The following is a 72,089-nucleotide window of genomic DNA, read 5'->3' as shown; positions in this document are numbered from 1 at the left end:
TTTCAAGACAAAGTTTGAATGATGCGGTCATCTACATGTGGATGAACATGAATATTCTGATTCCTTATTGCTGCTATTGTCACAGTCAAGACATCTAGAAAGAATTTTGGTGCCAGCAGTTATAATAAGAAAAAAAAAGCAAAAGCTGAAACCGTCCTGTCACACCTAAAATCTGGGAAATTTTTTATGAAGACAACATGAAAATAGGCATAATACAAATGTAAAGGCACCACCCTGGCCATACAAAAAGCATGGAAGGAGATCTTGGAGTGTTTGATGAGGAAACATCCACGGACATATCTGATTTCCTTTCTTTGAGACAGTACAGAATTTGAACAATAACCTGCCCCTTTTTAAGGAAACTACACCATTTCTACTGTGCCCCTGTGTAACATCTTACACAAAGTTATTTATTTATTTACTTACTGGACAAGATTAAACATTAAGTATGTGGGATGGGCTAGAGGGCCGCTTCCAATGTGAACTATATCATGTGAGCTCCTTTTGAGCCACAAAGCTGTGTAACTCTTGAGTATTGCTACTCTCTCTTTCCTACTTTCCTAGATTTCTTGCTTGCTGGAAGGGGAATCTACCAAGAGATAGCAACTGGAGTCTCCACATCCATATATCAAAATGCAGAGAACAAAGACCATTTAAAATGGCCTCTATTTATGTTTAAGAGAAGGGAAAGGCTAAAATAATTAATAATTGTTGATGTCTGTCCTTTTGGCCACAGATGACTTACATCCTTTCCTATAGAATCTTTCACCTATAACACCAATCTCTACTATACCGCAGCTGCTCAAAAGACAATTTTAAGGACAGTGCATCCATATTTTTATTACAAGAAGGAAATCCCTTGATCTGAGCATCTATGGGTATAGGATATTTGAATGAGTGTGGCCTTTGAGAATGCCTTTTGCTTGGAAAAAAAGGTGTTCAAAGTTGTACCCACATTATTTTTGTGGGATACAATGCCCCCAACATCCTCATATCTGTATATCAGTGTGTATATTGCACCTAGTCAGCCACTGTAGTCAGAGAGCATGTACATATAAGTTACTGAGCAAGTGAGAGATCAGTGCCATTTTGTATAGCCATTCAGTGTGAGTGCTAGCTTGAATGGAGATGTAATGTGAGTGTGTTAGAATTAATAAGCCAGTCAGCAACCATATGAAGTTCAAAGTATATGTTCCAGTTACAGGTCCTGATGCGTTTATGTACAATAAACTTGAACCCATCCTGTGCCTTAGTGTTTCATCTGAATGCACCAGACATACGACATGGTGTCAGAATAGGATCCAAAGTTGAAGCAGTTCACAATGAGGCATGCTGTTAGAAGTGAAGAAATATACAGGAGCGAGCTCACAAACAGGTCAGCAGTTATTCGAAGGTACTTAAATTCATTTTAAATGATTTTCAGTCACCAAACATGTGACATAGCATTCAGAATGTTTGAAACAATTTCTAAGATATTTGCAATGTCCGAATTAGCAACATAATGATTAAAGTGTTTGACAATCTCCTAAGTGTTTAAAATATTCGAAAAAGCTATAATGTCCAAATTTTTTTTTGCAATGTATGACTTTTCTGCATTGTCTAGAGTGCTGGAGATATTTGCAGTGTTAAAATAAAGCATTTTTGGAGAGACTGTTTTGCATTTGAACAAAATTACACATACCATGTCTAGACTTATTTTAAAAAGAACATGGTTGTTATGGCAGAGGGATTTCACAGACCTGAACCACTGGCGTTTAATAACAATATTGCTGAGAACTTGTAAGTGTTTGAGCAAGAATATATTTTCTTACAGGCTGCATTTTCTGATAAAGACACACATACAAGAGCATTTATACTTCTCAATTTAGCTGGCTCAGAGGCCACTGAATGAAAACATTCATTTGTGTATGCACCTGCTGTGTATGCAGAGGAGAGGATGAATCGCCATATTGTGATACAGGCTGAAACGTGGGAAGACCCTGAGTGCTTAAAATGTAAATTTAGAGAAATGTGTAACCCTCAAACGAATATTACAATGGAAAGGCAGAAAGTTTACACAAGAAATCAAACTCCTGGTGAAATTATTGCAGCATACATACTGACTTAAGAAATAAAGCTAAAACATGCAGATTTGGTGATCTAAGAGATGAGTTAATAAAAGACAGTCTTGTATGTGGTGTTGAAAATGTTTCAGTGAGAAAGATGTTTCTTTGAGATAGTGAATTAACATTGAGATGACTGCAAACTGGGCGCCATAATCGACTCTCCAGCCGACACAAGCATCCTCCAAAAGGGCCTCATAGAAACAGACAACTGGTGCCAGAGCCATGGCCTCAAGCTAAATGCCAAAAAGTGTATAGTCATCCCCTTTGGCAAAAACAAAGTGCCCACAAATTACCACATAGGTGGAAATCCATTAAGTACAGAAGAAGTAATTAGGGACCTGGGGACCCAAGCTGATAGCAATCTCTCATTTGACAACCACGTGGCCAAAGTGGTTAGAAAAACATTTTATATAGCCCACCTAATCATGAAGGGATTCACATCTAGATCAGGGGAGGTCATCGTGCCTCTTTACTCATCCCTCATCAGGCCCATAATTGAGTACAATGCCCCTTTGGGATGTACCTTACCAGACACCTGCAGCAACTGGAAAGACCCCAAAAGTACCTCACCAAGAGGATCAAAGGGCTCAAACAGATGCCATATGCTGCCCGGTTAAAGAAACTCCAGCTCTACTCAGTGGCATACCGCCTGTTCAGAGGCGATCTGTGCCTGACGATAAAGCCATGTCCAACCCGGAATTAATGGACATGCTGCACCTCAGAAAATCCAAATCCCATCGAGCTACGCTCGAGACTTGAACCTCAGCACTGAAATAAATAGGACATGCTGGAGGGACAGATTCATAACCCAGAGGTTCCCTTCACTCTGGAATAAAATCCCAGTCCAGGTTAGGCAGAGTCCCTCATTGACTCTCTTCAAGAGGAATCTTGATGAGTGGATGGGAGATCGTAGGTTTACCCCGGGTATCACTTCTGTGTCACTGTTAGATAGAGGCACAGTATACTAACCTCGAAAAAGGGCATAGCAAAATAAATTTAAAATGGGTGGTGAAAGCCAAACACATTCTGGCTAGGCTTATAAATGCCCTAGGGCAGATAGCCTAGTATGAACCTATGAACCTATGAGCTTACAGAAAAGCAAATGAATACAGCATTAATTGCGACAGTTAACAATGCAGCCTGTAATTCGTATTAAGCAATCAAGCCATTCATTTCTCAGCCCGGCACTTTCTCAAAACTCATAGCAAGCACTTATAAACCCCAGCAGTAGACCCCCCCCCCTATACTGGACAGAAGGACAAGGCTCTCTATTCGACCTTACCAGCCATTCAGTAAAACAGTTCACTGTACTTATCCAGGCATGTCCAAATGGTGGTTTCAGGTGTACTCTCCAGTCCAAATGGTGAATCTGGGCATTTTGAGGCAATGTTACAACTGCCTCATGTACACAGACAACCCTGTCCTCCTACCACCAAACACTAATGCATGCGAGAGATGCAATTATACAGCCAAACTGGAGGCTAAACTCTCTCAACCCAAGACTGGATCAGAAAGTCAAGAGGAGAAGGGAAATACTTGCATCACACCACCAGTCTCACATAGATCCATTAAACCAGCACTGGCAAAAAACACACAAATACACGAAAAAATACTCGGAAGCTCTAAATAAAAATATGCAAAAGGAACAGAGACCTCCAAAGCAGACATCCAAGCAAAATCCACCTCCCAACACTAACCATGAAACACATACTTCACAAAACCAATGTGCCACGCAATCACAGCCCTTAAGGCAAAATAACATACCCAACATACTAGTAATAGGTGACTCTATAGTCAGGCACACTGACATCCCACTCACTAGGCTGAATAAGGAGAAGGCTACTGTTAGCTGCCTGTCGGGTGCCAGGATCCGCCACATAACACAAGCACTCAGGTCACTCTAGAACAAGTACAAATATGACTCTGTCATTGTCCATGCTGGTATGAATGAACTGAGCCGTACCTCCCTGGACTACATGAAAAGTGACATGGAAGAGCTCTCTGATCATGTAGCCCAGGCCAGTATGACCCTGACCCTGAGTAGCATCCTGCCCTCACCAAAAATGATACCACGGTATAAAGAAATAAATTATTAATTTCAACAATTGACTATGTTTCTGGTGTCATTCAAAGGGGGATCCAGTGTCTGTCCACCTGGGATGACATGCACGACAAGCCACGCTGCTTCGCTAGAGACAGTTTGCACCTGTCACCCTTAGGCTTTCAAATACTGGCCAAGGCTCTTGCCACCCCCATAGTGCCTATTTTAGACAAGGCTCAAAAGACAAACCCACCGTCATAAATAGCACAAGTAACAAAAAACTGAGGGTAATGACACTCAATGCCAGAAGTCTAAACCTCAAAATGTATGCACTCGAGGCACTCCTCAGTATGGAGAAAATCAATATATGCGCAGTAGCAGAAACCTGGTTTAAGGCTCCAGAGAGCACCCCAGCACTACCAGGCTACAACTCATACCATACATTTTGGCCACAGAACCCGGAACGAAATACAAAAGGTGGGGGCGTATCCATATTCATCAAGGATACCCACACCTCCAGGTTAGTGGCACACCACAATGCTTCAGAGATCATCCACATGCAACTAACAATAGGCAAAACTGCAATTCAAATTGTAGCTTGCTACAGATCACCCACCATGTCCCAGGACCCCCATTTCACATTTCTGGAAACAATGAGAAACATAAAGGTCTTACCAAACACCCTAATATTGAGTGATTTCAATTACCCAAACATTAACTGGGAAAACTACTCAAGTACTAACTCCCTTGCCCAACATTTCCTAGAATTTATAAACATACTGGACCTGGTCATCACCAACATGGGCGACCGGTGTTCCACACCAGAGGTCAACCCTTCACTGGTTAGATCTGACCATAAACAAATCACTCTGGATATCCACATTCCACCCCCACCCCCGGACAAGGAAACCACTGTGAAAAACTTTTCAAAAGCAAACTTCATGTTACTTAAGACTGAGGTGGAAAGTTTCAAAGCCCCCATGCTAAAGGATAACGCTGTCCAAGCTGCAAAATACTTTACTAATGCATTCTACGGGCACCTACAAGAATGCATGGTTCGTGCTATCCCAAGCAAAGCCAAGACTCACTCCTCCAAGAAAAGGAAACCTGTCTGGTGGACCCCTGCCATAAACAAGCTATACAACAGAAGGAGGAAAGTAGTACAGAAAAGAGTAAAATCCCAGGAAAGGAAGACATCCCTGATCAGTATCAAGAAACTACGATCCCTCATAAAATCATCCAAAGCGAGCGTCGAAAGACAAATTGCCAAGGACTCTAAAGATAACCACAAGGCATTCTTTAGCTATGTCAAGAATCTAAGTGGCAATCTGGATCTGCTCGGAGTTAGTGCAGAATGACACAAAATACACTGAACCAACCGATATCGCCAACATCCTGGCAGACAGGTTCAGTGGAAACTTCATCCCTCTTTCACCCCAAAAGGGCCAATAACCATACCAGAAGAATGTAGAGCCCCTGAAATCACAGACACTCAGGTTAAAATAGCCCTCTCCAAAGCCAAAAACACAGCATCAATGGGACTGGACGGTGTCCCAGGCTGTGTCCTACACGAGCTCAAAGACGAACTAACCCCTCACCTAAACACACTGTTCAAACTCAATCTCTCCACAGGCTACGTACCCATAGAGTGGCGCACAGCAACAGTTACTCCGCTCCACAAAGGTGGAGCCACAATAGACCCCTTGAACTATTGCCCTATAAGCCTGACTAGCTTGGTCTGCAAGGCTATGGAGTGCATCATCATGGAACTCATTAAGAGTGACATTGGGAACCTCCAAACACTGGACCCTACCCAGTTCGGCTTTGTTAAGGGCAGATCATGCCTCCTAAACCTGGGGAACTTCTTTGAGACAGTTACCAAGGCTATAGATGAGGAAAAGGTGGTGCACACAGCCTACCTAGACCTTGCAAAGGCCTTCAACACCATTCCCCATTCTGGTATTAAAGACAGGCTCACCAGCCTGAACAGAAACCCCTACATCACAAGATGGGTTGCCAATTGGCTCACGGACAGAACCCACATGGTGAGAGTTGCAGGAGCTAGGTCCGACTCTAAACCGGTTACAAGTGGCGTTCCCCAGGGCTCAGTCCTAGGACCCCTCTAGTTCGGCATATACTTCTCAGAGGTACAGACAAGGACAGGAGGACTATGGCTGACCAAGTTCGCAGACAACTGCAAACTAGGGGCTATAACTGACTCTCCAGCTTTCGCTGACATACTCCAAAAGGATCTCACTGAGATGGATACCTGGTGTCAAAATCATGGCCTCAAGCTAAATGCCAAAAAGTGCATAGTCATCCCCTTTGGAAAAAACAAAGTACCCACAAACTATCACATAGGTAGTAGTCCCCTAAATACGGAAGACGTAATAAGGGATCTGGGGACCCAAGTAGATAGTAACCTCTCCTTTGATAATCACATTGCCAATGTGGTTAGAAAATCCTTCTATGTGGCCCACCTAATCACAAAAGGGTTTGCATCCAGATTAAAAGAGGTCATTGTGCCCCTCTACTCATCACTCATCAGACCCATCATAGAGTACAAAGCCCCATTTGGGATGTAACTTACAAGATACCTGCAACAGCTGGAAAGACCAAAGAAGTACCTCACCAAGAGGATCACTGGCCTCAAACAGATGCCCTATGCAGCTCGACTGAAGAAACTCCAGCTGTACTCGACTGCATACCACCTACTCAGAGGTGATCTCTGCCTGACATACAAAGCCATGTCCAACCCAGAACTGATGGACATGCTCCACCTAAAGAAAACCTTATCCCCTCGAGCCACACGCTCTAGGGATCTAAACCTCACCACAACAATAAATAGGACGTACTGGAGGGATAGATTCCTGTCTCAGAGACTTCCATGCTTTGGAACAAGATTCCAATCTACATTAGGCAGAGCTCCTCGCTAACACTCTTCAGGAGAAACCTTGACGAGTGGATGGGAAACAAAAAGTTTACCCCTGGGATCACTTCAGTGGCTCTGCTGGACAGAGGCACAAGGGGGCGGCAAAAGCCAACACATTCTGGCTAGGCTTATAAATGCCTTCGGGCAGATAGCCTAGTACCTACCTATGAACCTATATGCTCATGAATGAGAAAAGCATGTGTGCAGTATCTGTTAGTGTGAATGTTAATAGTGTGCAACAGAAAGTTAAGATGAAAAAGAAATATAAACTGGAGGGGTAACACCACAGCTAACCTCATTGTTAACTGTCGCAATTATGTAGGCAGTCATTAATCTAAATGGGGAAAGTCTTTAGCTTTTGGACAGCAATGGCTTTGCTTGTCTAAGATGTTGCAGACATGTTAAAAGAGAGAATCCGAAGAAGCAAATAGATCAGATAGAAACTGTAGCAAACTCCGACAGCTGTGAGCATACTTTTTATGTTGATGGTGTTTCTGTGATCGATGAAACAGTTAATACAGTAGACTATCAGTTGTCAGCAAACAGCAAAATATTTTGTACTGTACAAATTAATGGGAAACCTGTACAGCTTAAAGTAGACACTGGATCTAAGTGCAACATTACATCAGCACAAATGTTTACTAAAGTAAAAGCTGGTGAGAAACTTGATTCAACAAAGTGTGCAAAACTAGTTGCTTATGGTGGTGAAGAGATTCAAACTGATGGCGCAGTAGTTCTAGGTTCGAACTCCTCGGGGGAAGAAATGTAGAAGATAGTTTGGACTTATTTAACATCATCAATTTAACAGAACATCGTTTTTCTGACATGGAAATTAATGTGTTAAAATATGGGTTGAATTTTATTCCTACTACTAGAGCCAGTTACAGTAGCACTATAATAGACATAAAAAAATATACTAGGAAACTGAATCTTGTTTATTTAATGAATTCTGTGTCAGACCAAAAGTTAAAAAATAAGTCTTTAGTGAGACCATCCCATTACACCCCTCAATTACATCACACTTTGAAAGTGTTTGAAGAACAATGTATTAATGATATGACTGGTGTTTTGCATCATAAAAACAACACCATTCAGAATTTGAATCATGATGAAAGGTTAGCCCTCACTAATTTAAAAGCTTTAAGTAAAAACTATAGATTTATGAAAAGTGACAAGGGGGGCAATATAGTCATTATGACTCAGGATGTTTATTACAAAAAAATGTTGGAGATTGTTAATAACACTGATGAGTATGAATCCATCAGTTTGTACGACATTAATCGTCGAGTTAGGTTCATTCATTCTGAATTATATGCTTTGTTCATGACCAATGACATCAGTCGTGACATGTACGACTTTTGTTTGGTTGAAGAGCCACGTATTGGGGTGATTTTTGGCATCCCCAAGACCCACAAGAACATCTACGACCCTCCCCTCAGACCCATAGTTTCATCACCACACTCGGTCACTGAGGGTATTTTTTTGGTCATAGATGGTATTCTGGGGCCGGTTGTGACTAGTGAAGATTCATTCATCAAAGATTCGTGGCATTTTTTAAGCAAACTAGGGCAATTTTTGAAGAACTTTGATTATGACCCCATGAAACACATCATTTTCACCTTAGATGTTGTTTCCTTATACACCTGTATTCCTCATTTAGTGGGAATTGATGTTGTTTGTGATTTTTTAGTTAAAAGAAAATTTGAATTAAGCAACAATGCTATTTCGACCATTAGATTGTTCCTTGAGCTTATTTTGGAGAACAATTTCTTTTTACTAGGAGATTCTTATTACAGACAAAGAAAGGGAGTTGCCATGGGGTCTCCAGCAGCACCAGCCTTTGCTAATTTGGTAATGGCAGGTTGGGAGTCAGAAATTATGCCCCTTATCAAACAAAAATTTGACATCAAATTATATTGTCGTTTCATAGATGATTTATTTTTTATTGTTGAGGGTGATGTTAACACTATTGATTGTTTCATATCAGAAATAAATTCATCTTCTGATTACTTAAAATTCACCAAAGGTAGTTTTGGAACACATGTTAATTTTTTAGATGTTGTTTTATATTGGGACACAGTTGAATCACGGTTCCATAGTAAAATCTTTCGTAAAGAGACTTTCACCAATGGTTACTTACATGTTCTTAGTAACCATCCTAAGCACATTGTTAACAATATCCCCAGAGGTCAATTCATTGGGGCTAGCCGGATGACTAGTAAGTACAAGGATTTAGTTAATGAGTTTGACATCATAGTTTCTCTATTTAGTAGAAGGGGCTATCATGTTAAAGATTTGAATATTATCAAAGACGAGATTCTGAGAAAACGTTCCTTGTCTTTTAGACCTTTATTAGATTATCCACTATCACTTAATTCAAGTAATGATGGGGCAAAGCAGAGAAATAACACAGACAACAACATTTTATGCTCACTAGATATGAGCACTGATGGGGGGCAGATTAAAAGGATCATTGCCAATAATTGGAAAATTATTAGTGGCAATAAGGACATTCAACAAGTTTTGGGAAACTGTCCGGCTTTTGTTTTTAAGAAACATAACAATCTGAAAAAGATTCTGGAGTTTAATAACCCAGTTTGTTGTCATGCACCTTTAAATAAAATAGGTATGCACAGATGTCATTTTTGTAACATGTGCAGATATATTTCTGAGGGTCCCTATATCTTAGTTGAAACGATGAATAAGACGTTTAAGGTTGATGGTTATGCTGACTGTAATTCCACTGGAGTGGTTTACATTGCTTTATGTTCAACATGTCCGGCTTTTTATGTCGGCATGACCACTCGTAGTCTCAAGACTAGGATTAGGGAACACCTCTATAGTATTAAAACTAGGGACGAAAATAATGCCCTTTTTAAACACACAGTAACTTGTTCTTCTTGTGTTTTTAAAAAATTTTTATTTTCTGTACTAGAAACTGTGCATCCTGATTTAAGGAAGGGTGATTTTAAGAATTACCTGGAACAACGCGAAACTATATGGCAGATCAGATTAAATTCTGATAAATTTCCAGGTCTTAACGATGCCATTAATATTAAATGTTTTTTAAAATACAGAAAATTACATATTAATAAAGCCTATAACATTAGTTTGCTATTGAAATAAGTATATTATTTGTTTTTTAACTAATTAATTGTATTTTAATTATCAATTTGTATGGTAGTATTTTGGGTATTTAAGTGTTTGGTATGTTACCTTGTGTTGCATTCTGAGGAAGTCGAGTGACGAAAGCGGAAATTAAAATCAGTTATACGCTATTTGCTGTTTGGTCCTTTTTCACTGCTTTTCTGTTCGTGATTTTTTACTAGTCTGAGAATGGGGCTGATTTCATTTAATAAAGAGGTTCACCAAATAAGTCTGAACAACAACAATAGTTTTACACAGAATATTTTCAAAGACAAGCTTGATAAACTTCCAGTCACGTATTCCATGAAGTTAAACCATGAAGTAAGTCCATTTCTTAGACCAGCATGGAAGATTCCAGTAGCAATGCAGAGCTAAGTAAAAGCAGAACTAAACAAAATGGTGAATTTGGGTGTCCTTACTCCAGTATTGGAACCAACTGAATGGTTATCCTCCATGGTCGTAGCTCATAAGAAAAGCTCAAATGATATTTGAATATGTATTGATCCAAGAGACTTAAAGCACTAAAGCATCCTCATCATCTAGTGTGTACAGTAGAAGAGGTAGCCACTCTCATGCCAAATTCCACTGCTTTCTCAATCTTAGATGCAAAAAGCTCTTTTTGGCAAATTTCGGTGCATCACAAATCTTTATTGTTAACTACATTCAGTACACCATTTGGAAGAAACAGATTTTTGAGAATGCCATTTAGAATCAATTCTGCCAGTGAAGTCTTTTAACGTGCTATGGAACAAATTTTTTCTGGTTATCCATGTACTATTATAGTAGACGATACTACTGTCGGAGGCAACGGTGAAAACAACATGATAGAAACCTCAGGAATGTTCTAGACAGTGCACATGAAATAAATCTCAAACTGAATCCTCAGATGTATAAATTCAGACTGAAAGAAGTTACTTACATGGGACATTTGCTTACCAGTTCTGGATTACAACCAGATCTCTCTAAGCAAGCAGCAATTCTTGAAATGCCAGTTCCACAGAATGTCACATCTTTACAACATTTTTTAGGTATGGTCAACTATTTAGGAAAGTTCATCCCAGACATGAGTGAGCTTTCTGCCCCATTACTTGAGTTGACACACAAAAATGTAACCTGGTCCTGGCTGGAACAACACCAAAGACCATTTGATATCCTGAAGGACAAAATTGCCAGTCCACCCACACTGAGATGATATGATGTTCAGAAACCCGTAACTCTTTTTGTGATGCTTTAAAGTATGGCCTTGGAGCAGCATGTCTTTAAAAAGGCATACCAGTAGCATATGCATCAAGACCTTTAACCCAAACAGAGATGCATTAAATATGCACAAATAGAGAAAGAACTTTTGGCAGTAGTGTTCCCATATTCGAAGTTCATTGATTACATTTATGGCAGACCTATCCAAATAGAGACTGATCACCAACAACTAGTGACAATTTTAAAAAAGCCAATGTATACAGCCCCAGCATGATTGCAATGCATGATGTTAAACTCGCAAAAGTACAATTTCAATATTGTTTAGAAAAAAGACAAACACTTGTATCTTGCTGATGCTTTGTCACGCGCACCCAGACAAATGACACAGTAGCATGAAAATGATACAGCAGACTTTGAAGTCATGGAAGTCAGAACATTTTCGTCATCACATCTTGATGAACTAAGAAATCACACAGCTTCAGACCTAATTCCCCAGAAGCTAAAAACCGTTATCAGTCTTGGATGGCCAACACGACAAACCAGTTTACCACTTGACATTCGGCAGTATTTTCCTTACAGATACAAGCTCATCATGATGAAAGATGGAATCAACATGAAAGGTCCAAAAGTGGTAATTCTTAAAGCATTACAGCAGGAATATATCAAAATCTTGCATCTTGGTCTCCCAGGTACTGATTCAACCAAAAAAGGGCAAGAGGCATTGTATTTTGGCCTTCTATGTCCAAAGATATAGAGAAGGAAACTAGCATATTCAATTTGCAACAGCACCAAACCACATCAACTAAAAGGACCACTTCAGCTACACCAGATTCCTGAATTACCATGGTCGATGGTTGTCACACATATTTTCAAATAGAATGATCAGCATTACTTAGCGTTAGTAGACTCTTATTCAAATTGGTTTGAAATTGACCTATTTCCTAACTTGACGTCCAGCACTGTCAACAGAAAATTGAAGAGACATTTTTCTGTCCATGGTAGTCCGCACAAAGTCATACCTGACAGTGGTGCACAGTTTACAAGTCAGCAGTTTAAGAAATTTGCTGAGTCTTGGGACTTTGGTCATATTAGCAGTAGTCCTGAGTATCCACAATCCAATGGGTTAGCTGAACATGCAGTTCAGAGTACAAACCGTTTGTTGGAGAAGTCCAAGACAGATGGTACTGATGTTTTCCTTAACTTACTCAATCTCAGAAAAAACTTGCTTGGTTCGCCTGCTCAGAGATTAATGTCCAGACAGACTAGAACTCTTCCAATCAGTAAACAATTGTTAGTACCAAATCCAGAGAACAGAGGGGTGAAGGATCAACTTTCGAGAAAACATCAGTCACAAAAGGTGTATTACGATAAGTCCAGTAAATCTCTTAGACCATTACTACAAGGAGAAGTTGTGAATGCAAACATCTAAAGAAAACAACCGAGTGGGAATCATAAAGAACATGTTAAGAACCGACGCCTTGCATCATACAATCTGAAGGAATGGATATCAGATGGAATCGAAAGATATGGGTTACTTGTCTCTGAACCAGTGGCACAGCAGATTGTCTGTGCCGACGACTCTAATTCGCAGAGTGACTACACCTGTTTGAATTGAAAAGGACAGTGTGCTTTTTTTCAAATAATTTTGATGTGATGCTTGATGTTCCAGTTGTGAAAGAATCCCCAGATACTGTTCCTGTTGCTAAACCCAGACAAAGTTTACATGTTACCAGATCAGGTAGAATTTTCAGACCAAATCCAAAATACACAGTGACTTGGAGTTGAACTCAGTTTATTTGTTAAAATGTTAATATAATGCTTAGCTCTCAAAATGTTTTTTGTTCTTCTATTTGCATTCTGAACAAAATTATAGAGGGAAGCTGTACATTCATGTGTATATTGTACTTAGTCAGCCACTGTAGTCAGACAGCATGTGCATATAAGTTACTGAGCATGTGTGCAATCAGTGTCATTTTGTATTGTCATTCAGTGTCAGTGCTAGCTTGAATGGAGATACATATAGGTTCACAGGTGAGTACTAGGCTAATGTCCCCGGAGCCAACACAAGCCTAGCCTGAGAACATACCCAGTCGTCCTGTTGCCGGACGTTAGTTCCATGCACCCCTATCGAGCAAGGCTGTTGAGATGATCCCCAGGGTGAATTTCCTATTACCCATCCACTCATCAAGATTTTTCTAGAAGAGGGCCAGTGAAGTGCTCTGCTTGACATGAATGGGGAGTTTATTCCAGAGTATGGGTAGTCTCTGGGTTAGGAACCTGTCCCTCCAGCAGGTTCTGTTTACTGTGGTGATGAGGTTGAGGTCCTTGGACCATGTGGTGTGGCTGGACTGGGTCTTTTTCAGATGAAGCATGTCTAGTAACACTGGGTCTGACATGGTTTGTATGCCATGCAGAGATCACCTCTAAGTAGATGATATGAGACAGAGTACAGCTGTAGTTTTTTGAGTCTGTCTGTGTAGGGCATGTGTTTGAGTCCTAGGATCCTCTTTGTGAGGAATTTCTGTGGCCTCTCCAGTTGTTGCAGGTGTCTAGTGAGGTACGTGCCAAATGGGGCACTGTACTCTATAATGGGTCTAATGAGGGATGAGTAGAGAGGGATTATGATCTCTTTCTTCCTGGATGAGAAACACTTTGTAATGAGAGGTTGCTATCCACTTGTGTCCCTAGAGCTCTTATCACACCTTGAGAGTTGAGAGGATTACAGTCGATGTGGTAGTTTGTGGGCACCAAGTTTTTCCCGAAGGGGATGACGATGCACTTTTTGGCACTGAGCTTAAGACCATGGTTCTGGCACCAGTCATTGGTGTCAGTGAAGCCTTTTTGTAGGATGTCGACGTCATCTTGAGAGTCAATAATGGCTCCCAGTTTGCAGTCATCTGCGAACTTAGTCAACCAGAGTCCTTTGGTGTTGGCCTGAACTTCAGAGAAGTATATACCAAACAGGAGAGGACCCAGGATCTATCCTTGTGGGACACCACTTGTGACTGCCCGGTAGTCGGATTTGGAGTCCGCTACTTTCACTGTGTGGGTTCTGTCCATGAGCCAGTTGTCAACCCATCTTATGATGCATGGGTTGATGCCTAGGTTGGTGAGTCTGTCAATGATCCATGAATGGGGGATAGTGTCGAAGGCCTTGGCCAGATCAAGGTAGGCTGTATGGACTTGCCTTGCCTTCATCGACCACTCTGTTGACAGATTCGAAAAAGTCTATCAGGTTGAGCAGACATGATCTGCCCTTCACAAACACAAACTGCGAGGGATCCAGGGTTTGAAGGTTCCCGATATCCTTATTTATGAGGTCCATAATGATGTGCTCCATGGCCTTACAGATCAGGCTCATCAGACTGATGGGGTGGTAGTGTCCTGGGTCAGTAGTTGCTACCCCTTTGTGGAGAGAAATGACTGTGGCAGTGTGCCATTCAGTGGGGACAATGCCTAAAGTGAGTCTGTGGTTGAACAGGGCACTCAGGTGAGGTGCCAGTTCCCTTTGTAATTCGTGTAGCACCCAGCCAGTATATTATCAGGTCCCATGGAAGCTGTATTTTTGGCTTTGGATAGTGCAGCTTCAACCTGAGCAGCTGTGATATTAGGGATTTGACATTCCTTGGTTATTGGGATGGGCCCTTTTCGGGGTGGGGGGGGGTAAAGTTAGCAATAAACCTGTCTGCCAAGATGTTGTCAATATCTGTTGGTTCAGTATAAGTGGTGCCATTGTGCAGTAGCTCACAGCACCCATGCATATTGTTATGCAGATTCTTGACATAACTAAATAATGCCTTGTGGTTATCTTTAACATCTGTTGCAATTTTGTTTTCATAACTAGCTTTGGAGGCTTTGATGAGGGATCTCAGTTTTTTGCTGAGACTTGTAAGGGAATTTTTCCAGTCTTGTGAGTGTGTTAGAAGTAATTAGTCAGTCAGTAAGCATATGAAGTTTGAAGTATGTTCCAGTTACAGCTCCTAATGTGTTTATGTACAATAAACAACTTGAACCCATCCCGTGCCTCAGTGCCTCATTTGAACCCACAAGACATGCGACAGGATCCTCCATATTCTTAATTATTTTCATTAAAAGGTCACCAAAACTCAGAAGGAAAGGAAATGCTCTCCTTGCAGTGACCAAATCAGTAACATTGATCACATCTGTCTTAGTTTACACCTTTTTCTTCTAGTTCTAGGATGAAGGTCTAAGCTTCCTGATCAAAATGCAAGTCTAGAGAAATAAGAAGAGATTTATTTTAACAAAAAAAAAATAATAATTCTGCTCCACATAGTAAAGGCAAGCACCAGAACAGTACAGTTGTGTAAAGAAAACTTTTCATAACAGTAAATGTATGAATGATCACTACTACAATAGCCTTAGCTATATAGGTTATAGCCTATCAATGATATAACAGCCAGCCAGATTCCAATGCTTCAAGGCACCTTCAATGTGCCCAAACTCTCAGCAGCTTGAGAAGAGCTGACTAAAAGACAAGATTGGATGCAAACCCCACTTCAGAGTTTTCCTGCCAGTAGAGAGAGGGAGACTGAGCACTAAAAAGACACTGCTAGGAAAACCACAAAACAACACACGAACCAAAGTAACAAACCAAAAACTGAAGAAATGTGTCCAAAGGCAGCAACACCAAAGGCTAGTAGTAGCAAGCAGCTCACAATAAGGTAAATCCTAGGTAGAAAACAGTATTTATTTTTAAACGCCACAAGACTGATTACACGCTTTTCGTCAAATTATGACTTCATCAGAAAACAGTCACATACAACAATGAACACTCTTATATACTGTTGCTTGAAGTGAATAATTGCTTAAAGTGGATAATTAACAAACATGTAACTTAATTAAAAATTACCCAAACAACTAAAAGCTAATACACTCAATTGTTTAATACCATCACCAGAATACTTCTAATTTCAGATAGAAAACTTTGTAAATACTGTTTCCTAAGAATATATATGTATATAGGAAACATGTTGCTAGGAAAACCAAAAAATAAATTACCACAACTTGGCATAAAAAACACACCAAAAGTAAGTGTGGTGGAGGGAGGGTGTGGCTACTGCAGCAGTGATCATTCAAACATCTACTGTTATAGTACGTTTTGCTTACTCAAGTACACTGTGCTCATCATAATGATCACTGCTATAGTAGCCTTAGCTATATGGGTAAATTACCATAGCTAACTACATTTGTCTGGTGGAAGGAGAAGGGTTCAGGAGCCCCTGGAGAATTAGTCCTAGCAAAGCTAGATCTGGACCTAGAGAAGCAATTAAACTTACAGTGCTTTGTAAAAGTATGTAGAGACAACAAAATAGTAGCTTCTATAATACGTCTAGAATCCAACCCTTTCCAAGACACCATAGATGAAGCCAAGGCCCTGGTAGAGTGGGACGTCACCCTGCCTGGAATAGTTTTGTTATGCTAAGTATAAGAAAGGGTAATAGCCTAAGGCAACCAATTGGAAATGGTCTGTTTTGACACAGGCTGTTCTTTCTTCTTGCCGTCACAAGAAATGAACAATTGATACAAAGATCTGAAAGATTTAGTTCTGTCAGGATATTACCCGAGTTGTCTGTAGACATCCAAGGTATGGAGTATCCTTTCTCCCTCATTTTTAGGTGCAGGAAAGAAAATGGGGAGATGGACCATTTGGCTTAAAGTAAACCCTCATACTACTTTAGGTATAACACGATTAGATCTCAACGAAACCATGTCCCTATGGAAAAGGAGATAAGGTTGACTTACCATAAGAACTTGCAACTCAGATATTCTTCTTGCAGAGGTCAGAACAATTGGTAAAATTATGTTCCATGTTAAGAACTTCAAGACAGCCAAATTAGCTGGTTCAAATGGGGCAAGTGTTAGTTTCTCTAACACAAAATTAAGATCCCAAGGAAGGAACACTGGTTTTCTTGGAGGTCTATCATGCAAAGCCCATTTCAAGAACATTTCTACATGAGAGTGCACTAAACGAGGAGGGTCCACGGGCAGACATGCTGAAATGTCAATAAGTGAACCTTGATAGAGAATAATAAAGGCCATAGATAGTAACTCACCAAATATTGTAGAACCAGAGAATAACTAGCACTGAATGGGTGCTGGTTATGTTGTTGGCACCAACTAGAAAACCTTTTCCATTTGCTAATACATGATTTTGTAGTAGCAGTCTTTCTCTCCTCCATTAGTACCTGCTGTACGTCCCTCAATAAACAGGTGCCTAAAAGGAATTATGATCTTATCTTCCAGGCAGTCAACTGAAGTTGACTGATGTCAGGGTGTATTAAATAAGAAGTTATGTTCTTACCATAACGTTCCATGTGGAGTGTTCATCTCGCCTTTGTTTTTACACATGGGTTCGGAGCCGATCCTCGGCTCCGAGTCGGCCGCATAGCAAAGCTCTGCATCTAAGAGAAGCTCGAGACCAGGCTATATCCCACAATCCTCCCTGCCATTACCCAGATCTAGTTTGCAAGCAAACCAGAAAAAAACCAATAACCCTAATGTATCCAGGCTACAAACTGCTATGAATGAAAACATTCAGGGACACCATCTTACTGACAACCAACTAGGGGTAAAGAAAGATACCCGGAATAGGTAAGACATGTGGACCAGACTCTAGTCCTACTCGTTCTTCCAAACCGTGAGGGAGGGAAAGGGGGGGAATGTAAAAACAAAGGCGAGATGAACACTCCACATGGAACGTTATGGTAAGAACATAACTTCTTAATGTGAGAGTGTTCAATCTCGCCGTTTGTTTTTACACACGGGTAGCGTCCCTAGCTCCGTCACCCTGAGTGACTCATGGAAGAACGTTCCTGAGCACAGTGGAACCAAAGGATGTCCTGTCTTTGGAGGTTTTGTCAACCCTATAATGAGTGATGAAAGTATGTGGTTTAGACCACGTGGCTGCTGCACAAATCGTGTCTAAAGGTAGGCGAGCTGCATGAGCCAAGGAAGTGGAAACGGACCTAGTAGAATGGCCTTTTGGTTTGGTGAGTAAGGCCTGGTTTGACTTAGAATACACAAAGGCTATACAATCAGTAAGCCATTTAGAAAGAGTGCGTTTTGTAACTGCCATGCCCTTTACATTATCTGCAAATGCAACAAAAAGTCGATCTGTTTTTCTGTAGTCTTTAGTCCTGTCTAAATAAAATCTGAGTTGCCTGTGGACATCTAACTTGTGTAACATATATTCCAGCTTACTGGTATGGTTTTTAAAGAAAGTGGGGAGTTCAATGGATTGATTAATATTAATGACAGAGCATCCTTTGGGAAGGAAGGACGGATTTGTTCATAAAGAAACTCTATCTGGGTGAAAATTTAAGTAAGGAGGTTTAATAGACAGTGCTTGCAGCTCTGAAACTCTCCGAGCTGAAGTAACCGCTACAAGAAAGAGAGTCTTCCAAGACAGAAATTTCAGGGGGCAAGAAGAAGCTGGTTCGAAAGGTGGTAACATTAGTTGTGACAACAACAAATTTAAATTCCATGGGAATAACGGATCCCTGACAGGAGGTCGCAGATGGAAAGAACCTTTCATAAAGGCTTTACAAAGCCTGTGGGACATGATAGAAGAACCATTCTCACCAACATGAAAGTTGGATATGGCAGCCAACTGCACTCTTAATGTGGAAGTAGAGGCCCCTTCATGGAAAAGGATGGAAAGAAATTCTAGTATTTTATGTAAAGGAGCAACGAAGGGTTCCAAGTGTTGATTAGATGCCCAGTACACAAAGCGTTTCCATTTACTGTTGTAAAGTTTTGTGGTGGAAGCCTTATGAGAGGCAACCAAAATGCGCTGCACTTCCGGAGAAAGAAGATCAGACCTGGCTAGGCGGGGAAGTGGAGCAGCCAAGCTGCTAGTTTGAGGGATAGAAGAGACGGGTGAAGAACTCCCGACGAATGCGTCAGTAGATCTGGTACTGGGTCCAGGATCCAAGGTTCCTCTGATAGATGGGCTCGAAGAAAGGGGAACCATATCTGTTGAGGCCAGAATGGGGCTATGAGTATAATTGTCCTTTCCAGGTTCATGGCTTTCTGGAGAAATCTGGGAATCAAGGGAATAGGTGGGAATGCATATAGGAGACCCGGGAGCCAATCGTGTATCAGTGCGTCCCTGCGGACATCCCCTGGAGGGGGTAGAAGGGCAAAATAGCTTCTGCATTTGGCATTCATTGGGGAGGCGAATAGATCGCAGCAAGGCTGGCCCCATTTGCGGAAAATTCTCTCCGCCACTTGTAGTTTGAGGGACCACTCGTGATGTAACAGGATGGCTCTGCTCAACCTGTCCGCAATGACGTTGGATGACCCCGGGATGTGCGTTGCTATCAGAAAGCGACCCGTGGACTCTGCCCATTGCCAAATTCTCATGGCCTCTCTGCATAATGGGTAAGATTTGGTTCCCCTTGTTTGTTTATGTACCAGACTACAGACATGTTGTCTGTCTGAACTGCTACTGTCCCTAGAGGTAGGAGGGTTTGAAAGTGTTGCAACGCTAGGAACACCGCCCTCAATTCTAGAACATTTATGTGCAGGTTGTACTCGATGTCGGACCATTCCCCTTGGACTGTTCTTCCCTGAAAAAGTCCCCCACCCTATCAGGGAAGCGTCCGTGGTTATAGTGGCTGTCGGATTTGGTAGAACAAATGGACGACCCATGGTGAGGTCCTGGCTGGACATCCACCATGAGAGGTCCCGTTTGCAGGAATCCGTTATCAGGATCTCGTACTTTAGGGGTAACTGTTGGAATGACCACTGCGTGAACAGTAGCCATTGGAGGAGTCTCATGTGCAACCTTCCCATGGGAATCGCAATCAGAGACGCTGCCATGAGACCCAAAACTTTCAACACCAATTTGGCCGGGGCTTTCCTGCATTGCAGCAGAAGAAGAACCTGTTCCTTGAGGGATGAAGCCCTTACTTGAGGGAGCTTTACTAATGTTAAACGGGTATCTAGGTCCGCTCCGATAAATGAAATATGCTGTGAGGGCAATAAGACAGATTTTTTGAAGTTTATGGAAATCCCTAGGTGGGAACAAAGGTTGACTGTATAGTCTCTTGCTTGTATGAGGAGACGCTCGGTGGTGGCGGTGAGGAGCCAGTCGTCCAGATAGGGAAACACCCGGAATCCTAGACATCTCAAGTGAGATGCTACCACTGCCATGCATTTGGTGAATACCCTGGGGGCTGAGGTGAGCCCAAAGGGCAGGGCTCGAAATTGAAAATGACTGACTCCCAGCCGGAAGCGCAGGTGATCTCTGGACAGTCTGGCCATCTTGATGTGGTAGTACGCGTCCTTGAGATCTATTGAGCACATCCAGTCGTCCTTCTGTAAAAATGGAAGGATCGATTGAAGCGTGACCATCCGGAACTTTTCCTTCTTCACGAAGGTATTGAGATTGCTGAGATCCAAAATGGGTCTCCAGTCCCCTGTCTTTTTTGGAACTAAAAAGAACCTTGAGTAAGTTCCAGATCCTCTTTGGTCTGCCGGGACTGGCTGAATGACTCTTTTTTTGAGCAGCTTTGAAATTTCTATTGCTGCTTGGCCTTGCAGACGGGGTGGCACATCTGGAGACCTTCTGTGTTGGGGTGGAGTTGACATAAGGGGTATTTTGTATCCTCTGGTTACAATGCTTTTTACCCAGGAGTCTGAGGTGAGAGTTTGCCAGGCCTGTGGGTATAAAGCCAAGCGAACCCCGGCTGCCTCCAGAGCAGGACAGTCGGGCCTCCATTCAGGAGTGCTGGAAAGGCTTACCAGGGATAGTATCCCTGTCGCCTTGGTTCTGCGGACCCCCTCTGCCGCCAGGGCGGCGTCTTCCTTGTCTGCCCCCCCCCTCTGCCTCTGGGGGGGGGGGTTCACTCTGTGTGGCCTGGAAAGATCTCTGAGTTCTACGGAACCACATTTTTCTGCCTCGTTGCCCTTTGGGGTACGGTCTGGATGGAACGGAAAAACAGACTCGAACAGCAGACAGAGTCTTTCCTTCTTGCTCACACCGAGTTAATGTCTCTTTCACTTTGGGCCCAAAAAGAGTGGCACCATCAAAGGGGGCATTGGCGAAAGAAGACTTGAAGGCTTCCACAAAAGAGCACAGCCGCATCCAGGATTGTCTTCGTAGAGCAATCGCTGAAGCTGCGGCCCTACTCGACCCTTCAGCCGCATACGAGATGAGCCTCATGGACGAGTTCACTACGGAGGTAAGGGTGTTAAGTTGTGCTGTCACCTTATCTGAAACAGCAGCATCTGTGTTACCCTGGAGGGTATCTCTCAGCTCCTTGATGAGATCCCTCTGTAGTCATGTAAAATGTGTCAAATAGTTTAGCGAATGCATGGAAAAAGTCGCTGAACTAAAAACGCGCTCCCCGTATCTGTCCATAGTCCTAGAATCCTTATTAGGAGGATGAACAGAAGAGGAAGACTCCGACATCTCCTTTTTAGTGGCTGCTGCCACCACCATAGCGTCAACGGGGACTCCTTTTGTTAGGTAAGTCTTGTCCTGGGGGGCAGTAATGAACTTACTTGGCTTTCTAGGGACCAGTTTCACTGTGTCCGGTGTCTCCCATGCCCTTCGAGCAATTAATTCCATTAACTCATCGAAGGGCGGAGTAACCCAGGAGGTAGAAGGTTGAGCACCAAATGCCTTCAGCAACACTGACTCGTCCTCAGTGGGGGCTAGGGACTGCCAATCACCCCGCTGTTTTAATATCTCCAATATGTCCGCAAATGAGACATCTTCAGAGGGTGATTTTGGGGACCCCTCTGACTCCTCCAAGTCAGTGTCAGACGTTAAAGATTCCTGTGGGGAGTCTAAGTGCCTCCTCTTGCACAATCTTTTCCTAGGGACCTCATCGGAGGGGATTCGGTGAGGCCTCAGAGGAACAGGGGGCATCCTCTAGGGATGGCTGAGACAATGGTGCTCCACGCTTTGGATGTGTCGTGGGAACAGAAACAGAGAGCGGCTCCTTAGGGGAGGGAGAAGATGCGTCCGATGTAGTGGTTGTCTGTGTAGACAAAACCTTCCTCATGAGGTCAAAGGCCCCTGAACCTCGGGCCGAGGACTCTCCCGGTTCCGAAGAACATGGAAGAATTCGAGACATGGGGCCCATGGGTCTCGACCCCGAGGACGGAGCCGAGCCGATCTGCGCCGAGGCCCCGAGAGGGAGAGTCGGCACCGAAAGGTCGGTACGACTCTCGGTCACGGAACCAAGGAGAGATCGTCGACTCCGAGACTCACCTATCGGTTCCGATGGAGTCAAGGTAAGTGGTGTCGATCGTGCTATGGACGGTTTCGGCACCGATGGCTCCACTATCATCGGCTCATCCTCTTCTGGCTCCGAAGACTGGATGGGTCTTGAAGGAGGACCTGTTGGAGATAAAGGGAGGCCTTCTAGTTTCGACACCAACTGGGAGGAAACTGCAATCAACCTGGAAAGAGCCGTGTTCTCCATCAGTTTCTGCACGACACGATCCACATCAATATCAGAAAGTGGTCTGGAAGAACGGGTCGAAGGAGCCGAAGATGGCACCGACCGAAGAATCGATGGTGGCGGTAGTTCCGACACCGGTTCCAAGACCTGGGGCTCAGTGAGAGACAAACGTTCGACGCTCGGCCCCGAAGTCTGTGGAACCGGCGAACGAACTTTGGAAGATGTACTCGGAGCCAATGACATGGGCTCCGACATCTTCGACCCCTTCAAAGACTTAGAAGCCTGGTCCAACTTGTCCAAGGCTTCTTGAAAAGCAGGCTTAAGAAGCCCCCTATCAATAAGTTTCCTGCGTCTATCTGTCATGACTCTCCCACTGAAGGAATGGCAAATGGAGCAATCCTCTTGCAAGTGGAGAGGGCCAAGACAGTAGACGCAGGAGGTGTGGTTGTCAGTGATGGACATTTTCTGTCCACACTGGCACCTTTTGAACCCACTTTTAGCTTTTTCAGACATACTGAAGAAGTGAGGTAAAAAAAATAAAAGAGAGTTAGAAGTTAGAAGGAGGTAGGCCCCAAAGGGAAACCTATAGAAATAAACTAACAAAATAACTATAGTTACACACACACACTACTGTAAATAAAATACAATTATTCACAAAAAAAAACTATAACTTTTAGGACTAAAAGAAGCAAAAAAAATACTATCTTATCTGTCAATATTCTTAAACTCTGGTCTGAGCTCTCTAACGCGATGTGACCTGTTGCAGCGGCAAACTAGATCTGAGTAATGGCAGGGAGGATTGTGGGATATAGCCTGGTCTCGAGCTTCTCTTAGATGCAGAGCTTTGCTATGCGGCCGACTCGGAGCCGAGGATCGGCTCCGAACCCATGTGTAAAAACAAACGGCGAGATTGAACACTCTCACATCTCCCCTTTTCTTGTTATGTATAGATCCAGTCTGTGAGGAAGCTTCTGGAAACTGCCCCTGGCCATTTCCAAAAGAAGGGAGAACTAAAGTTGCTTGGGCCAGAAGGGAGTCACCAGAATGATCTTGGTGATTCCTTCTAAATCTATAGAAGTACCCTGGATATTAGTGGAAAAGCATAAAGGAATGTTCCTGTCCAAGAAAAAAAAAGGGATCTGTCTTCCAAGCCTTCTTGCAAGTTCTGGAACATAATCTTGCTAGTTGATTATTCAGAGAGGAGACAAAGGTCTACTTAAGGAAATCCCAACAGATGGATAAAATCTTGAAAGTCCCCCCTGATTTAGTCTCCATTTGTGAGAGTCTGCCATGGTCCTGCTCAGCTTGACTACCACACAATTTTTTCTCAGACGAAATGTAGGATGCCTATACAGTCAGACTGTGCTGTGAAGCTAGTCTGAAAAGAGGGTACAACCTGGTTCCCCCTTGCTTGTTGATGTGCCACGTGACTTTGGTATTGTCTGTAACCACTTGAAGAGGTCCCAGGGACCAGTGATGGTACAGAGAGTTGAGTGCCTTGATCAGAGCATGCATCTCCTTGACATTTATGTGATTTTGCTTGTCCTTGGTGTCCCACACCACTTGCATTTTATCCATCCTGACACTACTCCCCAAGCAAAGTCTGAAGCATATGTGATGACTGACTGCTTTAGAGCAGGGGGGAGGAGGGGAGACCTGGATTTAAGGATATCTGTTGTCTCCACCAAAAGATTTCTTTTCTGATAAACCCCAGGACTAGGATTTGAAAAGATAAAAGGTATTGATGCTAGAACCAAAGAGATTTCGGATACCACTGTATCTTTCTCATGTGGAATTTTGCCAGGGTTACTATAAGAATGATAGATGCCAGAAGACCCAAAATCTTGAGGTATACCCTCACAGTGACCAAAGTGTGAGGGGAAAACCTTAGAAATAGATCTATATAAAGATCTTTTTTTTTCCTGTGGAAGAAATGCTCTTTTAACTGAGGTATCTAGTCAACATCCAAGGAACACAATCCTATGTGAAGGAGTCAAGAAAAACTTTTGAATGTTTTCCTTGAATCTCAGCTTGTGTAAGAGATCTCTTACCCAAGAGAGATATTCCTGATACTTTGAAAAAGACTCTGAAAAGATAAGCAAGTCATCTAAATATGGAAAAATATGGATACCCTGTTGCCTGCAATAAGCGATAACAGGAGGTAGGCATTTTGTGAACATTCTTGGTGTAGTGTATAGTCCAAAGGGTAAGGCAGAAAACTTATAATGTGATCCAGACACACAAAACCTTAAGGAATGCCTGAAGTATGGATGAACAGGGATGTGATGATAACCATATTTTAAGTCTAGTGCTGCCAGGGATTGCTTTAAGAGGAAGAAGAGGTAACAGGTTGTGAAGTGACATCATTTTGAATTTGGGCACTATCACAAACACGTTTAGGAAAGAAAGATCCAGAACAGGTCTCCAAGAAATGTCTTTCTTTGGCACTAGGAACTTCCTTGAACAAAAATCCTTCCTCACCGGGGAAGAGGGGAACTGGTTCTATAACTCCTTCAGAAAGCATGTGATGAAGAACAGTGGCAACAAAAGAGTTCAATCTGGAGGACGAGGAATTACTACCTGGAAAGGAGGTATTTCCTTCCACTGCCATCTGTAACCTTGATGAATGATTTCTAGAACCAATTTCTGTGAAACTGTCTATTACCAAAGAGAAAAATGTAGATTCAGAATTTCTGGGGAAAAAAAAAAAGGGCCAGGGTGGGAGGGCGTCACAAGATCTCTTGGACAGTCTTTCAGACATGTTGGACTGTCCTTAGTTTTGGGAATTTCAAGACTTTTTTGGAAACACCTTACAATTTCTTCTTAAACATATGTTTACTTGACATTGTTTACTCTTTTTTTTGCCAAGGCAGGGTGAATAGATAGAAAATCCCATGGACATTTTCAAAAAGGGATTTCCTTGATCACCTTGTTCCTCTCCTCACACCTTTTGATCACCTCTTCAGCAGAAGGGCCACACACTAAATCTCTATCCAAGGGAAAATTTAAAATCTAATTTTTATCATCATCTGGAAGGTTCTGAGAATGCAGCCATGTGCACCTCTTCAAAACAGTACCAGTGGCCATAGCCCTGAAAGAAGTATCAACACAGAGTGATACACACACTGTAAACAATGAGTAGTGACCTGTGCACAGAGTCATACACACACTGTAAACAATGAGTAGTGACCTGTGCACAGAGTCATACACACACTGTAAACAATGAGTAGTGACCTGTGCACAGAGTCATACACACACTGTAAACAATGAGTAGTGACCTGTGCACAGAGTCATACACACACTGTAAACAATGAGTAGTGACCTGTGCACAGAGTCATACACACACTGTAAACAATGAGTAGTGACCTGTGCACAGAGTGATACACACACTGTAAACAATGAGTAGTGACCTGTGCACAGAGTCATACACACACTGTAAACAACGAGTAGTGACCTGTGCACAGAGTGATACACACACTGTAAACAACGAGTAGTGACCTGTGCACAGAGTGATACACACACTGTAAACAATGAGTAGTGACCTGTGCACAGAGTAAAACACACACTGTAAACAATAAGTAGTGACCTGTGCACAGAGTCATACACACACTGTAAACAATGAGTAGTGACCTGTGCACAGAGTCATACACACACTGTAAACAATGAGTAGTGACCTGTGCAACAGAAGAAACTAAGTTATTTACAGCAGATTTTTCCTCACATGAAGAAACTCCAGATAAAACATTCCTCATACTTTCACAATTTGTCAGAACAAAGTTTAACATATGAGCCCGAGAATTCAAAATTCTGAAAGTCAAACACACTGTAAACAATGATTAGTGACCTGTGCACAGAGTCATACACACACTGTAAACAACGAGTAGTGACCTGTGCACAGAGTGATACACACACTGTAAACAATGAGTAGTGACCTGTGCACAGAGTGAAACACACACTGTAAACAATAAGTAGTGACCTGTGCACAGAGTCATACACACACTGTAAACAATGAGTAGTGACCTGTGCACAGAGTCATACACACACTGTAAACAATGAGTAGTGACCTGTGCAACAGAAGAAACTAAGTTATTTACAGCAGATTTTTCCTCACATGAAGAAACTCCAGATAAAACATTCCTCATACTTTCACAATTTGTCAGAACAAAGTTTAACATATGAGCCCGAGAATTCAAAATTCTGAAAGTCAAACTTGCAGAAGTATATACTTTTTCCCACACTTATCAACGATCTTCCCATGTTTATCATAAAGAGTAGGATTGGATTTAACTAAGTTCTTAGCAGCAGTGGGATCAACTAAAGTTATAACTGCTGGGTCAGGTTTGGGGAAAAAGTATGTAAAAAAACTAAAAGACTGAGTAACTTTATATATCCTATCTGCCTTTTTAGGGTTAGACAGCTGACTATCAGGAAAACTGCAGGCAGTAATACACACAACCTCTAAAGCAGACAGAACAGGAGGAAATTGTCTAGGCTCTGGAAAATCCTTCTGTAACAACTCATAGTATTTTCTGAGGGACTGAGAAACCTCAGCGTTCTCCCACTGAAAACACTGGCATATTCTAGCAATAGGTTCAGACAAAGAGAAAGAGAAATTTCCACTGGAAGAATCAGAAACTGAGTGCTCCTCCTGAGTCTGAATCAGAAATCTGAGGACAAAACCCTGAATCCATCCCTGCATCTTCCTGTTCAGATTCATAATCTTGAATCTCTTCAAGATAAGAAGAATCAGTCTTTCTTTTTCCAGAAACTAGTTAACAAGAAGGATGAACAGCTTGAATTAAACCCTGAGCTACACCCAGTAAACTACTCCTATCCAAGTAAAATTGAGGAGAAGTAGATACATGTTTGGTTTTCCTTTCCTTTTTGACAGGAAAAATGGGGACAAGCCATGTTACTAATGGTAAGCAGCAGTTTTCCCAGGAATGGGCTCAGCAGACTGACACAACAGGGAAATGTTCCCTTTTCCCTGTATCAGGACCAACAACAGTGCCTCTCCTTTGCTCACCGAGGGGACCCCAACAGCTGCAGAGTATGTGGCTAACCCCGGACCATAGTGGCTGTAGGTACTACACCAGAGGGATCCAGGTTAAAAGATGAGTGATCTGAGGTGCAACAAATGGCCACAGCAGTCACCCACCTGTGACTGAGGTAAATTGCAAGCGGCAAAGGCTATTAGCTTATTTTTTTTTTTTTTTTGTGAATGGAAAAAGGACCAACCATGGGACAGGTGGTCTGTTCAGGGTCAAGCCAGAACTAGTGCTCTTTCCCAGAGAAGACAAGCAGCACTTGTTGGTAAACAGTACCAGTTCACAAAGGTTACTTTTTGACAGAAAAAGTAAAAAAGCAATATAAACACTATGTAATCCCCATACAATTAAAATAAACAATTTCTCCACAGAAGAAAATGTTTTCAGTTCCTTTTTACCACTTTTAAACTGATAAAAAAATGAGCACTCTATTTATAAGTATGTTAAGTCTCAAAGCAGGCCATTAAAACACAACACTGTGTCTTTCGGCTTTTCCCAGTTAGGGGTCGCCACAGCGGAACTCCGGTCCGCTAATGATTGGCAGTAGAGTTTTACGTGCTGGCTTGCCGGGCCTAACGCACAACCTTCAACGAAGGAATGCCCATTCACGCACGTCGCCACACAGAAGACGCTCTAACTGAGAATTGAACGGGCAACGTCTAACTGTGAGGCGACAACGCTACCGCAGCACCATCACCGCAGTTGCATTAAAACTCAACACTCTTAGTTTTAAAATAACTTTCCTGAAGAGGCAAGTAATAAAACATCAACAAGATTAAGAAAATGGAATCTAATTGCCAAAGGGTACTACCCAGCAAAGGATAGCACAAGTTGACCACTGATCCTTGAAAGCCACAGAGGAGCGTGCTTTTCAGTGTCAGTAAAGCTCTGAAGGGTTTCACACCCAAACCTATCTTTTAGCCAGTTCAGCTCAAGCTGCTTCACAGTTTTTGCCCATGGAAGGTGCTGTGAAGCTTTGCAGACTGACCAGCAGTTATATCCTTGGCAGGATATAATCCATATAGCTAAGGCTACTACAGCTGTGATAAATATGATGAACATCACTAGTAATAGCCAAATGAAAAAATAAAAAAAGATTGACCTTTATACTGAAAACAAAAGTACTTAACTCCAGGAATGAAGGGTGATAACAAAAGACCTCTTCCAAAATTCCAGTAGCAGCCCAATGAAAATGCTTTGCCGTGAACTGGAAAGTAACCCTGAAAGGAATCCCCCAGGGATAAAAAATACCTTCTGAATTTATTCATTTTCAAAATTATTTTCCATTCCATCACCACCATCATTTAATTCAGAGTAAAAGTCCTACGAATAAGGGAGAAAGGACAGTTTGTCCTTTTAAGGACTAACTGTGTCTGTTATGTAAGTTGTATAATAAAAAAAGAATATATGTCTCTCTCTTTATATATATATATATATATATATATATATATATATATATATATATATATATATATATATCCATCCTCAACCCCTTTTCTCATTTTGCACATGGGGTCAGGGTGTCACTTCCCCAGTGACAATCATCTCAGTGCCAAGATTTTCACCACCAGGTGGCTAGTCCTGCTTTAGTAGTTCATCCGTACCACTCACTCGCACACGCACTTGCACCTATGGCCAATTTAGAGTGTCCAATCCACCTACTGCATGTCTTTGGAATGTGGGAGGAAACTGAAGCACCCAGAGGAAACCAACGCGACTGCAGGGAGGACATGCAGACTCTACATAGAAGGCACCCCAGCCAAGAATTTTTTATTTTATTTTATTTTACATTTGTTGACCGGGCTAGTCTAACTGGATACATGTCCATTTTCAGTAGAGGCCCGGGGAGATAAGCTCCAATACAGAATACAAATACAAATTACAAACAACAAAAAGCAAAATTTGTAATAAAAAATAGCAAATTAATAAAAATATAATAAAAATAATCAAGCAATGGTAACATGAGTTGTAAAGCATAAAGGTTAGCACAGGGTGTGTAAAGAGGACAAGAGTCATAAACAGTGCAAATTGAAAGGTACAGGGACATCGTACAGGTAAAGTCAATAGTAGAGAAAGGAAGTTAGCTGTGTAGTGATGTTACTAAGAATTTACTTGAAAAAAAGGTATGTAAAGAGGAGCAAAATGGTGTAAAATAGGGAGACACGAGAAAAGTATAGTAAGAAGTAAGATGTAACAGTGGATAGTAAGCACAGGATAGGCAAGGTCAAGTTTAAAGAGATAGATGACTAGTCTGGTTTGGTGCAGGGGCATAGCCAGTATGATGTGAGGTAAAGTTTAAGTCTGTTTTTGAAGAGTGATAAGGAGGTGAGTGAGGAGAGGTCATTAGGGAGAAGACTCCAGGATTTACCTACAGTATTAGAGAAGAGAGAATCACCAGCCCTGTTATTACATTTAGCGGTGTGTACAAGAAGCTTGTGTGATGAGCGTAAAGACTTCAGATTTTTATAGGGGCTGATAAGGCTAGATAAACTAGGAGTATTAGAAGGTTTGTAAAGAATGTTGTGGGCAATGGTTAGTTGTTGAAATTTAATCAGGTGTTGTAGTTCTAACCATCCTAGCTGATTTAGATTTATACAATGGTGGGTTCTAAATGGGTTTCCTGTTGCAAATCTTGCAATGTTATTATAGGACAATTCCAATTTGCTAAAGATAGTCTTGGATAGATTAGTAAAAATTGGAGAAGCATAAAGGAGTGCAGAGATCAAATGAGTGTGAGCTATAGTAGTTTTGGCAGTAGGAAAAAGGAAGGGTTTAATCCTATAGAAAGTGCCAATTTTTTTTGTTGACAGTCTTTATAGTATTGTTGATATTGATGTCGAAGTTCAGATTATTGTCAATGGTGACACCAAGAAGTTTGGTGGTAGAGTCTGGAGATATTATAGTACCATTGGTGGATGTCACAGAGAAATGAAGAGGAGAGGACTTTTGAGGAGGAGTTTGGTTTTCTTTGGGTTCAAAAGAAGGCAACGCTGAGTGAACCATTGTTCAACTATGTTGAATACCTTCTGGGTGAGAGAGTGAAGGTCTTGGGAGGATGTAGCTGAGCACAGTAGTGTGGAGTCGTCAGCATATTGTATGCAATTGGCTTGGGGAATAGCTAGATGAAGGTCATTTATAAATATGGAGAAGAGGAGAGGTCCTAGAATGAAGAATGAACCGGAGAACCTCTTGCTGTGAGGCAACAACACTAACAGCTGCACCACCATTGTCACCCCGATATATATATATATATATATATATATATACATATATGGGTCTAGGACGTTTGATCGAATGATCAAACATCCAAATCCATAACCACCCAACACACTTTAACAAAAGCGCTTTTATCAAAAAAGCTCTTTCATTAAAGCGTGTTACAAAAAAAAAAAACACTACATTAACTGTTCCCCCCACACCTCCCTACTTTAATATTCTCCCTTCGAGACCACACTATAGTGGGTAAAAGGGAATTTTCCCTTATCTGCACCGTAGTACGGCCTTGGCAACAGGCATACTTACTCAAAAGTGCTTCTTTGGTGAAAAGCACTTTTGCGTAAGTATGCCCAGCCATTTGGGTTTCGATCAAAAGTCCTAGACCCATATATATATATATATATATATATATATATATATATATATATATATATATATATATATATATATATATATATATATATATATATATATATATATATATATATATATATATATATCTATATCTATAGTGGCTATAAAAAGTTTACACGACCCTGTTAAAATGCCAGTTTTCGTGATATAAAAAAGAGACCACAACAAATCATTTCAAAACTTTTCCCCACCTTTAATGTGATCTATAATCTGTACAATTCAATTGAAAAACAAACAAATCTGTTAGGGGAAGAAATACAAAAAATAAAAACATACAATAAGCTGGTTGCATAAGTGTGCACACCCTTAAATTAATAATTTGTTGAAGCACCTTTTGATTTAATTACAGCATTCAGTCTTCTTGGGTACACACCTGCCATCAATTAAACAGGCTCTGATTAACCCCAAATAAAGTTCAGCTGTCCTAGTAGGATTTTCCTGACATTTACTCAGTTGCCTGCTACAGCAAAAGCCATAGTTTGCAGAGAGCTTACAAAGCATCAAAGGGATCTCATTGTTGAAAGGTATCAGTCAGGAGAAGGGTACAAATAAAATTCCACAGCACTGGATATACCAGGGAACACAGTGAAGACAGTCATCAAAAAGTGGAAAAAATATGGGACAACAGTGATGTTGCAATGAACTGGATGTCCCGCCAAAATTGATGAAAAGACAAGACGAAAATTGGTCAGGGAGGCTGCCAAGAGACCTACAGCAACACTGAAGGTGCTGCAGGAACTTCTGGCAAGTACTGGTTGTGTACTACATGTGACAATAATCTCCCGTATTCTCCATATGTCTGAACTGGGTCTATATCATGAGATCGACATCTTAAAATGTCGACTCTCATTTGTTCTACACAAAAATGTCGAACTCCAACTTTTCCGAACGGCCAAATCACTGATTTCTTTCCAACAGAAAGAAATCAGTTGGCCATTCTGTTACACCTGTCCTTTCCCTGACTGTAGTGTGGTCTTGGAGTTAGAATATTTAGTTAGGGGGGGTGTGACATTGGTGTTTGGCCAACCGATTTCTTTCTGTTGGAAAGAAATTGGTGATATGGGCATTCGGAAAATTTGGAGTTCGACATTTTCATGTCGAACAACTGAGAGTCAACATTTTAAGATGTCGATCTCATGATATAGACCCGTATGAACTATGGGGTAGGGTTGCAAGACGGAATCCTTTTCTTACACAGAAAAACATCCAAGCCCAGCTAAAATTTACAAAACAATACATCAAGTCTCCCAAAAGCATGTTGGAAAATGTGTTGTGGTCTGATGAGACCAAGGGTGAACTTTTTGGCCACAATTCTAAAAGGTACGTTTGGCGCAAAAACAACACTTCGCATCACCAAAAGAACACCATCCCCATGGTGAAGCATGATGGTGGCAGTATCATGCGTTGGGGTTGTTTTTCTTGAGCTGGAACTGGGGCTTTAGTCAAGTTGGAGAGAATTATGAACAGTTCCAAATACCAGTCACATATGGCCTAAAACCTTCAGATGTCTGCCAGAAAGCTGAAGATGAAGAGGAATTTCACCTTTCAACACCACAATGACCCCAAGCATACATCCAAATCAACAAAAGAATGATTTCACCAGAAGAAAATTAAAGTTTGGGGAAGGCCCAGCCAGAACCCAGACCTAAATCCAATAGAAAATCTGTGGGATGATCTGAAGAGGGCTGTGCACAAGAGATGCATTCGCAATCTGACAGATTTGGAGTGCTTTTGCAAGAAAGAGTGGGCAAATATTGCCAAGTCAAGATGTGCCATGCTGATAGACTCCTACCCAAGAAGACTGAATGCTGTAATTAAATCAAAAGTATTAGTTTAAGGGTGTCCACACTTATGGAACCAGCTTATTGTACATTTTTTATTTTTTACATTTTTTCCCCTAACAGATTTGTTTGTTTTTCAACTGAAGTGTACAGGTTAAAGGTGGGAAAAGTTTTGAAATTATTTATTGTGGTCTCATTTTTTTATATATCACAAAAACCTGGCATTTTAACAAGGGTGTGAAAACTTTTTATATCCACTGTGTGTGTATATGTATGTGTGTATGTATATATATATATATATATATATATATATATATATATATATACACACACACACACACTGCAGAATTATTTATTTAAAAAAAACAGTCAGAATAGTCTTAAAAAACTCTAGTTTTGTATTCATAACAAATCTAATCTAAGGTAATTGGACTGAAATATTTTATACTGCCTTCTTATAATTAAAAATGCATAAATCAATGCCTAGTAAACACAAAAACATATTTAGCCACAGGACAATTGAAAAGGAATGTTTTCCTTTTTCTTCAAACCTCACTCAGGCAATGATGATATAGCCAGTGCAAGGCATGCAATAAGTAAAATTAAGAGGCACTCATTACTTTAAAAATAAGTTATGCGATGAACTTCAGGTAAGGGAATGTGGAATGCTCCTATGATAATCTCCAATCTGCTCTACTGTATTAAAGTACAAACTGACCACGACAACAGGCAAAAGCCATCCTACTGTATTAAAGTACAAACTGACCACAACAGGTAAAAGCCATTCTACTGTATTAAAGTACAAACTGACCATGCCAACAGATAAAAGCATCTCATCAGCTGTAATGAGGACCTGCTTGCCAGGTAAACATTAAATCCTTAGATGGCCAAGAAACAGACAAGTTTTAAACCAATGGGAAAATGGACAGCCTTCTGCCACAAGTGTCATTTGACCTGCAGACAGGGAATTAACAAAGATTACTACGGAAGAACAAACACCGAAATACAGAATTCAAGCCTCTCATTTTAACAAAATCATAGAGGAACACACTAAAATAAATACAACTGTGGCTGTCTACGTCGAGAAAGCAGACAGTAAAACAAGATTCATCAAGGAAACATTTTCTGGCCATTGTGATCTTCGGGATCTGAAGCTGTAGAACAGCAGGCAAAGGCTTAAAGCTGTGGAGTCAGACTTGAGTTCATAGAAAATAGAACAACTGAGATGGAAAAACAGAAGGTATAGAAAGAACATAAACATAACTGGATACCTCAATTTGTGGAAGGGAAGTGAAGTCTCACAAATTATTTATAATAAGAAACGCTTAGTGAACGGATTGTACCGTTAAGAGAATAATTAAGGATAGAAAGAATGTAAAGAGTGTTTCTGCCTCAGCATTTGTGGGTCAGAATGTTGTGACCAATTTTAATGACATTATAGACTTATGCCATTAAAGAAAAGATTTGGTCTGATTTTCGGGTCTTGGAAAGGATTTTTCTGCAGCCTAGATTATGCAGCTAAAATAAGATACCAAAAAGCTGTATTTCAGCAAACCAGAATGTACAAGCAAGAGAGAGGGAGGTGTAAACTGAACTACCCAGTGCAAATAAAAGTTTGACTGCTGGCAGAGCACAGACTTTCCTTTCCCCTGAAGAAGCGTTGTCCAAATTCAAGCTAATAACATCAGAGCAAACAGAACAGAGCAGGGAAGTCTCAGAAACAAGAAAATGTGGAGCTTTTGGAGATGATGAGAGGTCAGAGAAAATGCATGGGAATACCCTAGAGGGTATTTCTAATGTTCAGAAAAAAATATAGGGAATTAAACAAGTACAGCAATTGGAAGACAATGCAGGGAGATGAAGCACAGACTGAGTAGGACAGCTGAGACCTTACATGTCAAAAGTATTTGTTTAATGGTCAGTTAAGTAATCCAGATAAAAACAAGGGTATACAAGCGGCTAGTAAGCATGTACTGCTATAAATCAAGTTCAAAAGTTAAAAAATATTTTGAAAGTATGTGAAAATAATGGTATTTAAATGGAATCACCACTTTCCATTTGAAAGAGAAGTAAGCCCAGGAAAGTATATGCAGCATTTGAACAAACACTAGAAATGAATGGGCCTAAACTAATCTAAAGACTCTAAAGACTAGCTTGAGTAAATATCTAAATATGACAGTATAACCATACCTAGTCATTGAAGCTGATGGATGTCTGAAATACTTACAGGTGAAATGTCTGGTTAAGTTAACTGGCACCATGGTGCATGAGCTGCAGACTGGAAGCAGCAATCATCATCATCATCAACAACCTCCTCTTTCCCATTTTCTACACGGGGTTGGGGTGTTGTGTTAACTGTCACCATCTCTCTCAATTCAATGCCACACTCCTGCCTTCAACACTCATGCCTGACTGTCGCAGATCTTCTCTCACACTATCCATCCACCTCTTTGTTGGACGCCCTCATTTCCCCTTACCTTCTGCCTGACTAACTCAAATCTTCTTCACCAGATTGTCTTCTGTTTTTCTGTACGTCATAACCAGAGTAATCTGTTCTCTTTGATGTTTTCTGCAATTGGAGCTACTCTGAGTTCTGCTCTGATGTCCTCATGCCTTCATCTGTCCCACAGTGTGCATCCCACCACCCATCTCAGGCACTTCATTATGTCCTCATTCCTTCACCTGTTCCACTGTGTGTATCCCACCACCCATCTCAGGCACTTCATTTCCTTCGGCTCTGGCTTCCTCATCTGCTCTCCCTTTACTGCCCAGGCTTGTGTACCATACAGTAGTACTATTTTATACCTTACTTTTCACTGCCCAGGCTTGTGTACCATACAGTAGTACTATTTTATACCTTACTTTTCACTGCCCAGGCTTGTGTACCATACAGTAGTACTATTTTATACCTTACTTTTCACTGCCCAGGCTTGTGTACCATACAGTAGTACTATTTTATACTTTACTTTTCACTGCCCAGGCTTGTGTACCATACAGTAGTACTATTTTATACCTTACTTTTCACTGCCCAGTCTTGTGTACCATACAGTAGTACTATTTTATACCTTACATTTCACTGCCCAAGCTTGTGTACCATACAGTAGTACTATTTTATACCTTACTTTTCACTGCCCAGGCTTGTGTACCATACAGTAGTACTATTTTATACCTTACTTTTCACTGCCCAGTCTTGTGTACCATACAGTAGTACTATTTTATACCTTACTTTTCACTGCCCAGTCTTGTGTACCATACAGTAGTACTATTTTATACCTTACTTTTCACTGCCCAGGCTTGTGTACCATACAGTAGTACTATTTTATACCTTACTTTTCACTGCCCAGTCTTGTGTACCATACAGTAGTACTGTTTTATACCTTACATTTCACTGCCCAAGCTTGTGTACCATACAGTAGTACTATTTTATACCTTACTTTTCACTGCCCAGGCTTGTGTACCATACAGTAGTACTATTTTATACCTTACTTTTCACTGCCCAGTCTTGTGTACCATACAGTAGTACTATTTTATACCTTACTTTTCACTGCCCAGGCTTGTGTACCATACAGTAGTACTATTTTATACCTTACTTTTCAGTTTCCTTTGGCATTCTTCTATCATACACGACACCTAACACACTATGCTAGTTGGCTGCAGCCCCTCTGATTCTAGGTCTGACCTCTTCATTCAGATTTCCCTTCTCCACAACCACCCCTCCCAGATACTTGAAGTTATTAACCTGTTCCACTATCTTCCCTTCTATCTCAGTTCTCAGCTTCTTCTGATTTCTTCAATTTGCTGCCATTACCACTGTCTTATCTGTACTTAGATTCATACCATATGCCTTCAGATTTGCATTCCATTCCCCTATCCTTTGCCGAAGTTGTTGCTTAGAGTCTGCCTGTAATAACACACTGTCTGCATATAACAACTTTGTTGATCTGTCCCCCCCCAAGCTGTTTGCTAATGTAGTCCATCACCAGTATGACAAGCAGTGGAAGCAGTGTACACATTTTAATTTATAAATCTTTAAGCAGTAGAAATATTACTTTGCAAATGTCTGACATTTCAGTGAGCATAATGAACAGGGAGGTCTGAATTACCAGCTGTATTAAGAGACTGGATAATATTTCAGGAGGAAATAATAGTGATACTGTGTGTATCAAACAACATTTAAATAAATATTGTAAATAATAGTGTGATCAAGTTATAAGTAATTATAAGTAGTACTGTGACCACGTTAAAACAAAGGTTAAATAAGAAATATTTCAACAAGTCTAGTGCTTGAGAGATTTAGAGGGCACAATAACATAATAAAATAAATAGAAAAGGGGGTGCTGTCTCTGTTTATGTAAAAAAAAAAAAATGAAATTATTGGAGTAAACACTGATGCAGGTTAATTAATTATAGACCCTCCCAACCAATCGAACAGTAACTTGGGCAATGGTTCTGTCTTTCTTGAAAATTGTTTCAATAAGGATTTGATATGGTTGTAGGCCAATTAAATTCACTGGATGTAGCCTGGACCATTTCGGCTTCAGGACATGGCGGCATAGACTCCATATGCAAATAGGATCAAATCGACTAGTCAGAATAAAATTCTAGATATAGTTAGGTACAATGCTGAAAATACAATTATCAAATATGCAACTTTTACCTGAGTTGATAGGGTCAGATCACGTATTTGCTTACTGGGAAGAGAACAAATCCCAGATCTTGGACTCCTATTTTGAGTCACCGACAAAATTTAAATTTTATCAGGCAGACTATATTAAGATATGAAGGGAAATGGAACTGGCTAATTTGGTCTGGCTTATAAATGTGAAACATCAGTATAGCTTAACCTGTTAGGAGAGTCGTGTATGGACAGCTCAGTTTAATCATCTATAAGGATTACCAAAGGCAGCAGTTAAGAGACATTATAAGAAGAAGAGTACATGGTGGGCACCACAGCTAGAAAGGCTTAGTAGGAGGAAAAATAAATCATGGTTGACATTTAGGAAGTCACCCAGTATGCATAATGAGAAGGGGTTTTAGGAAATAAGAACAAAGTTCTGACAATAAGTGAGGAACACTAAGAAAATGTTTGAATTGAATGCTGCTAACCACACTCTGGTTAACAAAAAAGTATTCTTTAAAAATCTGAGGTGCTACAGAAAATCTGAAGATAGCTGTATTAGTGAGGCTAAAGATGAAAATATAATAATTTCAAAACAAGCATCGATGCTTTTAGAAAAAAATTTCAGCTCTTTCCAACTGCTCTACACCAAATTAAATCAGCTTTTTTGAGTGCACTGCTGTATATCCCACTAACTCAATCACATTGGTTGAAGTGGTACTAAAGTTAATAAACCCTGTACCAGCTGCTGAACTGAATAATTTGAATGGTTTGTTCCTTTCATATACTTAACAAATTTCTAGCTCCCTGTTTTCCATGTCTTTTTTAAATGACCATTGAAACAGGTCATGTCCCTCATACACAGAGGGCTGCTATTTTTCCCCTACATAAGATGGTACTGACAGCTGTGTTAACAACTACAGACCAACCAGTTTGACCAACATTACTGGAAAATGATTGGAATGAGTATTGTACAAGTAAATGAAAGAGCAAATAAGCTTAGATGTGGACAGTTATCAGCACGGGTTTACAGAAGGAATATCCTGTATGACTAATTTGACTAACTTTTACCAAAATGCATCGTAAGTGATTGACATGAGGCTGCCAGTGGATGTTATGTTTTTGGATTTATCAAAGGTTTTGGACTCAGTTCCCTATCACGTGATAATTAATAAATTATACAACATAAATATTAACTAGTACATAAAGTGGATAGGCAACTGGCTGACAGCTAGGTGTTTCAGGGTTAGCATTGGTAATGACATTTTTTTTTGACTATGGGTGTCTCTCAAGGGTTGCTTTTGGGGCAGGTTCTATTCCACTTATTCATTTCTAACTTTGCTGAAAAAGGAATGTGGGTCAGCAGGTTTGCTGATGAATCAAAAAACAATCTTGAGTTCAGTAAAAGATCATACAAGGATTCAAAGTCTCAAGACAGTTTATACTTGGTTCAGAAGTAATTTTATGGCTTTCTCTGTAAACAAAACAAAGGTTATTCATTTTGGAAATAACTTGTGTTATTAGTATGCTCTAAACAATACACTTCTTAGTGAAGACTATAAGGCAAGAGATCTAGGTGTTATTGTAGACAACAGGTTCACTTATAACAATTTATATTCACTTGTCAGGAAATGTTACTCTGGTTTAAAGAACATTTTCAGTAGTATAGCAAGCAGGGACAAAACAGTCTTTCTCCCTCTGTACAAGGTGAAAGTTAGACCCTACACTGAATACTGTGCTTCTGCGTGCAAGTATAGTACAACCCAGATGGTGATACAAACAAGAAAAAAATAGAAAACACCAGGGATATGAAGCTAGATTAACAGAGTTATCTATGTACTTTTTTAATTATAGGCTGATATGAAGTGATTTGATTTGATTTTAATCCATAAATATCTAAGAAAAATTTCCCTGGCAGCTATATTAGGGACTGAGTTTGGATCAAACCATGTTGTAACAAGAAATTCTGGTCTTTATGTCAATTATCCAACTTTTAGATCTGCTCTGCAGATAAGCCCTTTCCACGGCACAACAAATGCTCTAGGGAATGGCCTACCATTACAAAAAAGAGTGGTCAAAAGTTTGGAAATGTCCAAAACCACATTACATAATTATTTTGGAAGAAAGGCCTTTATATGTCCACTAACAGTTGGGAAGCTCTAATAAGAGTCTCTATTTGAGTTTAGATTGCTAACACTTAAAATTAAAAGTCTGTTGATGAGTTTAGAAATTAAGTTGTAAAGTGATTTTTTTAGGATCTCAGTAGGATCTGATGGGAAACTTTGTTATTTATTGTCTTGGTTTCTAATGTTTGCAAATAATGGCCCTGTTCAGGAGGAGGAATTACAGGAAAAACTGTTTGCTTCAAATGAAGGGTGTTTTAACATTACCTGTAAGGAGCAGAGCGGAGGAGGATGAATGATAGCTTGAGCTGAGTGAATCTACCAAGGGAAATACTTAAAGTGATCTCACAGTAATGAGGAGTAAAGTTTTCTGAAACTCCTTTCCTCAGCTGGTTGCACTTCATAGGTTCATAGGTTGGTACTAGGCTATCAGCCCTAGGGCCTATACAAGCCTAGCCATAACAATTCCCTGGCTATTTCTTCCCACATTATTTACTTTCCTGGACCCCTGTCTAGCAGGGCGACTGACGTGATCCCTGGGGTGAATTTCCTTTCTCCCATCCAATCGTCAAGGTTCCTCTTGAAGAGGTCCAAAGAGGCACTCTGCTTGACATGTATGGGCAATCTATTCCAGAGTCTGGGGAGTCTCTGGGTCAGGAACCTATCCCTCCAGCATGTTTTGTTTATTGTGATGACAAGGTTTAGATCCCTGGAGCGTGTAGCTCTGAGGGATTGGGATTTCTTTAAGTGTAGCATGTCCAACAGCTCTGGGTTTGGCATGGCCTTGTATGTTAAGCAGAGATCGCCTCTGAGTAGACGATATGCAACAGAGTATAGCTGGAGTTTTTAAGGCGGTCAGCGTAGGGCATCTGCTTTAGGCCTGTGATTCTTTTAGTGAGGTATTTCTGAGGCCTTTCCAGTTGTTGCAGATGTCTTGAGAGGTACATACCAAATGGGGCGTTGTATTCTATAATGGGTCTAATGAGGGATGAGTACAGTGGGACAATGACCTCCTTTTTTCTGGATGAAAAGCCCTTCATGATGAGGTGTGCCACATAGAAGGATTTCCTGACTGTTGTGGCAATGTGGTTATCGAAGGTGAGACCACTGTCCACCTGTGTCCCTAAGTCTCTTATCACACTTTCTGTGTTTAGTGTACTGCCACCTATATGGTAATTCATGGATACATGTTTTTCCCGAAGGGGATAACAATACATTTCTTGGCATTGAGCTTGAGCCCATGGCTCTGGCAGCAAGCATCTGTTTCTGTAAGGCCCTTTTGTAGAGTATCCACATCATTTGGGGATTCAATAATGGCTCCCAGTTTGCAGTCATCTGCAAACTTTGTTAGCCAGAGTCCCTTAGTGTTGACCTGTACTTCAGAGAAGTAGATGCCAAACAAGAGCGGCCCCAGGACTGAACCCTGAGGTACTCCACTTGTCACTTGTCTGGAGCTGGATTTGTAGTCGGCTACTTTTACAGTGTGGGTTCTATCAGTAAGCCATTTAGCAACCCATTGGGTGACATAGGGATTAATGCCCAACTTAGTAAGTTTATCTATGATTCCAGAGTGGGGATGGTGTCAAAGGCCTTGGCAAGGTCTAGATAGGCTGTGTGGACCACCTTACCCTTGTCCATGGCTCTGGAGACTGATTCAAAGAAGTCAATCAGGTTCAGGAGACAAGATCGGCCCTTCACAAACCCAAACTGGGTGGGGTCCAGTGTTTGAAGGTTGCCAATGTCTTTGTTTATAAGTTCCATGATAATACGCTCCATGGCCTTGCAGATAAGGCTTGTCAGACAGATGGGACGGTAGTTTCCGGGATCCAAGGTGGATCCCCCTTGTGGATTGGGATAACTGTAGCTCTGCGCCACTCAGTGGGCACGAAACCTGAGGTGAGGCTATGATTAAACATGACACTTAGGTGAGGTGCCAGTTCATATTGTAGTTCATGTAGTACACAGCCCGGGATGTCATCTGGTCCCATGGATGCTGTATTCTTGGCTTTAGAGAGTGCGTTTTGTACCTGTGTGGCCGTTATTACTGGAATTTGGCAATCTTCCGGTATTGAGATGGGCCATTTGGGGGGTGAAGTTGGCACTGAATCGATCTGCCAGGATATTGGCAATATCCTTTGGATCAGTATATTTAATGCCATTCTGTTTTAGCTCAGAGCAGATCTGAGCATTGCCATTTAGATTCTTGACATAGTTATAGAATGCTTTGTGGTTGTCTTTGGAATCTTTGGCAATTTTATTTTCGTAACTAGCTTTGGAGGATTTTATGAGGCATCTCAGTTTCTTACTGAGGCTAGTAAGGGAGTTTTTTGCATCCTGGGATTTTCCTCTTTTCTGCAAAAGTTTCTTCCTTTTGTTGTAAAGTTTGTTTATGGCAGGGGACCACCAGATTGGCTTCCTTTTTTTGGATGAGAGCATTTTGGTTCTATTTGGGATGGCACGATTCATGCATGAGTGGATATGCTCGTACAGTGCCTTAGTGTAGGATTCAGCAGTTGAACTTTCAGTTCCCGTCTGCATGGGTGTTATGAAGTTTGTCACTTCTGACTTGAGTAGCATGAAGTTGGCTTTGGAGAAGTTTTTTATGGTGTTTTTTTTACTGGGGGGTGGGGGTGGGATGTGGATGTTAAGGGCGATTAGCTTATGGTCAGACCTGACTAACGGTTGAGTTTGAGTTTGCATGTCCAGCTGTAAAAATTTATTACGTGCTTTCCTTCGGGAATGGACCACAGCAGTTTATTGTATTTGGTGCAATAACAAAAAATGGCACTGGACCAAGGAGCACTCAAAAAACAGTAGCTTATTTCTGGTAAAGTAAGCGCTTTCATACAGGATGATACCTGTACTTCTTCAGACAAAAGTAGAATCAATATGCATCCCTAATAAAATTATGTCACATGATAAATTAGATAATTAATGACCATAAATACAACTAATCCTGAATGTAAAGGATTGCATCAGTAGGAGTAAAAATAAAAGTATGTATGTATAAATGTTATAAAATATGAAATATATTATAATATAATATAAACGAATGCATGAGTATATGAAATTCGAAATAGATGGTAAGAAATATAAATATAAACATGTTCTGTTAAAATCCCAGTAAATATGTAAGAATACATATAAAAGTATTACTGCTGAATGGATGAAAAAATAGTACCATGTTCTGAATACTTATATTGTATTATTACAAAATATTTATACAAACTTCAATAAAAAATTACATTAACAATTACATTGCAAAGTTCTCCATGATAATATATTATCCACTTATCTGATGAGACTTTTAAGTTTCAATATACATGGTATAGAGCACATTTCATTAATACCAGGGTATCTAAATGCATCACATCTAAGTTGCCACAACAGCTAACATCTCTCCAACCATAGAGAGATGGTGCCACCCCTAATGTTGTTAGTTACCTGGTCTATCACCCTAAAGTCAAAACTATGGTCTGGAAAATAATTATATGCTTAGCCAGGGCATTCTCAACTTTTTTGTTCTTAATTGCATGTATGTGTTCATATAACCTGTCCCTAAGCCTCCTATCTGATTTTCCTATATAGAAGACAGGGCACATTTTACACTTGGGCCAGGTAGATAATGCTTCTAGTGTTACAATTAAATCTGCCAGTACAGGAAAATCTCATATCCCTGACTGTGAAGGAACTGTGCTGACATATTTGCAATAGGAGCATGATTCACATTTAAACATACCTTTTATTTTAGAGTTGTTGGTTTTCTTAACCTCCAACACTGATTTTAAATGTGAGCCCCTTTATATATGATTATAGGTTTACTGGGTAAATGATCCCTGACATTCTCATCCGCTGATATCAAATCCCAGTTCTTATACACAATACGCTTGATCACATATGCCTCATTGCAAAAACGGGTGATAAAAGTGGATGCAAAATCAAAAGTAGAACTGGATGTTGGTCTATCAATATGTACACTAGAAGTGTCCAAAACATCCGTACCACTAAGTTGGGAGTCATTCAGAATGGCTTTAAAATGCCCGGTCGTCCTTTTAAAAGTAACCTCCGCCAGGATATCCTCCAATAATGAATGTGGGTATCCACATTTCAAAAACATGTCCTTAAGAAACTGGCATTCCACCAAAAAATCATTAAAACTGGAAATCATCCTGGCACAAATATCCAAGTACGAAATTTTGGCCCTTTGGAAGTCACTTGTAAATCTTAAGAAATCTGTAGTGCTATTCATATAATCCATAAATTCATTAAACATGGCCTCGTTACCCTTGAAAATGACAAAAATATCATCAAGGTAATGGGTGTAAAAATAAATATATTCCAAAAAAGGGTTGTTCCTAAAGATAAATTTCTTTTCCCAAAAAACCATGACCAAATTAGAGAAGCTAGCCCCACACGGTGAACCCATGGCAACACCTTTGGTCTGGAAATAATAAGAGTCGTCAATCAGAAAAAATGTTGTTAGTGAGTATCAGGTCCAAAAATTCCTGTATCAGATATAATTCCTCATTATCAATACCCTTCTGGACCAACAACTGACTGACCCAATCAATACTCAGTTCATGAGGGATCACAGTGTACAAATCATTCACGTCCACAGTTGCAAAGTTATAATCACAAATATATTGCAACACATTAACATTAGCCAAAAAAGACCATAAGTCCTTACATACTTGTGGTTTGTCAGTCAAAAACTTTTTAAGTACATTATCCACAAACTTAGCCATAGGATAAGTAATGGAATTGCACCCATTAACTATCGGGCGCAAGGGGGGATTTCGCAAATCCTTGTGAATCTGGTATACCAAAGCTAACAGGGATTTGTGGTGCTGGAACTGTTAAGTAATTAAAAATATCCAAAGATATACGTGCTTTTATAAATAAGTCATTCAAGAATATCCTGATTTTTTTATAAGCACCATTAAGCTCATTTAAGGACACTAATTTATAATTCTCAGAATGGTAATACAGCTGGACTTGCATCTCATTCACAGGAGCCGGCTTTGCCAGCTTCACATCTTCCAAATAACGACAGTTTGGATACTACTGACAGTCTGCAAAGGTGGTTACAACCTATGCCCAATTTTAATATAAGCAATTCAGTTAATAACATTGTTCCCAATTCACCAGTTAGCATAGCAAGTAACTTGAAAAACTTGGATTCAAAATCCTTCAAGCTGAAGAAACTACAGCTTGAAGTGATACACTTTTGTGAATGCATTGTGAGGAATATAGTCCCAAAAGGGTTGAGAACATGGTGTTACCCTACAGGGCTGATTCCGGACTCCCCTTTTCATATGGAGCACATTAATTTATTCAACCAACAGGGCATACAATTAATGGAATGCTTTATAAATCATTACAACGATCAAATAAAAATTCTGAAGTTCCGGAGGAAGAAATTCATGTTTTAGATGCAACTATTAAATCAGATTCTGACCTTAATAGATACAGGTTTGATTATGACCATATCTTTAGCAGTATCGATGCACAGATCTTGAAATTTAAGATATGCAAGTCAAGAAGCTTAACAGAGATGAGGGGGAATATAGCGGGAAAACCGCTTATCTATGCCCTCCTGAATCACAGCAGTGGGGAGTGAAGGTTTCTACAACCAGTCAGGATGCTGGAACCATTTATGACATGGGGACACTAGGAAGTGATGAGGTATCACATAAGAATTCGAATATAGAAGGAGATAATAGTTTGGCTGTAGCAGAAGGTCCCAGACGAAGTGAAAGATTGCAAAATATTACAGGGAACAACAATGCATTTGCTTCCACTAGTTCTGGTCCACATTGTGAAATGAGCAGAATTTTCAGGGGGATCACAATTCTCTGCAGCAAAACCCGTCTTACAAAAGCAACAGGAAGAGGAACCACAGGAATCAGTGACAAGCTCGAAGATAATAGATTGCTGTCTTTCCTCATTTGGTGAGTGCAATATCCTTTTGTTGGACAATAACTCTCATAACTTGCCTTTTGAAGGGGAAAAACAGTTGAATATAATTTATACCTCCACTGGTGACTTCAAAGTATTTATTATTCTTTTTGGCACCAAATTAGCTGATATTTTAGAAAAGGGCATGACTTTTGTACCCTCCAGGAGTTTGGATTTACCAAAAGCTATTATTGACTTGAAGCTGTTAGAAAGTTGAATTTGAAACTGATTTTGGGTGCTACTACTGGTAATAATGGCAATGTTTTTCATGTGTATAGCACATTCATCCCTGTTTTGAATCCTACTTTGGCAGCTTTTGAACACATTTGTGAGTTTGATTTGAGGAATATTAAGTTGTTTAAGTTTTTGCTATGTCTAGTAATAATAATTTGAACCCTGATGAAAGAATGTTATTAACTAGTCTAACTACCAGCGACTTACGAATTTCTCAACCGGACAAAGGTGGGGACATAGTAGTAGAACTACTCAGATGGAACGTTATGGTGAGTACCTAACGTCTTTACCTGAAGTAGTTTACTTCATTTGGTCTTCAACCTGTGGGACAGAGTCCCCAGCTACTAAACTCCTGGGTGGCCCTCATGGAAGGATATTCCGGAGCACCACAGAACCAAAGGATACTTTCCTTCTGGAAGTCAAATCCAATTTGTCATGAGAAATAAATGTATGAGATGATGACTAAGTAGCTGCAGAACAAATATCATCCAAAGAGACTCTACACCAAAAGGGCGCAGACATAGCCATGGACGTAGTGGAATGAGTTTTCACCTGACCCGGGGAAGACATGCCTCTGTCCTTATAGACCTGAAGGATGCATGAAGAAATCCACCTAGCAATATTGACCTTGGAGATGGGTTTACCCAAAAAGGGTTTGTAGAAGGATACAAACAATTGATCGGATTTAAGGAAATTTTTTGTCCCATGTAAATAGAATCGTAACTGTAACACCAAATCGTCACTCAATGCAGCCAGTCACCAATAAACAGCAATGTGAAGTAAAAATGTTTAACAATTCCACACAAAAAGAGAAATAGCCACAGTCAAGCGCTTTCGTCTTAACAGACTTTTTCAAAACTGAGTTACGGCAAAAGCGCTTGACTGTGGCTATTTCTCTTTTTGTGTGGAATTATTAAACATTTTTACTTCACATTGCTGTTTCTTAGTGACTGGCTGCATTGAGTGATGATTTGGTATTACAGTTGGATTTTGTCACTCTGTACACCTTATTTTGTTCTTAGAATCATAACTGTCTATGAACATCCAGCAAGTGAAGTTTGTATTCCATCTTGTTAGCAAAATTAGGAAAGAAAGCTGGTAAATTGATGGTTTGATTGATGTTAACTGGTGATGCCACCTTGGGAAGAAAGGATGGGTTGGTCCAAAGGGAAACCCTGTTTTTGTGGAAAATCATATAAGGAACTTTGACTGACAAGTCCTGCAGTTTTGAAACCCTTTTTGCAGAGGTAATAGCCACCAGAAATGCTGTTTTCCAAGATAAGAATTTTAGATCTGTGGTTGCAGCGGGTTCAAAAGGTGGAGCGACCAGAGCTTGAAGAACCATAGTAAGATCCCATGGGGGAACAGGATCCTTGACAGGGGGCGTAACAGAAAATTCCCTTTGATAAAGGCTTTACACAGCCTGGATGAGGCTAGAGAGGCAGAATTCTCACCCACATGAAAATGAGAAATAGCAGCCAACTGAACCTTGACAGTAGAAGAACTAGCTCCGTGTTGAAAAATATCAGCTAGAAAATCAGGAATGGCAGAAATAGGAGCTGTGAAGAGGTCTAAACTCCTTTGAGAGGCCCATAAAGAAAAACATTTACATTTACTGCGATAAACCTTCCTGGTAGAAGACTTATAAGCAGCCACCAAAACAGACCTAACTGAGGGGGATAATCCAGGAATTCTAGCAATCATGGGAACTGGAGCAGTCAAGCTGTGAGCTTCAAAGTGTCCAGGTTCAGATGAGGAACCCCCGATGGGTGTGAAATCAGATCCTGAATGGTATCCAAGATCCAACACAGAGCCAGAAGGTGAGACCAAAGGAAGGGAAACCATACCTGGCGAAGCCAAAATGGGGCAATGAGGATCACTTTGCTCCCCAGTCGACGAGCTTTCTGTAGAAACCTCGGAATAAGAGATACTGGTGGGCAAGCATACAGAAGACCGGAAGGCCAATCATGGACTAGAGCGTCTCTGGGGGACTCTGCTGGCAATGAGTTTAGAGTGAAAACCTTGCTGCACTTCGTGTTGGAAGGAGATGCGAAGAGATAACAGCAAGGCTGACCCCACTCGAGGAAGATCTGCTCCACTACTGAAAGATTCGGAAATCACTCGTAAGGCATCAGAATAGTCCTACTTAACCTGTCTGCTAGAATGTTGGACCATCCCGGAATGTGCGTTGTGATAAGAAAGCGACCAACGGAGATCGCCCATTCCCACACTCTCATGACCTCGCGAAAAAGGGGGTAAGACCTGGTCCCTCCCTGTTTGTTGACATACCAGACTGCTGACATGTTGTCTGACTGAATTGCAATGGTTCCCAGAGGAAGAGAGGCATGAAGGACCTGCAACGCTAAAAGGACCACCCTCATCTCTAGAACATTTATGTGCAAGCTGGTCTCTACAGGGGACCACAGGCTTTGGACTGTCCGGACCGAACAAAATCCACCCACCCAAGTTGGGAGACGTCCGTGGTCACTGTGACTTGGGCAGGAGCTGGAACAAAGGGTTGTCCCTCCAAAATGTCCGGAGGACACATCCACCATATGAGGGACGATGGAGTTGTACTGGATACAACAATGGAAGTTCCAAAAGGGACCACTGTACAGCTAGTGTCCACTGTAGAATTCTCATATGTAACCGGGCACATGGGAAAAGCGTTATGGTCGCTGTCATTGAACTTAAAGCCCTCAGCACTGATTCCGCCATTGGAAAAGGGGAATGGTAGATTAAAGAGACATGCATCCTCAGGTTTTGTACTCTCTCCGAGGTCAGGAAGATTTTGCACTGTAATGCATCTATTCTTGCACCAATGTAGTCTAACACCTGGACAGGATCTAGATGTGATTTGGATGCATTGATTGTGATCCCCAAATGCAGGGCAAGGATTAAGAAATAATCCCTGGTTTGAGAGAGTAAATGCCTGGTGGGAGCAGTGAGGAGCTAATCGTCTAGGTATAGATAGACCTGAATCCCCTGAAACCTCAGGTGAGCCACTACCACCACCATCACTTTGGTGAACACCCTGGGGGCTGTGGTGAGACCAAAGGGTAGGGCTCAAAATTGGTAATGATTGACTCCTAGCTGGAAGCTGAGCTTCTGTGGATTTTTATGTGAAAGAAAGCATTTTGGAGGTCTAACGAGCACATCCAGTCGCTCTCCTGTGGGTACAGCATGATGGACTGTAGTGTGACCAAGCGGAACTTCTCTTTGGCAACTGACAGGTTCAGGATAGATAGGTCCAGAATGGGCTTTAAATCTCCCGTTTTCGTTGGCACCAAAAAGAACCTGGAGTTGAAGCCCGATCCAGACTGATCTGGGGGGACTGTTTAGATGGCTTGTTTTTCTAGCAGCTTGGAAATTTCCTGTGCTGCCGCCTCCCTTTGTGTGGGTGGTACGTCCGTGAGGTGTTTGGGAGATTTGGGAGGACCAACAAAGGGGATAGAGTATCCTCTGGATATGATTTGAAGCATCCAGTGGTCTGATGTTATGGACTCTCATGCCGCCAGGTGCAAGGAAAATCTTCCCCCGACTGCCTCCAGAATAGAGCAGTCGGGCCACACCTTAGGGTTGCTGTCCAGTTCTGGCCAAGAAAGGTTTTCGGGACCCAAAACTCCTCGGACCCCCTCAGCCACTGGGCTGACATTCATTCTGTCCCCCTCTGGCTCTGGGGGAAGAAGAGCCCTGAGTGTCCTGGGAATACTGTGACTTCCGGAACCACATCTTCTTTTGCCCTCTCTGGTTCCGGGAAAAGGACCTTTGAGGGTTCTAGAAGCAGATCCTGACAGCAGGCAGTGTCTTCCCATCCTTCTCACTCTGGACTAAAGTCTCTTTGACGTACTCTGGACTAAAGTCTCTTTGATGGTCTTACCAAAAAGAGTAGAACCATCATACAGGGCATTGGCAAAGGACGCCTTAAAAGGTTCCGAGAATTGACATAGTCTGGACCCAGGCGCCCTAGCCGCTTCTTCAGTAGTGTGTGAAAGGAGTTGCATGGACATGTTGAAGACTGCTTTCAAAGTGGCCATCCTCATGGAGAATGAGTCCCTGTCCTCCTGCGACATGGATTTAGGGGGAGACACCACCAGCTCCTTGACCAGGTCATGTTGGAGTCTCTTGACGTGGGCCAGGTAATTCAGCCCCCTAGTAGAAAAGGTAGCTGAAGCATAAACCCGCTTCCCTAAGTGGTCCATCATCCGCGACTCTCGGTCCGGAGGATGAACCGAGGAACTCTCCTGGGCTAGTTCCTTCTTCGTGGCTGCCGCTACCACCATAGTGTCTATGGGGAAGCCCTTGTTCCATGCTGGCCTATCCGAAGGTGGACTCAAAATCAGGCCTTTTGAGAATTGATTCCACGGTGTCCGGCTCATTCCATGCCCGTGAGGTGACCAGGTCCACCAAGGGATCTGCGGGAGGGGACACCCAGGAAGTAGATGGGCCCATGCCGAAAGCCTCCAGGAACACGGACTTGTCAGAAGAAGGTTTGGGGGCAGACCAACCTCCTCATTGGTGAAGGATTTCCATGATGTCTCCAAAGGAGACATCCTCAGGAGGTGACCTGGGGGAACCTTCCCCATCATCCAAGTCCATATCCTCAGTGAGGGACTTGGGGGAGTCCAAGTGCCTTCTCTTACACATATGCTTGTGAGGGACATCTCCACTGGGGCTCTCCGGGGGGGGAACTCGCAAGCCACTTGTTCCTCAGGGGGAACCATCTGAGGCTAATCGAACATGGGTTGTCCCTTTGGTAAAATGATGGGAATCGTAGAAAGAGCCGAGGGGGTCAGGGCGGAGTCCGAGGGGATACTCCGGGGTCTCGATCCAGCGGGAGAGAACATTTTCTACCACGTTGAATGCTGAGGGAGAATGAACCTCCTGTGGAACCAATAAGGAAGCCGGTCTCCCCGTGTGCGATGAGAGAATCGGAGCTGGGCCTGAAGTGGACAGAGCTCCGAGGGAGGGAACTTGGCCTGACAAAGGCGGAGCTGTTGAAAAAAGTTCCACTCCCTCAGATCCGACACCCAAGCTCTGGTCCGAAAGTGGCTCGGATACGAGCTAGTCGGATCTGACATGCTCCAGGCAGCTGTTGGAGTTGAGGAAGCAGGTACCATCAGCGCCGACCCCCTGACTAAAGCCATTCTCGGATCAGAGTACTCCGAACCCGGTGGACGGATCAGAAAAAGAGAAATCGGTTGAAAGAAAGGAACAAAGCTCCCCCCTCCTGAGGGAGAGGGGGCTGGCAAGACCTTCATCTGGATCTGAGAAGGAATGAACCTCCTCATCATTTTATCCATGTCGACTTCCGATAAAGACTGAGTGGACCTCGACAAGGCCACGGACTCCAATCTTACAGGTCAGGGCACCAAGGCCCTAGATAAACAGCATGTCTCCTCTGGCTCTGGGGAAAACCTTGGAAATCGGAGCTGAGGGGAGTCACGAATCCTATGGGTCTTAACAGGTGAAGGGAGGTTCAGAGACCTCTTGCGTTTCTCTCTAGGTTTTGGCTCTCTCTCTCTCTCTCTCATTTTCTCTGCCCCTTTCTTGCTCCTCTTCCACAGGCTTTGAAACAGCAGATTAAGTCCCAGCCTGGGAGAGAAGAGAAGAAGGAGAGGCAGCCACAGCAGCCGCTGTGACCGAAGCCGAGGACGAGGCAACCGCCTCAGAAGTGGAAGAAGGCCTTTCAGGGCCAACTTAGCCTTCCCATCCTTGATTGCGTGCAGGTTAAAACCGACGCATATAGAGCAGTCTGTAGTAAGGTGATCCACGCCCAAGCACATAACACAAAGAGTGTGGCCATCTGCTGGGGACAACTTATGGACACACTCAGTGCACCTTTTAAACATTGGCTTATCAGCCATAATATCAGTGGAAAAAACAACAAGAAAAAAATAATTATTTTTCTCACTGAAAAACACCATTCACCACACTCACACAGAACACACAGAGGGGAGGGGAAGCAAATACACTCACAGACTATGCTAAAACTAAAATAAACAACACTAAAGATTGAACACTCGATGCACCAAGGGAGGGGAGGAGAAAGGGGAGCCTACACTATCACTATCCTAAAGTTAGTAGAGAAAAAAGACTTTTTAAAGACTTTAATACCCACTTACTATTCGGAGCTCTGGAGATCACAATGCTTGGGGGTTGGAAGGTAGTGGAGGTGTATTATGGGTAAGGGGAGGAGCTTGGAGCTCGGAGCAGATGCTAGTAAGTTTTGCCGGCTCAAATCCGATACAGATTCAGTATCCCACAGGTTGAAGACCAAATGAAGTAAACTACTTCAGATCTGAGATTTTCAGCCATACTAGAGAAGCTGGAAGGAACAGACTGCATTAATTTTATGAAAGCACAAATAAGCAACTGGACTGGTATTCTACAGCAGGAGCTGTTAGATGAAAGGGGACATTGTGTGTATGCTCCAAATGTGGCTATAAGAAAGCAACCTTGATCTTTAATAGTAAAGATGCAACCCTACCTGCAGATGGAGTTGATTCTGACAAAACGGTGGCAGAAGGACAAAGAACAAAAAGTAGGATATAGCAAAGTGTTTGTGGAGAATGATTACTCATTGTACACCATACAGAAGAGGAGCAAATTTATTCCACTATTCCGGGAATGTCGAGATGCAGGTGCGAGACTCAAATTGCTGCACCCAGCTGTCTTCAAAGTATTTTTCCCTGGAGGGACAAAATTATTTTTTTGATGAAGTACATGCTAAGGAGGATAACGAGGAAATACAAAAGTTTATCTAACAAAATGTAATCTGTGAAACTGAAGAGGATTCTGCTTTTTGTTCTTCTGGTAATAAAGGTCACAGAGGGACTGTCACTGTACCTGTGAAACCTTTTCAAAATTTCCAATGGAAAATGTTGAAGAGAAGTAAGGGAGCATGACAGCTGGCACTTGCCTTGCTTCATTTAAAATGTTTTAAATTGCTAATTTTATAGATTTTTAATTGCATTTACTGTTTAGGGCTACACACTCAAGTGCGTTAGCCTTTTCTGTGTTTATTTACTGTATTATTGCATTGTTTAGCCTGTTTTAACCAAAGAAAAAAAACAAAAAAATACCCCCAAAAATACTATCTTGTTAACTCGTTTCCTGCCTTTCCTAACTGGTATAGTCCAGATCCCAGGCTTTGCTAGTTTCAGGACTTTATTTTCTGTGTTCAGAGCTATCCAGACCTTGCTGTGGTAGAGTGAAGTCCTACTGCTTACCAGTGGGAGTGGTGAGGATTGTACTGCCTATCTAACACTAGAGGAGTGGTTTCCAACTCTGAAACTGTAATTTTATTAGCCATTTTGGGCTGATTTATATCCCTTTCAACTTTCTGGCTTAAAAACACGTGTTTGCGTGTTTTTTGCATCGTGCAGCACCACGGGGCTAAGGTTAAACTATTCCAGGTGCCAGAAAGTCTGCTTTTCAAATTTTCACTTAAAACTAGCTGGTTTCTCAGTAGTAGCACTAAAATCTGAACCCCTTGTGACTAGTACTTGCTCTAGAACCTGCTGGAAAGCACTAGGAAGCCTTAAACTGATACAAGCACTCAACTCTCCATGTTATTAAGGAGAAATTAATAGTAGGCACTAAACAGCCTATAATTGCAAAGTTCCTTGCAAAGGTAAGGGAAAACTGCTCTTGTACTTTACAAAAAAAGCACCTAAACAGGCATGTCCAAGGGTCAGCTTCCAGTGATTTCTCCTGTCCATCTGGTGAATCTGGGCATACTGGGGCAATGCAGCAACTGCCTCATGTACACAGACAACCCTTTCCTCCTACCACCCAACACTACAACCTGCGAGAGATGCACTTACATAGCCAAACTGGAAGCAAAGCTCCCTTCAGCCAAGATTGTGCTAGACAGTCAAGAGGAGAAGGTTAACACCTGCACTACACCTCAAGCAACACATAGCCCTTCAAAACCCACACCATCAACACCCACACATAGCAACACTAAACCCGCATATGTGGAGGCCCTTAACCTGCCCAAGCAACAAGGCCCTCTGAAGCTGAAACACAAACAAACACCAGTCACAACCAAAGTGACACATAGCTCACAACACCAGTGTGCCACCCAACAACAGCCCCTAAGGCAAGACAATGTACCCAATACTTTAGTCATAGGTGACTCTATAGTCACGCACACTGATGTCCCACTCACCAGGCTGAACAAGGAGAAAATTACAGTCAGCTGCCTGTCGGGTGCCAGGATCCGCCACATAACACATGCACTCAAGTCACAACACGATAAGTACAAATATGACTCTGTCATTGTCCATGTTGGAGTGAATGACTTGAGACATACCTCCCTGGACTACATGAAAAGAGACATGGAAGAGCTCTCGGATCATGTGGCCCAGACAGGTATGACCCTAACCCTGAGTAGCATCACGCCTTCACCCAGAATTATATCACAGTATAAGGACAAAATTATTGACTTCAACAATTGGCTAAGCTTTGGTGTCACTCAAAGGTGATCCAGTATCTGTCTGCCTGGGACGACATGATCGATAAACCACGATGCTTTGCCAGAGATGGTCTGCACCTGTCGCCCCTGGGATTCAGGTTACTGGCTAAGGCTCTTGCCACCGCTATAGTGCCTTTTTTAGTCAAGGCTCAAAGGACAAAACCACCACCATAACAGATACAAGTATGCAAAATCTGAAGGTAATGCTACAAGTCTAAACCTCAAAATGCACTCTCTTGAGGCACTCCTAAAAATGGAGAACATCGATATCTGTGCAGTAACTGAGACCTGGTTCAAGGCTAGAGAGAGCACCCCTGCAATACAAGTTTACAACTCGTACCACACACTTTTCAGCCACCAAACTAAGACCAAAACACTAAAGGTGGAGGAGTGTCCATATTCACCAAGGACATTCACACCTCCAGGCTAGTTGCCCAACACAATGCATCTGAAATTCTCCAGGTGCAACTAACACTAGATAAGACTGCAATCCAAATTGTAGCTTACTACAGATCCCCCACCATGCCCCAAGATTCTCACTACACCTTTCTAAACATACTGGAAAATATTAAGATACAACCAAACACCCTAATGTTAGGTGATTTCAAATACCATGCCATTAATTGGGAAAACTACTAGAGTACCAACACCTTTTCCCAATGGTTCTTGGAATTCATAAATTCCAGTGCCCTGGATCAACTAATCCCTTGTCCCACCAGAGGCTCCAATATCCAAGACCTGGTCATTACCAACATGGGAGATACATGCCCCATACCAGTGGTCACCCCCTCATTGGTCAGGTCTGACCATAAGCTAATCACCCTTGACATCCACATCCCAGACCCCCCCCCCCCCCCAGTAAGGAAACCTCCATAAAAAACTTCTCCAAAGCCAACTTCATGCTACTCAAGTCAGAAGTGACAAACTTCATGACACCCATGCAGACAGGAGCTGAAAGTTCGACTGCTGAATCCTACACTAAGGCACTGTGAGAGCACATCCACTCGTGCATGAATCGTGCCATCCCAAATAGAACGAAGAAGTTCTCCTCCAAAAAAAGGAAGTCAATCTGGTGGTCCCCTGCCATAAACAAACTATACAACAGAAGGAAGAAACTGTTGCAGAAAAGAGGAAAATCCCAGGATGCAAAAAACTCCCTTACCAGCCTCAGTAAAAAGCTGAAATCCCTCATAAAATCCTCTAAAGCTGGTTACGAAAATAAAATTGCCAAAGATTCCAAAGACAACCACAAGGCATTCTATAGTTATGTCAAGAATCTAAATGGCAATGCTCAGATCCGCTGTGAGCTACAACAGAATGGCATTAAATATACTGATCCCAAGGATATTGCCAATATCCTGGCAGATTGATTTAGTGCCAACTTCACCCCCCTCTCACCCCTAAAGGGTCCATCTCAATACCAAAAGATTGCCAAATTCCAGTAATCACGGCCACACAGGTAGAAACCGCACTCTCCAAAGCTAAGAATACAGCATCCATGGGACCAGATGACATCCCGGGCTGTGTACTGCCTGAACTACAAAATGAACTGGCACCTCACCTAAGTGTCATGTTTAATCATAGCCTCACCTCAGGCTTCCTGCCCACTGAGTGGCGCACAGCTAAAGTTATCCCACTCCACAAGGGGGGATCCACATTGGATCCCGGGAACTACCATCCCATCAGTCTGACGAGCCTGATCTGCAAGAGCATGGAACACATTATCATGGAACTCATAAACAAAGACATTGGCAACTTTCAAACACTGGACCTCAGCCAGTTTGGGTTCATGAAGGGCCGATCTGGTCTCCTGAACCTGATTGATTTCTTCAAATCAGTCTCCAGAGCTGTGGACGAGGGTAATGCGGTCCACACAGCCTATCTGGACCTTGCTAAGGCCTTTGACACCATCCCCCACTCTGGAATCATAGATAAACTTACTAAGCTGGGCATAAATCCCTACATCACTCGATGGGTTGCCAACTGGCTTACTGATAGAACCCAGACTGTAAAAGTAGCCAACTCCAAATCCAGCTCCAGACAAGTGGAGTATCTCAGGGATCAGTCCTGGGACTGCTCTTGTTTGGCATCTACTTCTCTGAAGTACAGGCCAACACTAAGAGACTCTGGCTAACAAAGCTCGCAGATGACTGCAAACTGGGAGCCATTATTGAATTCCCAAATGATGTATATACTCTACAAAAGGGCCTTACAGAAACAGATGCTTGAGGCCAGAGCCATGGGCTCAAGCTTAATGCCAAGAAATGTATAGTTATCCCCTTTGGAAAAAAACATGTACCCATGAATTACCACATAGGTGGCAGTACACTAAACACTGAAAGTGTGATGAGAGACTTGGGGACACAGCTGTACAGTGGTCTCACTTTCGATAACCACATTGCCACAACAGTCAAGAAATCCTTCTATGTGGCACACCTCATTACTAAGGTCTTTTCATCCAGAGAAAAGGAGGTCATTGTCCCACTGTACTCATCCCTCATTAGACTTATTATAGAGGACAATGCTGCATTTGGTATGTACCTCACAAGACATCTGCAACAGCTGGAAAGGCTGCAGAAATACCTCACTAAAAGAATCACAGGCCTAAAGCAGATGCCCTATGCTGACCATCTAAAAAAACTCCAGCTATACTCTGTTGCATATTGTCTACACAGAGGCGATCTCTGCTTAACATACAAAGCCATGTCAAATCCTGAGCTGTTGGACATGCTCCACTTAAAGAAATCCTAATCCCTCAAAGCCACATGCTCCAGGGATCTAAACCTTGTCATCACAATGGACAAAATATGCTGGAGGGATAGATTCCTGACCCAGAGACTCCCCATACTCTGGAATAGACTGCCCATACATATCAAGCAGAGTGCCTCCTTGGCCCTCTTCAAAAGGAACATTGACGATTGGATGGGAGATAGGAAATTCACCCCGGGGTTCACGTCAGTCTCCCTGCTAGACAGGGGTCCAGGGAAGTAAATATTGTGGGAAGAAATATCCAGGGAATTGTTATGGGTAGGCTTGTATAGGCCCTAGGGCTGATAGCCAAGTACCAACCTATGAACATAAGAATCGAGAGTATGCTGCAAATGAAGCAGAGACAGGATTTTGAAGATGAACAGTAATAAAACCAGTAACTTAACATGGGATTACAATGCAGTAATTATATTTGTGAAATTTGACAGAACAAGAACATTTGGAAATAGTGAATGTTTTTACAATTTGTTGGACTTGTGGGGAACTCTAAAGCATATGCCCTACTTCATATTATTAATGTTCAGAAAAGTGCTTTGGGGAGGGGAAGAGGAGGGAGAAAGTTAACTGTAAGTGAAGATTGTTTTTTCTTAAATAGTACCAATTTTGTGGCATGTGGGTTTCTGTACATGCTATAAAGTAAAAGTTTTTTTTTATTGATTCATAGGATGATACTAGGCTATTGGCCAGGAGGTGCCTATAAGCCTAGCCAAGAATTCCGCCCATATTCCCTCAAAGTCAGCACCTGTTTCCCCTGTCCAGCAGAGACACAGGTGGGATCCCAGGGGTGTATTTTCCTGTTTCCCATCCATTCATCCAGGTTCCTCTTAAAGAGGGCTAGAGAGGTACGATGCTTGACATGGAGGGGGGAGTTTATTCCACAGATGGGGAAGTCTTTGGGACACAAATTTATCCTGCCAACAAGTTCTATTAATGTCACAGACCAGGTTAAGGCCTTGTGTGTGCTTTGCGTGAGTGGAGTTTGACTTACGAATATGCAGCACCTCCATCAAGGCTGGGTCTGAGATGGCCTTGTATGCCAGACACAGGTCACCACTAAGCAGTCTGTATGAGACTGAGTGGAGGAACAGGGTTTTTAGTCTATCTGTATAAGATAGGCATTTGAGACCCTGAATTTTCCTGGTCAGGAACCTTTGTGGTCTCTCCAGCTGCTCCATGTGCTTGGCAAGGTACATGCTGAAGGGGGCATTGTACTCAATAATGGGTCTGATAAGGGAGAAGTACAGGGTGTTATGACCTCCTTATTCCTGGATGTAATACCCTTATTTATGAGGCGGGCCATGTAGAAAGCTTTCTGTACAATGGAGGCAACATTGTGGTCAAAAGTCAGGCTACTATCAACCTGGGTGCCCAAGTCCCTCACTACTGATTGCGTGCTTTGTACGTTGTTGTTAATGTGATAATTAGTGGGTATGTCATTTTCCCCAAAGGGGATAATGATGCATTTCTTGGCATTCAGTTTGAGGCCATGCTTCTGGCACCAGTCATTAGTTTGGGTAAGGCCTTCTTGGAAAATGTTCACATCACTAGGGGAATTTAAGATAGTGCCCAGCTTGCAGACATCTGCAAACTTGGGCAGCCACAGACCACTGGGTTTGGAGTGCACCTCAAAAAATTATATACCAAACAGTAGAGGCCCCAAGACTGATCTTGGGGTACACCACTCATTATGGGTCTACTTCTGGAGGTGGCTTCCCCTATTTTGACTGAGTGCGTTCTATCAGTGAGCCAGTTAGCTATCCACCTGGTTACTTTTAAGTGTAATGGGGATTGTAAGCAGGTGCTGCTGTTCTTTTTTTTTTCAACTGTCTTCACTCTTTAGTCTTGTTCAATTTTAAGAAATGTAGGCATTGTAATGTAAAAAAAAAAGTCTGGTTAAAAAGCACGATAAAAGAAAAAATAATGTGCTTTTTCTCTTTCTTGCATAGGGAATGACTGGGTTAAACACCTTAGATTGATTTAGTGACAAGGTTTAACAGAGAGCAAGTAAATGAAAAAGAACATTCAGTATTATGAGGCTTTTTTTCTAGCAAATACATGTATGCTCAGTATCAATTCTGCACCTGGTCTTCATGTTTCCATGGAAACAATATGATGAAGAGACACTGGCTGTTTGATTCTCATGTCTCCATGGAAACAATATGATAAAGAGAAAAATGGCTACTGCCTGGTGGAGAGTGACTGGCTCAAGGAAAAAAAAAGAAATGAAAAATTGGCTACTACACAATGTTCTCTGAAAGCATTCAGTGGTTTTCCAAAGGTAGATAATGTTCTCAGAAAGCATTCAGAGGCTTTCCCAAGGTAGTTGATGTGTTTTTTCCACCTGGGAGAGCTATAAAGATAAGACAAAGCCTATCAGCACTTAGTAGAAGCAGAGGCTGCATCATGTGTCTTATTATGGATAAGCTTTCTTTTAGGTTAATTCAAGTTTGAGAGTGTGGCTGTCAGTTTGGGACCTTTGTTCCTATTAGAGGGTAAAACTTCAATATTTGAAAGTGTACATAGTTTTGTGTGCTAGTATTAAGTTAATAGTGTTTCAGGGGTATTGGGCGTGTGTTGTTTTTTTGCTTGAGGGCTTTCAATAAAACAAAAAGTTGTATAAGATGTGACGTAGACTCAAATGGATATGACAAGAAGCAACTGTATAAAAGTTCAACCCACCAAGCAATGTATGCATGTAACACAAAATATGGAACTAGACATTTAACAAAAAAGGTGTTATACATAAAAGATAGGAATAATAACTTTTTTAATACAATGATACTTATTTTAATGTATTCAAATGTAAATGGCCTTATAGATAAATACAAACAAAAGAGAGTAGTGAACTATATTGAAAAATGTAGGGTGGAAATAGCTATGTTACAGGAGATGCACTTAGAAAAAACTTAACATCTGAACATGTGAATTTAATAAAGAAAGGTTTTCAGGATGGTTATTCAGCAGAATACCTGGGCAAAGGAAAAGAGGAGCATTTACATTAATTACAAGAGGAGCTCCAATAGTGACAGAAAGAGAAAAAATAGATAATAATGGAAGATATACAGTGTTAGGGGGCTACTGGCAAGGGAGGAGGATTACATTGGCATGTATTTACATTCCACCTACAACTGTTATAATGGAGCTTAAGAAAATTCTGGGAGAAATAATCAGTTTTCAGCAAGGAATATTAATTATAGCTGAGGACTGGAATTTGGTTTGCAGCAGTGAAGATGTATCGGGGGGTTGTCTATATTATGATATCGCAATGCCAAGTCAACAAATGCCTGTTTGCTGACCACTAAGCCGCAAACTGTCATTTATGCGAATGGCCACTACAGCAAATTTTTTCCTAGGGAAAAAAATTGCGTGGCCAACCAGAAGCGAGACAGTATTCAAAACCTATCAAAGTGGGGGCTTTGCCCCACACCCCCCTAACTAAATATACCAACTTTGACATTGCACTACAGTGGGAAAAGGGCAAATTCACACTGATGACCAAGCGATTTTTTCCCCTATGAAAAAATAGGGTCCATATTATGTTGCCGAAAGCTGTTTACAGCGAATACAACAACACTGACCCTGAAACAGTCAAAACCCACTAACATGAACGTCCTGTTCACCGATTTTTTTTCCCAGGGGAAAAATTGGCAGACCAGCCAAACATGACACGCCACCTAAATCACTACAAAGTGGGGGGCTTCACCACCCACACCGCCTGATGTGGGGGGAGGTGCCCCCCACACCACCCCTAACTAAACATACCAACTCCGAATTTGCACTATAGTGGGGTAAAGGGCAATTTCATGGCGACTGCCAAGTGATTTTTTTCCCTGGGAAAAAAATCGCTGATCTGACCGTTCGCATTAGTCGGTTTTTGCTGTTTTAGGGTCAATGTTGTCATATTCACTGTAAACAGCTTTTGGCAACATAATATATATCCAAAGAAATTTGCTGTAATGGCCGTTCGCAGAAATGACAGTTCACTGTTTCTTGGTCAGTGAATAGGACTTTATGAACAGTGCAATGGAAGCATTTGCATTTCCTGAAAAAATATAAGACTGATTAAGAGGATATATCAGGGATTGGAGGCAAAATTTAAAGTTGGTGGGGTCCTCTCTGAAAATGTCTGCTTGAGCAGAGGAACCATGCAGTGGTGTCCTCTTTCCACTTTATTATTTGCATTATATTTAGAACGATTAGTAAAGAAAATAAGGTACTCATAAATTCAAGGATATAATTGGTATGGTAGTCAGGAAAAACTGGCTTTATTTGCAGATAATATTATTTTATACCAGATCAAACCAGAAAAAGACATTACAGTGTTCTAGAAAATTCTGAGATAGTTTCACATCTTTTTGGGATACAAAATTAATGAAGCTAAAATAAATGCAGTAGCAGTAAATTATGTACCCACACATGAACTGGTTCAGGAATATCCATATTTATAGGGACATGATAAAATTAAGTAAATGAGTATGGATTAAAAATGATTCTAGTGTGGCAGCTAAGGATATGTGGGAAGAGACTAAAATATAACACAAAAGCTGAGAAAATGGAACCTTTGTTATATGGATATGGATAGTAAGATACAAGCAGTTAAAATGTTTTTAGTCCCTTTAGTCTTATAAACAGGTCAAGCATATTTTTATCTGCCAGAGGAGAAACTGTGGATAGAAATTAATAAAGAGCAGAAGGTCTTTATCTGGGAGGGGAAGATGGCAAGAGTCAAGCAGGATAAGCTGACCCTTCCAGTTCAACAAGGCGGATTGGGATTACCCAATTTGAAGGGGCATTTCAGAGCTACACAGTTAAGACTCCTATACACAGCACAAGCAGAAAACTATAATTCAAAGTGGAAAGAGATGATAATGAAACAGGGGGGAAGCTCAAGAAACAAGGAAAGACTGGGACTTTGGATGCAGGCCTTTAAGGAGAATAACAATAATCATACAGAATGTTATATCCATAAAGCAGCAGAAAGTACTCTAAGAACTAAACCAACATAGGAATGGAGAAAGGAAATTCTGCCAATAGGGATAACTGCAATTAGGGATACAGACTATAGGCAAGAGGGGGCCGGAATTTATTGGAGAAAGCAAAGGAACCAAGGTATTGGGAGCATATAACTAGAGAGGGAAAGACGATAGAATGGGAAGACACCAAGAATTTATTTGAATTGCAGGTTAGAGATTGCCTTCCCTACCAGAGACTCATATCAGAGTATATGCAAAAAGAAATGGGGGGTCCTAAATGAAAGACCAGCACTGGTAGATTTTTTAGTAGAATCTAGAATAGAAGCTGCCATTTAAAAAGGACTAATTAGTAGAACATATAAAATATTGCATGATAACTATAAGAACCAATCAGAGGAGGTCAAAAAGGATTGAGAAGAGAGACTGGATAAGTAATTTACAAAGAAACAATGGGAGGATATATGTATGCCTCCCAAATATGCAACAAAATCTAAAAGATTTAGGATTTGTTTTGCTTGGAAATATTTACATAGATATTTTATACCCCAAGTGGACTCCAGACAATTTTTCCTCAGGCAGACAGCAAATGTTGGAGATGTGAAGGGGAAGAAAGAGGTAATTGAGAAGGTATTTTCTGGGTGTGTGCTAAGTTGGTGGACTTTAAGGACACTCTGCGGGATGCACTGTCAGAGACGCTGGGTGGACCGATTGGTCTGATGAGGGAGATGATTTTTCTGAGCTATAATACAGAATCGGAATTGCCTAGATATGGTAAGGCCTTGGTGTGTCTAATAATGGTGGCTGCCAGAAAAGCAATTACTAGAAAATGGAAATCAAAATCTAAACCACCTATACTGGAAGTAGTGAATATAGTAACAGAGATAAATCAACTGGAATTACGATCTTTAGAAAAGGGTAGGAGCAAATTTCATAGGAAAAATTGGGAACTGTGGGAACAATACATACAAGGGAGGAATGAGGTTTGAAAGGTGGCAGGACTTAAATGAGCTAGGGAATGTTTGAGTGAGAAAGATTGGGCAGATTATAAATGATGTATAACATTTGCAACTGGGAGTGTGTCAGTATGGCTTGTGATGTAAAATGCTTGCAACAAGGATTGTGTCATTGTGGTTTGTTTTCATTTATATAAATGTATGATTGAATATGTAGTAAGTGATGGTTTACTAAAAATGTTTCTTGTTTAAAAAAAGGCAGGGATTGAATAATTTATGTAATGCTGCTTAGGTTATATGATACGTAGCAATATATGTGAAGTATAATGCTCGTTATGTTAATTTAGTTTGATTACTTTTATATGAATGTAAATTTGCCTATGTCACAAATGATAATTCAATACAGGTGTTTGTTTGTCCATACCTTCACCAGACATTACAAACTGGATACTATTTCCAAGTCAAGAGTAGGATTTGCTACGGCTATCCTACAGGGGTGCACAGAAACTTCCTCTGCTCTATCCTTCCTCTCCCTTCTAGGAGCTTTGGTATTCTCCCAGAGGTTATGAACACTGCAACATGGGAATAGAACGCCATAGAATAGTTGTGCAAAATCTTACCATAACCATACAGATCCTTCTCTTCCACGTTGCAGTATTCTATCCTTCCCTCCTACCCCCTTGGTACTTGTTCTTTGATGGATGGTGTTGTTTACCTCATATCCTTGGACTGTTTTTTTTGAATGGGGCCTTCAGTTCTGAGGAATGGCATGAATGGTATGTACCAATGTCACCTTTATGGCCTATGTAGGCGGCTGAGCTATGTGCAACATCACATGTACCCTGCAGTAGTAAAAGTCTTCTGTATATTGGCCGGACATTTGGGTCGCCTAGGTGGGGAATCCCAAAGGTTATGAATACTGCAACATGAAGAGGAGGACATTTATGGTTATGGTAAGATTTTACACAACTATTTTTTCTCCTAATTATGTTGTCATACCATGCCCACAGGCAATGATCATGAAATCGGCAGTGATGACATTACCAAATTTATGGAGAATGGAAATGTATTTTTGTGAGGAATATTTGAGGGAGAATGGAAAATTATACAAACTATCGTGGACGTCTTAAGAAAACAGAACAATGGTCAATACTTCATCAATGGGATGACTTTGTATCAAAGCTAAAACTAAATTTATAGAAATATACAAATGAAAAGTGGTTGAGGTGTGTAAGGAACTTCTAGGAATTAATCAGATAATTATTAGAGAAGTAAATAGGTAAAGAAAAAGAACCAACCAGAGGATAGTAAACTGAGGTTTAAGGAAACAAACGATGTACAACTTAAAAAGAATAATTATAGAATAGAAAGAATGAAGTAGATTCTTAGGCTGAAGAACTCTGAGAACTCCCCAGCTAGACACAGGTTCTTGACTTTACTTTTGAGATGACAACAAGTAGAGATGGTGATGGATAAGTTGAGGGATGTGGAAAAAGGAGAAGTGGCAGCTATCCCAGTATGGATAGCAGAACTTTTTTAAAAGTATTATCAGGAAATGTATGGGGCAGAAGGTTAGAAGGCAAAAGAAACATTGCAGGAATTAGAATTAGTGGGTAGCAACTTCAATGAACAATGCTACTTTTGTCTTCTTTTCATGGACTAAAATATCTGGTTTCCTTGCATCACATTTCCAATGTTTCTCAGCAACTTCAATATTATAATGTTTGCACAATCCCCATTGCAACAATCTTGCCACATTATTATGTCTTTCAGTGTACAGGCCTTCTGCCATTAATGTATCATACCTAGCAACAAGATTTGCGACTGTTTCTGGCTCTATTTTACAGAACTTGCATTGGTCTGTTTCTCCCACATGTGCAATGGACTTTGTAAACCAAAGTGTACATGGTCCACTATCCTGGGCCACCAATATTAACCTTTCACCTTACGGTTTAAATTCACGTCTCCTTAACCATTCCCGGGTCAGGTCCTGATTGACATGAGGTTCTTCTATGAGTTTTTCATACTTACAACTATATTCATGCCTTTTCCACATTTCTTGCCTTATTATCTGATCCTTCTCCTTATATTCTTTCTTAGTTTTTGGCACATTCAGTTGCTGCTTGATTTTTGTCTTCTTCAAGTTTGATTTCCATTTCCGCATGTCACCTCAGTCATGTTCTCCTCATGCTTTAAAACTTTCTCTATGTTTGGATCTGGTGAGGTCAGCAGATATATATGTAGTCCTATGACTGAATATCTATACATGTAATCAATTTCAAGGAGGCCCATATCTCCTTCAGAATGAGGAATATATAATCCTGGTATACACTGATTTTTTTTATATATCATCTGATAAGCGTGGAGCATTTTTCTTGTCTCCCTGTCCAACATCCAACATTTTTTGGGGCCAGACAATCACCGTAAAACTGTAAGTCAGAACAGGAACAGCAAATTGGTTTATAGCTTGGACTTTATTCTAAGATATCAGGGCTGTTTTGAGTATTAATTTTAATCTCCTAAAATATTCCTTACTGAGTTTCGTTTGCATGTGTTCATATTTTATTGTCGACCCTTCTTCAATTCCCAAATATTTATATAATCCCTTCTGTTCAAGTTCCTTTATATCACAATCCTGTCCCAGACTATTTTCTTGGTGCTGCAAATTTCCTGCCTTAAATGTTCCTTTTGCACATTTATCAAGACCAAATGACATTCTTATATCATCTGAAAAAGTTTGGAGTACTTGCAGTTGAGCTTTCAGCTCCTCTTCTGATGAACTATACAGTTTTAAAATATTCCACAAAAATAAGATGAGAAGTCTTTACACTTTGTTGTTTTCTGGGAGTGAAATTGTAACCATGACCTAATCTGTTAAGTACACAGCTTAATGGGATAAGGGCAAGAAAAAAGGGCAGTGGTAAAGTGTCACCCTGGAATATCTCCCATTTGAATTTTTATGCTTGGGATAATAATTTGTCCTTTATCATGGCTTACCTACAAAGTAGTTTGCCACTGTTTCCTGGTCACTGTAATGTAATTGATCAGTGTAGGGTGTATCTCTGAGCAAATTGGTATAACTAGGGAAATTATTTTTTGAGCTACGATATAAAATTGAAATTGCCTAGACATAGTACGGTCTTGCTGTGTCTAATTGTGGTGGCTGCCAAAAAAAGCAATTACTAGAATATGGAAATCAAAGTCTAAACCAAGTCTACTAGAAGTAGTGAATATAATAACAGAGATAAAACGACTCTAAATGGGGTCTTTAGAAAACGGTAAGAGCAAATTACACAGAAAAAATACGAAGTGTGGGAACAATACATGCAGAATAATGTTTGGGAGGAGGAGTGAGGTTTAAAAGTAGGAAGGATTTGAATGAGCTACATAAATGACTGAACAGATTATAAGTGATGTATAATGTTTGCAATTAAAATAAGTCAATATGATTTGTTTTCATTTATATAAATGTATGGTCACCACTGTCATGAGTGATAATTTAATAAAGATATTTCTTGTTAAAAAAGTAGGGTGTATCTTATACATTGTAAGTACCCATTTATCCATGATGCCATCAAATGCCTTTTTGTAATTTGTCCATGTCATACTTAGATTCTTCCCCTTTTTACAATTCTCCATTATGACTTTAACAACAAATGATCCTTCGTTCCATATGACTTTCTTCTGTTACCCTACTGTTCTACTGATATGAGTGAGTTGTCTTCTAAATGACTATGAAGTACATTGTCGGAAGGACAATTATTGGTCTATAGTTTTCAGGATAGCATGCAGGTTCACTTTTAAGGAGAAGTATTATTTTTCCTGTTGTTAACCAGGTTGCTGTTTTTTCAGGATGCACATATAAGTAGTTCTTACTCAGGGCTAAATCTTTGTGTAATAGCTAATAGCTTTAGCCAGAAGTTATGTAAGACATCTGGGCCTCAGACTTTCCAAATAAGAGCGTTTCTTAATTTTATTTCAAGTTCTCTGGATGTTATTTCATCCCATTTTATACCTTGTACATCTGAACTTCTTAAAGTGTATTTTACTTCTTCTATCCATTCAGCATCCGTGTTATGTTCCACAGAGTCTTCATAGATATTTCTCCAAAAGGGTTTATTTCTTCTGTTTTTTAGTGGTGTTTCTATTCCTTTTGCTTTGTTTCCCAATTCTGTATAAAAAAAATTTTGGGTCATCAATGAAATACTTATTTTGTACTTTATAGCAATATCTACAGCTTAGCGTTGTCGCCTCACAGTAAGACGCTGTCCGGTTCGATTCTCAGCTAGAGCTTCTTCTGCGTGAAGACATGCACGGATGGGCGTACCTTCGTTGAAGGTTGTGCATCAGGGCTGGTAACTCAGCACGTAAAAATCAACTACCAATCATTAGCGGACCGAAGTTCCGCTGTGGCGAACCCTAACTGGGAAAAGCCGAAAGAAACAACAACTTGGTGGCTTTTGAGCATTATGCCACAACACAGAACTAGAACTGGGCAAAAAAGCTGTCATTCCAGCTGGCACAAGAGGCACTGAATATGTAGATGAACATGGAGGGAACTAATTACATGGACTATGACAAACTTAAGAAAGAACATTTAGCCAGGGTTGGTACCACTTGAAGTACAAGCAATAACATTTTATAAATGGAATTTTAATGTTGTTAAGTCAGTTATAATAGAGTTGTATTTGTATAATATAAAGCTAGAACCTGATATCAACAGTAAACAGGTAATCTTAGAAATTTTTGTCACAGACATGTTTAAAAGAGCCATTTCTAATAATATAAGAAATGGGTATCAGAAAGTGATCCCAAGAATTTTAGACAAGCTAATGAGTTTAGTAGAATGTTTATTAGTAAATGACATGATGTTTAAAACTAAATCATCCACTTCCAAGGTTAAAACTTTATGAAGAAATGTGCCCTCTTCTGTAAAACAAAAAAACTGTAAATAATATATAAACTTGTTTCATGTGTGTGTGTGTGTGTGTGTGTGTGGTGGGCACATTGCTAAGTTTTGTGATACTAACACTTAGAGTGACACTAGCACAAATGTTTAAACTGAAATGTATGCTGTAAATGAAGGTTTTCCTTCCTCCATCCATCCATCCATCCATAACCAATTTTGCCATTGTAAAAGGAAGGTTTTCCTATGGAGTACAATAAAATAACATCTAGGTTCATAGGTTGGTACTAGGCTATCGGCCCTAGGGTATATACAAGCCTAGCCATAACAATTCCCTGGCTATTTCTTCCCACACTATTTACTTCCTCGGACCCCCTGTCTAGCAGGGCGACTGACATGATCCCCAGGGTGAATTTCCTTTCTCCCATCCAATCGTCAAGGTTCCTTTTGAAGAGGGCCAAAAGGGCGCTCTGCTTGACATGTATGGGCAGTCTATTCCAGAGTCTGGGGAGTCTCTGGGTCAGGAACCTATCCCTCCATGTTTTGTCCATTGTGATGACAAGGTTTAGATCCCTGGAGCTTGTGGCTCTGAGGGATTGGGATTTCTTTAAGTGTAGCATGTCCAACAGCTCTGAGTTTGACATGGCCTTGTATGTTAAGCAGAGATTGCCTCTGAGTAGACGATATGCGACAGAGTATAGCTGGAGTTTTTTAAGGAGGTTAGCATAGGGCATCTGCTTTAGGCCTGTGATTCTTTTAGTTAGGTATTTCTGCAGCCTTTCCAGTTGTTGCAGATGTCTTGAGAGGTACATGCCAAATGGGGCATTGTATTCTATAATGGGTCTAATGAGGGATGAGTACAGTGGGACAATGACCTCCTTTTTTCTGGATGAAAAGCCCTTAGTGATGAGGTGTGCCACATAGAAGGATTTCCTGACTGTTGTGGCGATGTGGTTATTGAAGTTGAGACCACTGTCCACCTGTGTCCCTAAGTCTCTCATCACACTTTCGGTGTTTAGTGTACTGCCACCTATGTGGTATTCACGGGTACATGTTTTTTCCCAAAGGGGATAACTATACATTTTTTGGCAGTGAGCTTGAGCCCATGGCTCTGGCACCAAGCATCTGTTTCTGTAAGACCCTTTTGTAGAGTATCCACATAATTTGTGGATTCAATAATGGCTCCCAGTTTGCAGTCATCTGCAAACTTTGTTAGTCAGAGTCCCTTAGTGTTGGCCTGTACTTCAGAAAAGTAGATGCCAAACAAGAGCGGTCCCAGGACTGAACCCTGAGGTACTCCACTTGTCACTTGTCTGGAGCTGGATTTGGATTAAGCTACTTTTACAGTGTGGGTTCTGTCAGTAAGCCAGTTGGCAACCCATCGAGTGATGTAGGGATTAATGCTCAGCTTAGTAAGTTTATCTATGATTCCAGAGCCGGGGATGATGTCAAAGGCCTTGGCGAGGTCAAGATAGGCTGTGTGGACTGCCTTACCCTCATCCACGGCTCTGGAGACTGATTCAAAGAAAAAGAATCTAAATAACTAAGTTAACACTGTGTCTCTGTGTTACAGCCAAACTACGGAATCATATTGTTTTTAGAAGGAAAGGAGGTTCAAGCTCTGTTTTATTCTAGAAGGATGGTTATCCTTGTCTGGGGACACTGGTGTTTAAGTGTTCAATTACTTACAACCAAGAAGTGGGACATTACTGAAGATCAAAGAGAGTATCCATTTTGAAATGTACAAATTTAGACAGTGCTATGGAGACTGCTACATCCTGTGACTGTTAACACTGATATGCTTCATGATGTAGTATTGGTAAACATTTTCGCATCTTGCATTATTATGAGAAGGGTGGGAGGAGGGAGAATCTACAGAAACAATGAGGCAGGTTGATGTACTTAAGAAGAAGGCAGAAAAACAGCTTGATTCATCCATTCAGTATATGAATGGGAAGAAGAGGGCAAGGGCACTTATATATAGGCCCAGAATTTAAACGAGAAGGGAGTTGGCAGAGAAGCTACAGAAGAGGACTAGATTTTGGCTGTGGTTATACTATAAAAATCATCCTGACTGTTACCAGAAACATGTCCCAATGATAGAGCAACATAAAATCTAAAACTGATGTTGGTACAGATCCAGAAGGTTAAGCAATAGCAAACTCTGAAGTAAAAATCAGTACAAAACAGAGGTCTGTGTGCACAGAGACTTACAAGAAGCTTTAGCACAGAAACTAAGGCCAAAATAGAAGTAGGGCACCCAAGTAAAGACATGCAGGACAAACTGGGTACTAAGAATGAGCTAAGTAGGAAAATGCAGACTTCTGAGTCTATTTCTGCTACTGTTAAGCAGGAAATTCAAAAAGAGGTAAACCCTTAGCAGCAGTACCCATAGGCCAAAAAAAAATAAAGCTGATGATAAATTTTCTTCTGAGATATCCTTTGTAGTGGTAGAGCAACACAGCAAAGGAAAATAAAAATGAGGGCAGCATCCACTCATTGTATGATGCAGATGGGGCATCCACAAAGAGAAGGAATACTCAAACAGGCCTGATGATGCAGATGGGGCATCCACAAAGAGAAGAGAATACTCAAATAGGCCTGATGATGCAGATAGGGCATCCACAAAGAGAAAGAATACTCAAACAGGCCTGATGATGCAGATAGGGCATCCACAAAGAGAAGAGAATACTCACATAGGCCTGATGATGCAGATAGGGCATCCACAAAGAGAAGGAATACTCCAACAGGCCTGATGATGCAGATAGGGCATCCACAAAGAGAAGGAATACTCACATAGGCCTGATGATGCAGATAGGGCATCCACAAAGAGAAGAGAATATTCAAATAGGCCTGATGATGCAGATGGGGCATCCACAAAGAGAAGGAATACTCAAACAGGCCTGATGATGCAGATAGGGCATCCACAAAGAGAAGAGAATACTCACATAGGCCTGATGATGCAGATAGGGCATCCACAAAGAGAAGGAATACTCCAACAGGCCTGATGATGCAGATAGGGCATCCACAAAGAGGAGGAATACTCACATAGGCCTGATGATGCAGATAGGGCATCCACAAAGAGAAGAGAATATTCAAATAGGCCTGATGATGCAGATAGGGCATCCACAAAGAGAAGAGAATATTCAAATAGGCCTGATGATGCAGATAGGGCATCCACAAAGAGAAGGAATACTCACATAGGCCTGATGATGCAGATAGGGCATCCACAAAGAGAAGAGAATACTCAAACAGGCCTGATGATGCAGATGGGGCATCCACAAAGAGAAGAGAATATTCAAATAGGCCTGATGATGCAGATGGGGCATCCACAAAGAGAAGGAATACTCACATAGGCCTGATAATGCAGATGGGGCATCCACAAAGAGAAGGAATACTCACATAGGCCTGATGATGCAGATGGGGCATCCACAAAGAGAAGGAATACTCACATAGGCCTGATGATGCAGATAGGGCATCCACAAAGAGAAGAGAATACTCAAACAGGCCTGATGATGCAGATGGGGCATCCACAAAGAGAGGGAATACTCACACAGGCCTGATGATGCAGATTGGGCATCCACAAAGAGAAGAGAATACTCACATACGCCTGATGATGCAGATAGGGCATCCACAAAGAGAAGGAATACTCACATAGGCCTGATGATGCAGATGGGGCATCCACAAAGAGAAGGAATACTCACATAGACCTGATGATGCAGATAGGGCATCCACAAAGAGAAGAGAATACTCA

This window comes from Protopterus annectens, chromosome 11.part0, assembly GCF_019279795.1.
Source record: "Protopterus annectens isolate FY-2018-M chromosome 11.part0, PAN1.0, whole genome shotgun sequence".
NCBI classification, from domain to species: Eukaryota; Metazoa; Chordata; order Ceratodontiformes; family Protopteridae; genus Protopterus; species Protopterus annectens.
The sequence above is the reverse complement of the archived record's forward strand: the minus strand, read 5'-3'. Positions refer to the sequence as shown.